The 60,310-nt window shown below is 37.0% G+C and overlaps 5 protein-coding genes, 1 long non-coding RNA gene, 1 other non-coding gene and 1 pseudogene across 7 annotated transcripts; 6 read left to right on the top strand and 2 right to left on the bottom strand.

Moving 5' to 3' along the window:
- The first annotated feature begins 15,646 nt into the window (after positions 1-15,646).
- On the top strand, positions 15,647-15,753 carry LOC148917032 (small nucleolar RNA R71). Its single transcript, XR_016127547.1, has one exon. It is a non-coding gene; the product is annotated as a small nucleolar RNA R71 (small nucleolar RNA).
- An 11,070-nt stretch (positions 15,754-26,823) lies between these two features.
- Positions 26,824-28,074, top strand: LOC107882011 (uncharacterized; annotated as a pseudogene).
- Positions 28,075-38,339: 10,265 nt separating this feature from the next.
- LOC148917031 (uncharacterized) lies at positions 38,340-38,861 on the bottom strand. The gene has a single exon (XM_089052354.1). The coding sequence runs from the start codon at positions 38,859-38,861 to the stop codon at positions 38,340-38,342; it is 522 nt and encodes a 173-aa protein (XP_088908480.1).
- A 2,134-nt stretch (positions 38,862-40,995) lies between these two features.
- Positions 40,996-43,714, top strand: LOC148917030 (cinnamoyl-CoA reductase 1-like). Its single transcript, XM_089053359.1, has 4 exons — positions 40,996-41,507; positions 41,642-41,710; positions 41,952-42,140; positions 43,439-43,714. The coding sequence occupies exons 1-4, from the start codon at positions 41,469-41,471 to the stop codon at positions 43,529-43,531; spliced, it is 390 nt and encodes a 129-aa protein (XP_088909485.1). The 5' UTR covers positions 40,996-41,468; the 3' UTR covers positions 43,532-43,714.
- A 3,547-nt stretch (positions 43,715-47,261) lies between these two features.
- LOC148917029 (uncharacterized) lies at positions 47,262-48,296 on the top strand. Its single transcript, XM_089051581.1, has 2 exons — positions 47,262-48,054; positions 48,144-48,296. Exons 1-2 carry the CDS (start codon positions 47,275-47,277, stop codon positions 48,294-48,296), a joined length of 933 nt encoding a protein of 310 aa, XP_088907707.1. The 5' UTR covers positions 47,262-47,274.
- A 350-nt stretch (positions 48,297-48,646) lies between these two features.
- Positions 48,647-51,440, top strand: LOC148917028 (uncharacterized). The gene is made up of 5 exons (XM_089051580.1): positions 48,647-49,513; positions 49,891-50,062; positions 50,165-50,389; positions 50,481-50,734; positions 50,830-51,440. Exons 1-5 carry the CDS (start codon positions 48,753-48,755, stop codon positions 50,996-50,998), a joined length of 1,581 nt encoding a protein of 526 aa, XP_088907706.1. The 5' UTR covers positions 48,647-48,752; the 3' UTR covers positions 50,999-51,440.
- Positions 51,441-55,375: 3,935 nt separating this feature from the next.
- Positions 55,376-56,374, top strand: LOC148917027 (uncharacterized). The gene is made up of 3 exons (XR_016127504.1): positions 55,376-55,698; positions 55,783-56,045; positions 56,134-56,374. It is a non-coding gene; the product is annotated as an uncharacterized LOC148917027 (long non-coding RNA).
- Positions 56,375-56,923: 549 nt separating this feature from the next.
- Positions 56,924-57,831, bottom strand: LOC148917026 (uncharacterized). Its single transcript, XM_089052353.1, has 2 exons — positions 57,781-57,831; positions 56,924-57,682 (listed from the first exon to the last, which is right to left on the bottom strand). Exons 1-2 carry the CDS (start codon positions 57,829-57,831, stop codon positions 56,924-56,926), a joined length of 810 nt encoding a protein of 269 aa, XP_088908479.1.
- Positions 57,832-60,310: the final 2,479 nt, after the last annotated feature.

Raw genomic sequence — 60,310 nt, 5'->3', positions numbered from 1 at the left:
GCTCATGATTATGACCAAATTGGATTTGACACAGCCTGGCCCAACTTTGAATTAGAGATGAAGTGAGAGAGCGAAATGTTATGTTGCGCGAAATCTGAAAATTTTAGGGTTCAGGGTTAGAAGTATAAAAATAAGAGCCAAATCTGAAAATTTTAGGTCCCGCGAATATTTTAAGAAAGCGCGCTTTTTAAAACATCGACCGAAAAAACACGCGTCGTTAAAATTTAACATTAAACATGACGCTTATTACATTAAGGACGTCGTGGTAAAACTATGTACCACGCAAAATCAAAAAAGGCGTTAAAACTATGAAAAACCACGGCGGGGTTAAGTAACTAACGACGTTGTAAATAATAATAAACGACTCACGTGTAAACAAAACGTCGTTTAAAAGAGAAACCACGTCGGATTTTTCACCATACGACGTAAACTCAATATTCCACGACTCAATCACCGTCGTTAAAAGTAATACCCTAAACTTTAAAACCATAAATTATATATTTGTAAAATTTAATTTTATAAAATTGTTTATGGTTTTACATCCTAATAAATAACAAACATAAACCCTAAACCCCAAAAATTATACTTTAACCATAAACCCTAATAAATAACAACCCTAATCCCCAAACCCTAAACCCTAAACCATCAAACTATATAAGTGATGCTATGACTCATCAAAACAATTTTATTTAGGTTGGTCATTTTAATCTTTTATTACACAAACTGCATTTTTTTGGGTTTTAGGGGGAAGAAAATATATCAATGACTTCATAGGAGTTGAAGTTGAATTTTTTGAATTTATTTTAAATTTATTTTTAAAATTTTGAATTAAAAATAATAAAATATTCTTATATCAACAACAAACCACGACGTTGTAAATAATAATAAACGACTCACATGTAAAAAGGACGTCGTTTAAAAGAGAAACCATGGCGGATGTTTCACCATCCGACGTAAAATACATATTCCACGACCTAATCACCGTCGTTATAAGGTATTAACCTAAACCCTAATAAACGACTTACTTGTTCAAAAGGACGTCGTTTAAAAGCGAAACCATGGCGAAATTGTCATCAAAACGACGTCTTATGTACGTCCCATCACGTCTAAATATCATTTTACGTCGGTTTTTTACATAATTATGTCGTTGGAAAGTTATTACACGTCGGTTACGCAATTTGTTTTTTCTTTTATATTATGAAAACCTCAGCAAATTTTCAGGAAAAAAAGGATGTATATTATAGACAAAATTTGTACATTATATATTATAGACAAAATTAGTACATATAAAAATATCAGCCAAAAATCCTCTAATCCATATGAAGGCAAACAATGCCCATTCTTTCCTGACGGCTGCATGGCAAAAATAAAATATTAAAACAAAAGAAAAGAAATTCGGTTTTTTTCAATATAAAAAGTAATTTTAAATGACAGTTTCTGAAAATTTTATTCTTACCTTCTTCTCAAACTCCAAGGAAGGATCCATGATGATGTCCCTCATGAGCGCATCACATAATACCGCATTCGAAGCGATGTTATTTTTTTCCCTCTATTTATAAAAACCTGCACAAAAATAAAATAAAAGCGGCGGTTATATAAAAGTATTTATTTATAAAAACCGTTTATATAGTTTCACACAGACGTAATAACTTAATCATCGACGTCATTATAAATTTATCACGACGATAATTAACTACCGACGTGGTTAGTTGTTTCAAACGACTCAATAAATAAATAACCGACGTGGTTAGATGTTTCAAACGACACAGAATTAGTTAAACAGTTTTATAAGTGGTCAATTAGTGAAAATCATACAAACAAAATCCTTTTAAGGAGACTAACCCTGGATTGTAAGGCATCATGAAAATCTGTTCACCATCTGTTTAAGTCGATGGCTACAATTCGTGATCATCGATTAGTGACCCAATTGGCACTAACTTGAAGGTCGATAAAGCCAACCATGCTGCACATATTTGCTTCTCTCAAAAGATCATATAAGCACCTAAATATATAAAACAAACGACGGTTATTTATACACAAACGACGTATTATACAATTTCACACGACGAACTGAAATAGAAGCAGACGTGATAACTAATTTATCACGACGGTAAAAAAAGAACGACGTGGTTAGTGGTTTAAAACGACGCAATAATTAAACAACCGACGTCTTATGATATAATGTTTGATATTTGATTAGGACAAACCTCATATATACTGCAACCACAGTAGCCCCAATTTCTTCCATGCCTGCAAACTGTGTAATATCTTCATGCAAGACGAAGGTACTTCGATCTGCACCAAACACCTCCTTCTCAATGTTGAAGGTCATGATCTTCCCCTGTGGCTTTAGTGTAGTTTCCACATAACCACAAAGGGATTGTAAGGAAGATGGCACCTCCACATTTGAATAATCAACTACTTCATTACCCTGTTTAAAGAAATAAAGCAAAATAAAATGACGTGGTAATTCATTAAAAACGACGGTTTAAATTAAAAAACGTCGTCTGATTATAATTTACACGACGGTAATTAAATACCGTCGTTTTAGATTATTTATTACGTCGTAGAAAATAAATTCCGACGTCTAATGTGAAAACAAACGACGGTTTAAAGAAAAATATCGACGTCTGAAATGTGAAAAACAAATTAAAAAGGCAAAGTTATGAGAATATACCTCCTCGTCATGCTTTTCTTCATCTTGTTTTTCTTCTTTCTTCTCTTCATCATTTGTGTCTTCCTTTTGCCTTCATCTTTTTTCTCTTTTTTTTCTTCCTTCTTCCCTTCATCTTTTTTTTCTCCCATCTTCTGTTCATCTTTATTTTCTTCTTTCTTCTCTTCATCTTGATTATCTAAAGCCCCAGATTTCTGTTTTAAATAATAAAGAAATATATATATAAGACAGATTGTACAGAGAGTAAAAAAATTAAACCAAAACGTCGTGGTAAGGCATAACCTAAGACGGTATGTAAGAATTATGGACGTCTTAAAATTATTAAACGATGGTAAATAATAAACGTCGTGGTAATTGTATATTACGTCGTTAAGGACTAAAACCGTCGTCTAAAAACCACAAAGTACGACGTCTAATGGCGTGTAAAACAAGTAAACTAAATACGACGTGATATTTAAATAAACACGACGGGTTATTTATAAAATCGTCGTGGTATGTTTTTAAAACGACGGGTTTATTCATAATAACGACGTCTAATGTTAAAAAAACAGAGAATTCAAAGTTCAGTTATGTTACCGTTTCTTCCTGCTGTTCCCCATTTCGCAGATCATCCTCTAAATGTAGGATCTCCCTTCACCCCAGAACAGCTTGCTTTATCAGACATTGGATTTTTGGGACTTTGCTGTAGACCTTGGTTTTGACAGGGGCTAGTTTTCGGTTTAAGCATGCTTGGATCAAAATTGGGGATGAGGTGGGAAAGCTGACTTAGTAAATGTTCCCTCTCAGCCTCTACTAATTGTTTGGTTCTAGCTTCCATCTTCTTAGTCTCTTCTTGAAGGACAATTCTTACACTTTCCTTCAATTGATCAGCAAACTTTACCCTCTGTGGTCTAGGTAAATTGAAGAATTGCCTAGGGGAAATCCCAGCACCTACCCCTCTTACTCTCCCTGGATGCTCGGGACCCAAAGCCAAGGTCAACACATCATTACTGCCAGTTAAACTCAGACTGCCTTCAGCCACTTATTTTTGAAATTCATCCTAAAACAAAGACATACAAAAAAGTCAGCACAAGAAAACACACGACGGTTATTTATAAACAAACGACGCATTATATAATTTCACACGACGCACCAATATAGAAATCGACGTTATAATATATTTATAACGACGTTAATTAAAACCGACGTGGTTAGTTGTTTAAAACGACGCAATAAATAAACCACGACGTCTTTTGCTGTAATTACAGAAAACGAGTTGTGATTCCAGATTTAGATCTTTCACGACGTTTTTGAAAACATTTCGACGTAGTAATAACATTAACACGACGAAAAAATTAACCACCGACGTCTTATGCTATAATTACAGAAAACAGAGTTGTGATTCCAGTTTTAGATCTTTCACGACGTTTTTTAAAATATTTCGACGTAGTAAAATCATTCACACGACGGAAAAATATAACATAAGACGTAATAAGAATTATACACAGTTTAATAAAAATTTAAAACAGAGTGTGTAGGCTTACAATTAATTTTGCTTTCTCTGCCACCTTTGGATCCGGGATGTTACCATGTTTGTCCTGTCTAGCTTTCTTCCATAAGGTAGATCGATCAATTTCTACCCCAGGCATGGTTTCCTCCAATTGATCCTCCAAACCAACATATCCTTTTCGAGACAATCGATGATTGTACTCAAGTTTCTCCCTAATCTGTGAATGTTGAGAATGCACAGACTCAAATTCTTTGGATAACCTTGAAGCTACAAAGGCATCCCATTCTGCTTTCTCTATGAATTTATATACTTCAGGGGGTTGGCTTAATTTCTCCCTCTCCTTGATGTATGGAAGGATATAATGCCTCGTCAGTGTAGACTTGAAATCCTTCCATTTCTTGGCAGCAGAAGATAACACCGAGGTCTTGCCCCCTTGACCTACCACAAAAGCCATGTCAACGGCTTCCCAAATCTGCTCATTTATATCATTGGAGATTTCAGCCCATTTCTTGTCCACAAGTGGGACTCTGGAGCGTGCCAACACACCAATGTAGGACTGCATCTCAGTATGTGCAGGGCCACATCCTTTCCCCCTTTTATTGTACTCAACAACTGGCTTGATTTTCTGCAATTTTCTCTTCACAACAATAGGCATTGTGCTCATACCTCGACCTGACTTTGAATCCTCAGAAATTGTTGTCGTGCTGCTTGGTTCTGTCTCAGCAGATGAAACAAACTTCATCTTCTTCAAGGGCTTGTCTTGAGGAGTTACCATTCCAAGCTCCTTACCTCCATTTTTTTTGGAGCCAGAGTACTTACTTTGGTCTTGAGAAACCATGGTTACAAAATAAACAAACCTGCAAGTGAAAATATTTCGGGAAAAAATTAGAACACAAACGACGGTTATTTATAAACTACAACGTATGATAAGATTTTACACGACGTAATAACATAACATCAGACGTAATAAATGTTTAAAGAAGAAACAATATAAATGTTTAAACAACGACGAAACAATATTAAATAAGACGTAATAAGAACTTATTACGGCGATATTTACACGACGTCGTGATATTCATATTAACACGACGTAAATATTTATATAGCGTCGTGTTATGGATATTCACACGACGTGAATAATAAGCTACCGTCGTATTTATAAGAAACCAAAAACATTTTTCTTTCTCTGTGAATGTTTGATTGCAGGTTTAATTTCTCTGAAACATGGTTTTTGTTTTTCCTAATTTGATAAAATACAAAGAAAAAAAGCTTTGGCATCTTTTTATAGACGACGGTATCTTAGTATAACGTCGTGGTATGAACATTCACACGGCGTCAATAATAAGATACCGTCGTCTATATAAGATACCAAACCCTACTTTCTTTCTCTCTGTATTTTATCAAATTAGGAAAAACGAAAACCATGGTTCAGAGAAATCAAACCTGCAACTAAACAAGCAAATAAAAATTGACCGTCATTTTAAAAACAACTTAGATCAATTTTAAGACGACGCTAGGACGACTGACGAACCGTCGTGGTCTACATATTTAACCATGTAAATATAAAGCTACCGTCGTCTTATTTAGTTGAATTAGTTGTGTTCAAAGTTGAAACTTTCCCTCTCTTTCTGTGTATTTTATCAAACTTGGAAAGAATAAAAATGATTTTCGCCAGAAAAAAGGTAAAAAGATTTTCAAAACAAAAACAGTATGAGCATGCAAAATAGCAACAAAAATAGTGAGAAATGAAAGCTTACCTTTATGCGTGCAATGAAAGCTTTCTCTCGGATTTTGGTGTTTAAGTTCAGAGGCGACGACGAAGACAAGAGGAAGACGATGAGATACTCAAAGATGCTCGACAAGGAAAAAGACGAAAAGTTTTCTCCGGGAGATTGAAATTTTTCTCGGGTTTGGAAACAGTGCATGTGTAAGTCGGTAGACGAAAAGTTGTATATGTATACAAACCGTTTCATAGTAATAAGACGGCGGTTTACATAGAACGACGACGTATTAATAGACAAACTACGACGTTAATTTAAACTTATGACGTGGTACATAAATACGACAGTAGTGTTGTAGGTACCGCCGTAGTAAACTCCTAAATAAAAGTCGATAACTCAATATCTCGCGTCATGGTAGAAATATTTAACACGACGGTTGTTTTAAATTTACGACGTTTATGTTTATAATATACGTCGTTTTATTGTAATACACCGACGTGGATAACACTAAACTAAAACGACGTATTATTTTTTTCACGACGTGGATTCGTTTTTAAACGTCGTTATGTGTAATATAACCGACGTGGATTTTATTTTTTTATTATAAATATAATTTTTTCCCCTTTTTCTTATAGTTTATTTTTCAAAAACAGTGCCTTATAGATATAGTTTTTTTTCCCGAGGAAATTAATGTTCTAGAATTTGTAAAGTTTCTTTTCTAGGTGACTGATTTAAATCAAATAAAAATATAAAACAACGGACTGTTTTTGTTATACCGTCGTTGTTTCTTGTCGTCTTAAGTAAGAATAAAACGACGTAATGTATTTGTTACCGACGAGGATTATTTTTGTTAAACGTCGTTATGTGTAATATAACCGACGTGGATTTGGTTTTTTAATTATAAATAGGGTTTTTTTCCACGGGTTCTTTCAGTTTTAGTATTCGATTAGGGTTTCAACTTCTTCTTGCCCCTTTCTCTGTCTCACCTCATCTCTTGGGAGGCAATTGTTTGAATGTTGGTTATCTGTGGCTGATTGCACATCTGATTGCAAATCACCAATTTTCAATAAATTGTCTCTCTGATTGCAAATCTGTGGCTGCCGTCGTGAAGTTTTAGGAGGCAATTGTTTGGATGTGAATGTGTGTGTGCGTTTGTGTAGATACACAAACGCACACGCATCATTCACTTCCAAAAAATTGTCTCTCTGATTGCAAATCTGTGGCTGTCGTCGTGAAATTGTAGGAGGCAATTGTTTGGATGTTGATGTGTGCGTGCGTTTGTGTAGATACACAAACGCACACATATCATCAACTTCCAAAAAATTGTCTCTTTGATTGCAAATCTGAGGCTGCCGTCGTCAAATTTCAGAAGCAATTTTTTGGATGTTAATGTGTATGTGCGTTTGTGTATCTCAAAGACACAAATACACATACATCATTAACCTCTAAAATATTGTCTTTCTGGTAAGATTATGATGAGCAACAGAGTTCCATCTTGTAAGATTTCCTAACCCTTGTGATCTCAGAATAATCTGATTATGTCGGCGGTTTTCTATATAAACCGTCGTGGTTATTTCAATTCTTGTCGTTAAGTAGATCTACCGACGTAGGATAACAAAATCCAAGAAATAAATTGTTAAAAAAATTCTTATTCAGACGACGGTTTAAATATAATGTATGACGTATAAAGTGGACAAATACGACGTTAAATTCTATAATACGTCGTTATATGAAAACCCCAACTTGGTAAGATTTAAAGATGTCGTCGTAGAAATACGAGAAAGACGTCGTTATATTTACCTTTGCCGTAGTTGTACATTAATTTAATACGGCGGTATTTTGTATTTTACCGCCGTGGATTTATTTGTAATTATACGGCGCCTTATACGAAAACTTGGTCGTGTTAATTTCCGGGTAAAAACGACGGCTTTTTTTGAAACCGTCGTCTTTACTTTCTACGTCGGTCGGTTCATAACTTCCGCCGTTATTTGTTGGCTATGATTTTACCTCTTGAAAATCCTATTTCAATAAGACGTCGGTTTTTAAATTAAGTACATCGTGTTTTATGAACAGCCATTTGAAACTCCATTTTTTAGTTGTCTAATGTGTTATTACACGGCGGTTTTATAAAACCGTCGTCTTTTAAAAAACAACGACGGTTTTCACTTAGACCGTCGTGTTTTTCTGGTCGTCTTTTTCACTTTTTGTAGTAGTGATGGAAGGCACTGAATTCTCCAAGTAGAATGCCAAGGTTGCGCAAGCTTTCTTCGTATTCTCCTTTGGATATTTAGGCTATGAGTATGAATATGGAGGATGATGGGTGATGGGTGGTAGGTGGTCCTTTGAACAATGACCTAAACTTCCTATTTAGAAGATTCCTAGAAATCCTATCTAAGGTATAATTACAATTGTTATAAAAGTAGAATTCCTTCTAAAATAGGGTCTTCTTTATTTCTTCTTGTTTGACTTGATTAATCTCCAATCTTCATCTTCTTGCCCTTTTTAGCACACTTTCTCCTATTTCATAATTCCTTCACAAATCTCACAAAACCAATTAAAACAACCAATTTAACCCAAGGAAATTAACAAATAAATAAGTAAATGAGGCATAAAATATATATAAAATATAGGCTTATCAAATACCCCCAAACCTATCTTTTGCTAGTTCTCGAGCAAAACTAAAAATCAAAAATAAAATAAAATAAACAAACTAAACTAAACCACTTTCGCAGGTAATCTCGATGGCACTTAGCATGTGCCACAAGCCTTTAAGCCTCTAGGTGTCCCTAGTAAGAGGAGTTGTGTCTCCTGAGGGTTTACCAGTCACGACACCCACAAACGCTCATTGCAAAACAAATTCGTTAAAGCAATACTTCCAACAAACTAATAATAACTAATGAATGTCAATCACAATTCAAAAACTAAAGTTATGCCACTATAAATAAAATGTACCATACTGTAAAGTGTAAAGTCAATGCTCCAAGCACTCGAACTTAAAGATAACCACACTTGGCGTGTGTACAAATTCGCCTTGACTCTAGGCCTCACTGGATAACTCTCAATTTTCTCACAGAACCTAAGGTTGCACTCTTACCCGGCATATGTGAATGAAGTTAGGTAAAGAAATCAAAGTATAAGACACATATGCATCCCAAATGAATAAAAGGCAATTTCTAAAAATAAATCTCATGGAAAGGAAATCAAATACTAAGAACCATAGATGAAGCACATACCTCCACTTCCGAGTAAGAATTCCCTAAAGATCCGTTAGGTCTTTATTATGGTTGTAATGAGCTGCTAGGTTATGGGTTATGAAAGAAGGATAGGAGATACTAGAACTTGAGACATACCAAGGCATTTATCGTGTCATAAGGCTTGACTCTTCAAATTTACTTCACAAAGGCGTCCAGGATTTTTGATATGCTTCACTTTTTTTCTTGTTTTTTTTTTTTGAATATATATCTTCTTTTTTTCTTTTTCTTTTCTTTTTCTTGAACTTTGAGCACATATTTCCACGGTACACGCCACCTCTTTTGTTGATATAGAGCTTAACCTTCATCCTTTTCTTCATGTGCCATGGCATATCCCAAGGTATAGGGTATGGCTAAAAATAGGGTGAAAAGGGTAAGAAAATATTGTGGGTGATGAAATAAAAGGCTAAGTGTTTGGCTTCAAAGGGTTGATGGCACACACAATGGGTAGGAGTACATGAGGCTTTATTTAGTGGTTAGAACATGCATAGCCTAACATCATCTCTCAAGGTCCATCCACTCAAAAGTGAAAGCACATGATTATTCATACAAAAGAGAAATTAGTTCTTAGTATTCAATTCAAAAGCCTAATTGAGATCAATCTAAATAAGAAAGAAAAAAAATAGTGAATAAGAATAATTCCCAATACTCTCTCAATAAATGGCAATTTGGCTCGAGTATCTCACAATGGTAGTCTCCACTATTTCTCCACAATCATCCAAGTATAGCTCCCTTGTCCATAAAAATACTTGAAGCATGGCTATGTGAAGTGCTATAATTATGATGCATAAACGTTCATGGCAACACTTTAATTAAAGAAATATGATCAAACATTACATATACATCACTATTTGTAAGAGAAAGTATAAGCTTTAACAAATTTTTATTTTTATTTTCAAAAGTTAAAGGAATTTTGTGATTTTGCAAACAAATATGAGTGAATTTATGAGCCCCAATTGCTTAGGAATAAAGAAAATTTCATTAAAAGGAAGAGGACACATCTGGAATAGCTCCTAGAAACCTCTGATCGCGAATGGAATGGATCATAATTGATTTGGAATTAAATTAGAAAATTCTGGAAAATTGACCTTTAGCGACGAAAAATCTGATGAACACCGCCGCTGAAAACCATTTTGTGACGAAAAATCTTAATATTTCTGGGCAAATTGCAGCTGCCTTTTTTTTTTAGTTTTAGGCCACTTTTTTAGCTTCAAACCTTCCTAAAACGTCATGTAAACCACTTGAGACCCCCAAACCTGTTTCAAATCATCATAATAACCATTCTAAACATGTTGGTGGCTTCAAATTTACCGGAAAAACATCAAAAAGGAAAATAGGCAAAAAATTTTATTTTGACCAAAATAAGAACATAATAACCTCTTTTGCTATTTTCTGGGTTTTAAAGTCCTCTAATGACCAAAACGACATCTGTAACACATCTGCAACATGTTTCAATCATCTTGGGGCTAGGAAAAGTTGAGAAATGTTCTTCGAAACACAAAATCCCTTCTTTGGAACATAAAATCTGTTTTTTTTTTCTTTTCTTTTTTTTTTTCTTTATGACTCAAAACTCAATTGACAACAAAAACAACAAAATTCCACACCCCCAAACCTAAACTAAGCATTGTCCTCAATGTTTAAAGTAAATGCATGTAATGAGTAGTAAAGGCATAGAGGGATGAAAAATAAAAATAAAATTGAAAAGAAAGGAACGAATGTACCTCCCAACAAGCGCTTGGTTTATAGTCCTCAGCTTGACTTTTTGAAGATGATCACTTGGGGTCATGGAGAGCAAGGGTCTCCTTTTGATGATCAAAATGTGCTTCTAAGTATGGCTTCAAACGTTGTCCATTCACCTTGAAGATAGTGTCGAGGGCGTCATGTTGAATTTGAACAGTACCATATGGAAATATTTGCAGAACGGTGCAAGGTCCAAACCATCTAGACTTGAGTTTTCTGGGAAATAGGCGAAGGCGAGAGTTGTAGAGAAGAACTTTTTGGCCCACGTAAAAATCTTTCTGAATAATATGTTTGTCGTGCCACTTCTTAGTACGTTCTTTATAAATTTTTGCATTCTCATATGCATCATTCCGGAACTCATCCATCTCATTCAATTGCAAGGTTCTCTTTTCACCGGCGGCTTGCATGTCAAAATTAAGTGTCTTGACAGCCCAATAAGCTTTATGCTCAAGCTCCACGGGTAAGTGACAAGCTTTCCCAAAAATAAGTCGAAAAGGGGACATACCTATGGGTGTTTTGTATGCTGTCCGGTAAGCCCATAGTGCATCATCCAATTTCAAGCACCAATCTTTTCTAGAGGCACTAACCGTCTTTTCTAAGATGCGTTTTAATTCCCGATTCTAGACCTCTACTTGCCCACTAGTTTGGGGATGGTAAGGAGTGGCAACCTTATGTGTAATACCATATTTAGCAAGAAGAGAATTAAAAGAATGGTTACAAAAATGCATACCTCCATCACTAATAATGGCACGTGGAGTACCAAAATGAGTGAAGATGTTCTTTTTTAAGAATCCAAGCACACTCTTGGCGTCATTGGTAGGCAAGGCCACAGCTTCAACCCACTTAGAGACATAATCAACGGCTACCAAAATGTAGAGATTGTTGTAAGATGGTGGGAAAGGTCCCATGAAGTCAATGCCCCAAACGTCGAATACTTCAACCTCCAAAATGTTGGACAACGGCATTTGATCTCGGTGAGAAATATTCCCGGTTCTTTGACAACGATCACAAGTTTGGACAAATGTATGAGCATCCTTGAATAGAGTTGGCCAAAAGAATCCTGACTGGAGTACCTTAGCTGCTGTTTTGGTGGCTCTGAAGTGCCCTCCACATGCTAGTGAATGACAATGATGAAGAATAGCAACCATCTCGGTCTCATTCATGCATCTTCGGATAACTTGATCGGGGCAATGCTTCCATAAATAAGGATCATCCCAATAAAATTGCTTTACTAGTGAGAGGAACCTTTTCTTTTGTTGAAAAGTCATGTCGGTGGAAGGATATTACTAGCTAAATAGTTAACATAGTCGGCATACCAAGGGACGATGGAAGATTGGATGGCGAAGAGTTGCTCGTCGGGAAACATCTCAGCTATAGGTGTGGCAGCAGCTAGTTTATCCTCAACTTCATCTTGGATCAACCGAGATAAATGATCGGCCACAACGTTTTCAGACCCCTTTTTGTCTCGTATTTCCAAATCAAACTCTTGTAATAATAATACCCACCGAATCAACCGTGGCTTTGCATCTTTTTTTGATAATAAATACTTCAAAGGGGAATGATCGGTGTAAACAATTACCTTAGAGCCAATGAGATAGGAACGAAACTTATCTAAGGCAAAGACAAAGGCTAATAGCTCTTTCTCAGTTGTGGCATAATTCAATTGGGCATCATTGAGAGTTCGGCTAGCGTAGGAAATCACATGAAGAAATTTGTCTTTCCTTTGGCTCAAAACAGCACCTACAACATAGTCACTAGCGTCACACATAATTTCGAATGGTACTTCTCAATTTGGTGCGATAATGACTGGAGCAGATGTGAGTTTCTCCTTTAGAATCTTGAAGGCCTCCAAACATTGATTATCAAAGTTCCTTGAGAAGTAGATTGCATAATGGCTTCGTAATCTTTGAAAAATCCTTAATGAAACGACGATAGAACCCGGCATGACCAAGGAAACTTCGAACTCCCTTCATGGAAGTAGGTAGTGGCAAATTGGCAATAGTGTCAATCTTGGCTTTGTCAACCTCAATTCCTTGGCTGAAATCTAATGCCCAAGAACTATTCCTTCTCTTACCATAAAATGGCATTTTTCCCAATTCAAAACCAAATTAGTTTCTTCGCAACATTGTAGGACCAAAGCTAAATTTGAGAGACAAGAATCGAATGATGACCCAAAAACAGAGAAATCGTCCATGAATACTTCAATAAAGCGCTCCACCATGGCAGAGAATATACTTATCATGCAACGTTGAAAAGTAGCGGGGGCGTTGCACAAACCGAATGGCATTCTTCTATAAGAAAAGGTACCAAAGGGGCATGTGAATGTCGTCTTTTCTTGGTCTTCGGGCGCTATGGGGATTTGATTGTATCCTGAATAGCCATCTAGAAAGCAATAATAGGCATGGCCAGCCAACCTTTCCAACATTTGATCAATAAACGGCAACGGGGAGTGATCCTTACGGGTCGCGGTGTTGAGCTTCCTATAATCAATGCATACACGCCAACCGGTCACGGTCCTTGTAGGAATAAGCTCGTTGTTGTCGTTCTTTACTACTGTGATTCCTCCTTTTTTGGCACTACTTAGACTGGGCTTACCCAATTACTATCTGAAATTGGATAAATAATTCCGGCATCCAAAAGCTTGAGAACTTCGGCACGAACAACTTCCTTCATATTTGGATTTATCCTTTTTTGATTTTCTATCGTCGGCTTCAAAATTTTCCTCTAATAAAATTCTATGCATGCATGTAGAAGGACTAATTCCTTTAATATCCGCAATAGTCCACCCAATAGCAGTTTTATGCATTTTAAGAACTTGTAGTAATTTTTCTTCCTCCTCTTCAGTAAATCTGAACTAATAATAACAGGGAGAGTTTGAGATGTACCAAGATAGGCATACTTTAAATGCGAGGGTAGTGGCTTTAAGGTGAGGGTTGGTGCAGCAACAGTGCTTGGGACGGGCTTGGTGGTAGCAACACCAAGTGGCTCAAATTCTCGGTGGAGGGGTTGTTTGTACGACGGTGTAGCTTCCAGCAAGTTCACCATTTCAAGCATGCGTGGCTCCTCGTCTACAATCTCTATCTCATGGACCAAACTTGCTTCTAATGGTTCTTTCGGGTACTCTGCTTCGAATTGTTGTTGAACAACATGATCTATAGCCTCTAATTGGAAACAATACTCTGAATCAATGGGGTATTTGGTTGCATCAAAAACCTTGAATTCCACCTCTTGATCGGCTACTCGTAGGATCAAAAAACCTTTTTCTACGTCAATTAATGTTCTTCCGGTAATGAGGAATGGGCTGCCTAAAGTAATTGGAGTGTCAACATCTTCTTCCATATCCGAGACTATGAAGTCAGCTGGAAGTATGAACTTGTCCACCTTCACTAATACATCTTCAAGAATTCCGTGAGGATATGTAAGTGATCTATCCGCCATCTGCAAAGAAATAGTAGTTTTCTTAATTTCTCCCAAACCTATTCTTTTAGCAATAGACAAAGGCATTAAATTTATACTAAAACCTAGATCACATAAAGCTCTATGAAAAGAAATAGTGCCAATGGTGCACGGAATAGAAAAACTCCCTGGATCCTTTCGCTTAGGTGGTAATTGCCTTTGTATTGCTGCATTGCACTCCTCTGTCAGTTTCACCGTCTCTGTATCGTCTCTTTTTGCTTAAGATGTTCTTAAGGAACTTTCCATAGCTCGGCATTTGGTCTAGTGCTTCACCAAATGGAATGGTAATTTGCAATTTCCTAAAAATTTCAAGAAATTTGGAGAACTGTGAATCCTTCTTATTTTTCTTTAAGTGTTGTGGAAAAGGAATTGGTGGAACATAGGATTTTGGGGTGAGATTTGTGGACGCTTGCTCATTGGTCTGAGAAAAATTCATTGCCTGTGTTGCTGAATTTTCGGTTGAGCTTACGGCGGCGGGTAGGCTATTTTCTTCAGCTTTTTCCGTATCTCTCAACTGTTGGTGGTGCTTTTCTAAGTCCAAATCTACAGCCGTTTTGATGGGTCTCCCATTCCGAAGAGTAATTGCCTTCGCATGCTCTTGATTTTTTGGATTAACCTCAGTTTGGCTTAGCAATACTCCTTGGCTTCTTTCACTCAATATAGTAGCTAGTTGGCCTACTTGCACCTCCAAGTTCCGAATAAAAGTGCTCTGATTCTGAAATTGGGTTTTGGTTTCAGTCATAAATTGGGTGGTAGACATAGTTAACTGAGTAAGAGCGTCTTCCAAATTTATTTTCTTCTCTTGAGGCAGAAAACCAGGTGGTGGTTTTTGTACGTTTGAGTATTGCTCCATGAAAAATTGGGGTGCCTTTGCCATCCCGGATTATATGTGTTGGAGAATGGATCATTGCCGGGACGTCTGTAGGTATTCACCATGTTGGCTTGTTCTTGCAAAAATTCTGGAAAATCAACCTCATGAGGACAAGATATGGTGGCATGACCGGGAACAGCACAAATGGAGCAAATCTCTTGTGTTGGTGCTCTCCCATTCATAGCAAGTAAGGCATCCAATTTACTGGTTATAGCGTCAACCTGCTCTTTAGAAGCAAAAGCATTAGAACTACCAATTTCATAAATTCTAGCACGTTTACCTCTTGTATCAGAATGCTGTGTTTCAATTGCTAGTGTATCAAACAAAGTTTGACATTCAGTTGGTGTCTTGTTCTTAATAGATCCACCTGCATAGTTATTCACTGCAGCCTTACTCGAAACGGTTAGTGCCTTATAAAAAATACGCATGAGAACTAGAGTAGGCAAACCATGGTGAGGGCACTGTATTAAAAAATTATTGAACCTTTCCCAAGCTTCTGAAAATGACTCATCGGTCTGTTGACTGAATTGCATGATTTTATCCCTCAGTGCATCAGTTTTCTTAGTTGAAAAGAATTTCTCCAAGAACTTGTTTTGAACCTCCGTCCAGCTAGTCAATAATCCAGGCCTTAAGGAGTTTAGCCACATCTTAGCTTTATCTTTCAGTGTGTAGGGAAAGACTTTCATCTTGACATGTTCTTCGGTGACTCCTTCTATCAAAGCCATGTTAGAAACCATGTTAAAAATATCTCTAATATGAGCTAAAGGATCTTCAGAACTTAATCCATGAAAAGAAGGCATCATATTAAAGTGGATATTTTTCAATTCATAATTCCTAGTAGCTGCAAGGAGAACGATGCTTAAAGGTGACGTCGGAATTGTCGGGATATCAAGGTCTCCCATTGTTTCATTCTGTACAAGGGCCATCTCTTCTTCTCCTTGTTGATTCTTCTTTTCTCTGTCTTGTTTTTTACTCTTACAAATTGCTTGAAGCTTTTGTTCAATCTCAGGTTCTAATTCAACTAGTTGGCTAGTTGAAGAGCGTGTACCAGTCATTCACCGTATGCTCAGAAACGAAGTTGTTATACCTACAAAACAAAGACAAATGATTGTTTAAATAAGGAGAGAACAATAGAATTAAAGAAGGAAATAAAACCCAAACACAATTAGGAAAAGAAACTTTAATTATAAAACCCAAAGGAAATCGGAAAGTTTCAATTTTAACAGGAAAAAGGAAGTTGAATTGAAATGGGAATTGACTTCCTGATGGCTGCGTGAAAAAGCTCTTTGTTTCCCCTTTTTTTTTTTTTTTTTTCTTGCGAGCTGGCTGTTTGTGGCTGGTGCTTTTTATTGTTTCCTTTTGGTTGGTTAGTGGTCCAAGCCCTCACAATCTTTTGCTGCGTTTTTTTTTTCTTTTTCAAGTTGAACTCAAAAAGTACCTGAAATAAAAAAATAAAAAAAATAAAAAACTGATTAAATATTCAAAATATAACTAGAAAATAAGCGCACTAATATTAACAGATTAAGTCAATCCCTTGCAGCGGCGCCAAAATTTGATGTGATTAATTGCAAGTGGACAATATCGCTCAAATTAATATAGTAGTAAGTAGAGTATTGTTCCAACAGGGATCAAGTAATCTATTAAATACTAGAGTGATTTATTTCTAATTATAATTGAATTAAACGAAAAGAGAATTATGATGATTAAAATCTAATCAAGCAAGCAAAATAAATTCAGATTAAGGAAATAATGTAAAAGATGAAACAAAGATGATAAAGCACTAGGGCACCGATTTCACCTAGCTAATCCCACCCAAATCCTTATAGCTTGTTAATTCTAATTACCTAACATGTGATAATCGTTTTCCCTTACCTCACCAATACTCTCTTCCGAGTTATATCAGTTGTATTCCTTACAGTCAACCCACTCTATTCCTAGTTATGGATTTAGATAGCTAAGAACCCATTAAGATTTGTCGAAAACAATAAAGATTACACAAATCATAACCTAGTCTTCTGAGTCGGCTATGTAATTTATGGTACTTGTTACAAGAAGCTATTTACTAGGAATCTCATTCCGGTCTCAACCTAATTCTTCCAATCATGCAATTAGTGGCAAATTAATTGAAAGCATTAAGAACGGTAATAAGCACTCAACATGTATAGATAAATAAAATTAACAATATCAAAGAATTTGAGTATTCATAGCTAGGCTACATCGTAGCCATAGTAAAAGAAATTAGTTCATGAAGGACTTATTGAGAATCATGATGGTTGATGAAGACACGGAAGACACTGAATTCTCCAAGTAGAATGCCAAGGTTGTGCAAGCTTTCTTTGTATTCTCCTTTGGATATTTAGGCTATGAGTATGAATATGGAGGATGATGGGTGATGGGTGGTCGGTGGTCGGTGGTCCTTTGAACAATGACCTAAACTTCCTATTTATAAGACTCATAGAAATCTTATCTAAGGTATAATTACAATTGTTATAAAAGTAGGATTCATTCTAAAATAGGGTCTTCTTTATTTCTTCTTGTTTGACTTGATTAATCTCCAATCTTCATCTTCTTGCCCTTTTTAGCACACTTTCTCCTATTTCATAATTCCTTCACAAATCTCACAAAACCAATTAAAACAACCAATTTAACCTAAGGAAATTAACAAATAAATAAGTAAATGAGGCATAAAATATATATAAAATATAGGCTTATCAGTACCCAAGAGAAAACCTATTACATTGACATGTTATAGCAGGTTCTCCTTTATTTTTTTTACAAATAAATTAGCATGTGCATTGCACATGCTTCATAAAGGACAAATGGCGCACCCATGCGTCAGGTGCACTATAGAAGGTGCCGATTGAATAAAGTACGCTCACACCGACCAAGAACATCACTGCATCTCATATTTTTAATACAGTATTCAAGGTTAGAGAAAAGAAGGCTTTTTATTACAAAACATTCCTGACATTTGCGAAACTATTAGATTGCATCCTTAAAATTTTTTGTATCACTCATGGTCCATAACGTTAATATAGGTGCTCTTAAATAGTCCCTTTGTAAAAATAAAAAAAAACTATTAAATCCAAGGATATAATCATCAAATCAATCCAAAATTATAAAATATATATATTTTATTTCCTTCCCTTCTCGCTATCTTTCTTCTTCTTCTTTCTCTCTTTCTTTTCTTCTTCTTCTTTCTCTCCGCCAGATTCCTTATCTCTTCTCTCTCTGTTTCTCTTTTTTTTTTTTCCCTATCCTCTGTCACTCTCTCCTTTTTCTTCTTTCCTAGCAGCGGTCAACTATTACAAAATGCTATCATTTCTCAAATTAAACAAAACGAGGCTATTCCTATTTGATGTTCGCAGCAACAGTGAGCTAGAACAGTAAAGTTAGGGGGGCCGAAATAGAAAATATAAGTATATAAAACACTTAAATATTCAATACTTACATGTTTAGAGCTAAATATTTCTAATTAAGTCATATCTAATTTGTTTTAGAGGACATTTTAACTTAAATTCTATGTTATTTATTACAAATTCTATATATTGTATATAATATAATCGAAGAGTAGTAAAAATATGGGGCCACCTCAGTCTAGAGTGGCTCCGCCACTGCGCAGCAATGTGTATCAGTAAACAAATGAGATGCAGCCATAATTATGACATTCATTGATGCAGCCACAAAATATATCAAATAAATAATCACCTTGATCAGATGAATATCATGGATGGTTAAAAAAAATTCTGTATAGAAGAAGGGAGGTGGGGAGAGGAAGACTTACTGGGAAAGAATGAGTAACAAGGTTGAAGTTTAATCCTTTTCTGGTGGTTTCTATTTGCAACTTCAGTCAATGACTTGTTGAAATATAGACGTTTAAAGCTCAGATTTTTCTCCTAAACATATGGGTTCTGTTAATATTTGAGTATCGGATTTTGATTAGTTTGAAAAGAAAAATGTTTATTTTGTGGGGGACCCATATGAATAAGCACATGTCATTTTGGAGACGCTTGACCTAATTCAAATGTAAATTCCAAAAAAAGAAAAAAGAAAAAAGAAAAAGAATGGTCAGATATTCATTTTGTTTAGAACAATTGAATTTTTGTATATTGGTGACTTTCGGATGGAGTCAAAAGAGAGAGATTATCACAAGTGAACAAAAGCGTAGGTTGTTAGTTCATATCGAGATTAAAGCATCTAAAACCAAGCTCTGTAACTTTAATTTGATGGCTGTATATGTTTTCTATGCTTGTTATTTGTCATGAGGACCCGACATGAAAAGCCATTTCTCCTGGCATGCGAAATTTACTTTACTGTATGCCAAAGCTAGAGGAGAACTCCCTGATACAAAGCCACACTATGTGTTCCGATCCATGACTGAACCGTCTCCTCCCCAGCTAGTTGGAAATATAGATGTTACTACATCAGGGTGTTCGTAGCCTCCTGATCAGTCACAATACACTTCACCGTATAACTGTAAGGCTAACAAGGTTGTTGACATGGAAATTTTAGTGAAATAAAAATTCACTAATTTACAGTCAATACTTAAAATTCAAAATTTGACTAGTAAAAAATAATTGGAAAATTCGTGGGTTTCACACAAATACATGTGGCACATGACTCATGCAGACAAAGGTGTGCACTTGAGATGACACATGTCAGCATCTAAGAGCTTCATCAATCAAGTGAAATCATATGCCAAAAAGGAATAAATTATCTTTATGTGGTCATCTTCCTAAATCATGAGTTAATTTCCCTAAATGAAGGATATTGACTTAATTAAGAGCTAAATTAAATCAAATCAGAAATCAATCTCACAAATCAAGGGATTCAGATTGGGGATTCCAAACCAAGACCCAATTCTTAGCCTATAAATACTAGGCTCAAATTCGTGAGAAGGGACTTGAAGAAAAAGAGGCATACACTCTTTGGAAAACCAGAAAGCTCTTTGCCCAAAGCAACACCTAGACTCTCAAGTTCTTCATCAAGCTCGTGGACAATCACCAAGCATAACAAACACATGTCGATTCCTTCACCACCAAAGTTGAAGACTATCCACCATGTGACATTACTCATGGTCATGACATGTTCAAGATCAAGCCGTAACGGCCCTTGCCGAAGTCTCAAATTCCGATTCAAGATCAAGTGCTTGGCATCTTAGAACCATACACACTTTTGGAGATCAAATCAAAGGAAATTTTTTTATTTTTGTAAAAGAATACCCATAGATATTATAACCTACACACTTGATAAATCAATACGAATATTATTTTGTACACGCGTTCTTATCTCATTTGTCACAGGATTTTCGTGTGTACAAAGATCCTAACAGAATTTTTGAGTCGACTTAAGTATCTGAGAGTGGCCGGAATGGCTTTTGGTGAAGCTTAGTTTAAATCTAAATGTCCATTTGGCATTGCTTATTTGGGGTGATAAGTGATTTTTTAAAAAAAAATTGGGAAGCCCAGCCCTATTTGGTAAACTATGAGAAAATCACTTATTGTTAAAAGTTGTTGTGAGAGAAATCTATAAGGGAAAGCAGCTAATGATGTGCTTTCATTTTCTAATTATGCAGGAATCAGTTTCGAAAGGGCATTGGGTTTAATGATTATGCGGGAATCGTACCAACAACACTTTTAACAAAAAGTTTACCAAAAGCCAAACTGCTTTATCTCACAGCTGATTTCTCTCACAGCAAATTTGACATCGATTATTTTCAAAGCACAACAATGCCAAACTGCCCTAAGTCTTGCAGTGTGCTTGCCTAGTCTACTAGGTGGTTGTGTCCTTTTCTCTTTCTATCATGGAGGGAGATGAAGTTTTTGAGCCTGACTATGGATGGCAACGGGTCGGGTAGGGGCTGGATATGACAATACCATCCCCGTCCTCGCTCTCCATCCCGCCCCATCCCGAATCCATCCCGGGGAATCCTCGTCCCGTTCCCGTCGGGGACTATCCCCATACCCGCCCCTAATCCCCGATTTTTTTTGCCTAAAAAATATTTAGCATACATATTAACATTAAGTTTCATATTAAATTATCATTCAACACATCCAAATTAACTATAAAGTTCAACTCACCTATTCAAAAACACGTCAATATGAAATTTCAGAGAGGATTAGAAAGAATTAGGAGAGGGAGATTAACTTAGGGTTAAACATAAATATTATAATTATTTATTTATTTATTTAATTATAACCATATATATTTTCGGGTTGGGTTCGGGGATGGGGACGCTAATACCATCCCCTCCCCATATCGGTCAGTGATTTTTCAAGTTCGAGGATCCTCGTACTCGATACTCTTTTGGCCTCAAAATGTCCCTCCGTTAGAGTCGCGGACCCGCCCCGCGGGGATTTTTGCCATCCATAAGCCTGACTCTTACGAAGAAGTGATGTCCGTAGTCTTTGAGAACTCCTTGGATTTAGAAGACCGGCCAAAGCACTGTATCACCCTTGTTGGCCTCCATATATCACAAACCATGAAACCCCACTTTCTCTCCCCCCCTCCCAAAAAAAAATCTGTTGTCAAGGAGGTCCTCTACGTCCTTTGGAAAAATATGGGTTCTTGTCAAAGTTGTGAAATCTAAGAAAAATGAGTACATTGTGACCGTGGAAGACGAGGCCATCGCCAACCGGCTTTTGGAAGGTAACCCATGGTTTGTTAAAAGGCATGCTTTTACCTTGAAACCATGGCCATTTTATTGCTCCATCGACGACATTGAAGCAAACCGAGCTATCTTTTGGGTTTAGGCCCATGGGATACTAAGGAATTTATGCACAATGAAGAATGCTAAGCAGCTGGGTTGGGTCAGTAATAGAGGTCGGAAACTTTGAGGAGGTGGGGTTCAGAGGATTCTGAAGAATGAGAGTTGATTTGGATACATCCAAACCTATTCCCCCTTATTTTTCCATGCCTTGTCCAGTCATGGGGCGTCAAAAGATTCGCTTGAAATGCGAAGTGCTCAAGGATTTTTGCTTAGTTTGTGGCAGACTGGGCCACTCAAGAGGCTGCCAACATCCACTCAATCGCAGTTTCACAGTGGATGGATGAGGTTTTGGTCATGAAATGAGAACGGTTGTCATCTCAAGTGCCTCAACTTCTCTCTTTCTTGGTTGCTGGAGAAAGAAATCAGGGCATAACTGGCGAAGCAAATGGGAGCGAGAGGGTGGTGACCGGTACGACTTTCTGGCTGATACGCATGAGAGGGGTAGTCGTGATAATTTGGCTAATAGCAATACAGGTTTACTGCCACACAAAAAAAAAAAAAAACAAATGGGGTAGAAGAACAGGGTCAGATGTCAGCAGTGCATAGCCATCCTATAGCGACAACAAGGTTTGTCTCTACATCACAGTCTGCTGATCTATTTCCTAGGACTAGCAGCACTGCAACCTCAACCTGCAGGCCTACCCTGGCAGCTTATAGGAGGAGATAGGACCCTCAAATTGTGTGACCCAGATTGTGTACCACCATGGGCTTTCTCGCATACAAAGGACCTATTGGAAGCCATTGAGTCAAAGCCCAGAATTGAAGAAATCGATGACTTTGGACCATTGGCTAGCGTTGGGCCTTGGGATTATACACAACTTGTGATTGATACCAATCAGGCCCAATTGTCATCTGTAAAACGTGGGAAAGATATAATCGATCAAGAGAAGGTTTCCACCATTTCAGTTAGAGGTACCAAATGTGCAAAAATCACCCTAAGCCCAGGTCGTGGAAACCCTTTTCAGTTGCTGAACAGAGGTGGTGAGGAGGAAATTCATGTGGCAGATGAGGAAGGATAGTGGAGTTTTAAATGAGGAATCCCTATGTAAGGTGGATATTAGTCCATCAAAGGAGTTGGAAGTTTTGGAAAACAGATTCAAGGTTGGGGGAAGATCGACTATTGAGAATGGAGAATGGTTGTGGTGGTTGGCAAGAATCAGCCACACGCTCATTATGATACACCTCTCCTAGAGTTGTCAAGGGTTGGTGAACCCCTTGACAGTTCTATATCTAAAAGAGCTTATTCGCTTTGAAAATCCCACGGTGATTTTTCTTATGAAAACAAAAATGAAAAATCAGATACTTGAAATGATGCAAAAGGAGTGTGGATTCTCGAATGGATTCTCAAATGAACCACTAGATCTTGCTGGCGGTCTTTTTGTCTTGTAGAACTTAGATATCACCATTGAAATTTTGGGTTACTTCCAAAATTGGATTGATTCTAAAGTTTGACATGTCACAACACAGGAAATTTGTAGCATTCTAACTGGTGTATACAGGCGACATCCTGACAGTCGCTTTTGAGCGATTATGGATAGCAATTCTCTAGGTGGTAAAACTGCAACAAAATGTGGTCACATTACACACACTTGACTCTTTTAGACAATAGGCAGGTCTTTCCTTATTTGTCCTTGTCCAAAGGTGTTGGGTCTGAGCATGGAATGGTGTCGTCTGCACCTAATCTAAAAGAAAAATGATTGTTGGCTGATGGAAAGTCGCCAATAAATTATAAAATATAAATGTACCAACAATATTTAAAGTAGTTGAAATTGTATAGACAACATGAAAGCTTCAAACTGCATGTACCCAAAATAAATCGTAAATGTACCAACAATATTTAAAGCAGTTGAAATTGTACAGACAACATGAAAGCTTCAAACTGCATGTACCCAAAATAAATCGTAATTTTCATTTTGAAAATCCAATACAAATGCAAAAGCTTCAGTCAAAGACTTAAAAGATATTAAAGCTAGCAATACGGGAAGAAAACAACTATAACTTAAAAAGGCTTTAGATTGTTATGAAAAATAATAGTTTTCCTCTTTCTGTAAAGCCAAATACAAAAACATTTATATTATAAATATCTTATAAACAAATTAGAAAGTTTTAAGGTACAATGAAATTTAAGAAAACAAAATAATAGGTGAGTAAAAGGAAAATAAATAATAAGTAAGAAGATGAGTTTGGTACGGTGAAGCATGTCAAAGACGTTGTCCTAAAACTTTTGTAGCCTCCCTACATGCAGTCTTGACGGCCTACAAGACTCCAAGATACGACCCCTTGTACACAAACTCAAGATCCGCTATGAGCACGTTCATAGACAGATATAAGTATCCAAGTCACATAACCATTGCTCAAAATAATAATAATGTAAAGTAAAGAATATATGTAAAAGTAGAAAAGGAAAGAATTAGTTTGTGGTGGTGATTGTGGTATGTGATATTCTGATGGTGTATTGTGTTTTTGTGTGTGTGTTATGTATATTTTTTCAAATGTGAAGGATGAGTGACCTTTTATAGGTATCTAAAACATGTAACCTTCACCAATCATAAAAGTTCACCAACCAAAAAATTAAGGCATTCACCAATCAGAAATAAAACCTGAATATTAAATATTTATAACTCCCACAATAAATAAAATAAAACATCCAAAATAAATAAATAAATAAAATAGTTAAATTTTTAAAACCTTTTAAATTTCCAACAGGTACACGAGTACTAAGATTTGTCTTCCAGTGGTTCATCAGCCACAGCAGCGATCAAGTAGCTACTAGAGCTACGCCTTACCCAGTATTTGTTGTTGTAACAACACTTAATATGGACACGCCCCTCATTGCCGCTACTCAAATCAATAAAATATTACAATTTTTCAAGTTTCCAATACACTTGTAAGTTCCCAATACACTTTTAAGTTCACGATAAAATATTACAACTCATAATAATAACTCCCACCTTTAGTTGTCAACATTCCCGATGTGCTTTTATATTAAACGATTCAAATTAAAGTTTTATTTTATTTTTTAAAAAGACTAAAGCTTTTAATATGCACCGAGAAAACCAAAACCAGGCCAATTACCACCTAGTTTTCAACATTACCAATGTTGTTTTGTATTAAAAATTCAAACTTTGAGCTTTTAATATATGCAAAAAGAAAACACAAGTATTGATAACAACCATATAAACCGTTTCATAAGATAATTAATTAATTAGGGAATCAGAATTTTTTGGAGATACAGTCGACATTCGATTTTATGAGGCTGCCTAAATCATTGACTATGCTTGTCCATAGATTTCCACATTCATGGCGTCCATCAGATGGTATAGTAGATTCAAACGGACATTTTTGAAATTAGAGGTCAAGTTTTGGATATTTTTGATAAATTCTCTAATAGAAACTCATTTATTTCTTTGAAAAGTGAGATACACGTGTAGCATTCTAACTGGTGTATACAGGCGACATCCTCACAGTCGCTTTTGAGGGATTGTGGATAGCAATTCTCTAGGTGGTAAAGCTGCAACAAAATGTGGGAACAGTCAATTTAATTTATGATTTTTTTTTCTTGTTAATTTAATTCGGGAACAGTCAAATTCTAAGGAGAAAGAAGAAGAAGAAGAAAGTTTTATTAAGCTCACAACAGGTTTTTGAAGACATTTGACAATCCATATTCTATATGTAAGGGTAGTCTTTGGGAATTACAGTGTATTAGCTGACTGGTGAAATGTTAAAGCTTTTCTACTGTGGTCTCGAACTTGAAGTTGAAGGTATTGGTGCCACAGTAAACCCCATCATCCATGTCGTTGGTAATTATTTTCCTGTCAGCAAGAGTTTCGCGCTGCGTATAGGAGAAGGAAACATCGTATGAAGCCTTGGTCGCTAGAAGCTTCACCTTCACCATAGCCATTGCCGTCAGCACAACCTTATAAACAGCAACCTCGTTTACACTACATGTGAATATTGTGGCTGTCCCGGTTTTTCTCCTCTCTACTGATTCTGCAAACTCATCAACCTCGATCTTTCCATTGCCTGCGATGACTGGAACCTCTCCGTCGATGTTGCTCTGGACGCCCAACTTGAACACGCTGGACTTCAAGCTTCCGCTCCTAGGTTTTTTATACGAGAGCTTCAGCTCTACAGTTTGAGTTTCTTTGGTATGGTTAACTGCCTCTCCCATGACAATTTCGACAACCTTCTTGTCGTAGATCATGGCGTCCCCGAGGTGGAAAGTGACGTTATAGATCTCCTTTGAAACCCCAAGCTCTTTCACCTCCACGTATGTTTCTGAGTCGTTGCTTGTAATTTTTTCAGGGACGGCAGATCTCTTGATGCTGGTTGACTTATCTGCGTCAAGGCAGATCCAATCGCTCTTGGTCAGCCTTCACAATTTGCCCGAGGAATAGGAGAGGCCTCCATCGGCGCTGGCGAAGACCTCGCTCAAGCGGGTGCCGAGCAAGTTACCATTATGGCCCTTGAACGCCACATGTTTGGGAAGCATCTGTAAGAACTCTATTTGAGTTCACATCTATTTAGGAGTCCAATCTGATCAGGGATACAAAAGAGAGATAAGCTGGATATACACGGATAAGTTTGATAGAGTTGAAGCTCTATCTCACTTGTGGAATATCTATTATATTAGGCTATGGATTCATGTGGTGATAAGGATAAGCTTTAAGGATTCCTTTATGGGCTAGGAACCTCAAGGCTTTCACCTATAAAACTAAGGCTTCGGTCCCCACTCTCATGCACAAAAACAGACTCATATTCCTACCCATACAGGAGAGATTTAGAGTGCATAGAGAGAGGAAGACCAAGGCTAGTCCGTGTGTGTTTTGCTGTTGTTGTTGTGCTTGCTCTAATGGCTTCTCAAGGTTAGTACTTATAGATTACATGTGAAATAGAACTTACATGTGGTATCAGAGCAGTCATATGCATCTATAGGTATAAACAAGATAAAATTGAGAAGCATGCATATTTGTTCTGTGTTGATTTAAAATTGTTTCAGGCATGCCATATTAATAAATCAATCTTACATTTTATCTCAAGATCTTGGACTATGTTGTGCTGTTTGTTGTTTCAAAATTTGATAGAAGTATGCTTAGGATAAAAGAGATCAAATATGGTTTTCCTTAATAAAATATGTTATGATTCTGCATAAAGAATAACATCCCATAAAGTGTTGCCATGTTTTGATAGAGAATATTTTGTTATTACTCAGTCCACAGATGAGTATTAATTGATTGTTTCATATCATCTCAAAGTATCAATGGAAAAATTGTGTCATAGGGTACAATAGTTGGTTTTCTCTGCTTACAAGTGTGAACTCCAATTGTTTGTGCTTCATGATAGAAAAAGAGAGTTCATTAGCTGTTGTGAGTGATCAAGCATTACTGTCCACAGAGAGTAAATTGTTTTGATAAAGGAAAATCACAATAGTTCATGTTGCTGGACTTGTGAAGGAAATTAAAGGCATTTTGATATACTATCCACAGATGTGTGTCATAGTGCATAAAGGTTTTGGGGTAAAGATTAATTGTATTGCAAAATTCTATGTTTTCAGTTGTGAATCCCTCTGCTATCAATTCAATTGAACCACTGACTGGTAGCAATTTTAAGAAGTGGAAGAGAGACTTAGAGATAGTTCTAGGTCTTCTAGATCACGACTTAGCGCTGAGAGAAGAGAAACCTGAGGTCACTGCCAATAGCAATGCTGCACAGAAGCAGAAACTCGAGAGGTGGGAGAAATCAAATAGGATATGCCTACTTGTCATGAGGAAATCCATAACATAAACTATTTGTGGTGGCATCACTGAATCTGAGAATGCTAAGGATTTTTTGGAGGCCATAAGACTGAAGTTTAAAGACATTGAGAAGGCAGAAACTGGAACCTTGATGACCAAACTTGCAACCATGAAGTATGATGGTGTTGAGGACATGAGGGTTTATCTTTTAAGCATGATAGAAGTTGCAAGCAAGCTGAAAGCTCTGAAGATCCCTATAGCTGACCCTTTTCTAGTTCACCTTGCATTAAATTCTCTTCCTTCTCAATTTGCTCAACTAAAAGTGATCTATAATGCTCAAAAGGACAAATGGAGCCTCAATGAACTGATTTCAATTTGTGTTCAAGAAGAGGCAAGAATGAAGAAGGAGAAAGAAGTGAACACAGTCCATCTTACAACCAATACTCCAAAAAGACACCATCCTAAGCCAAACTCATTTGCCGTTGTCAATAAGGACAACACTAAGGCTAACTCTTCGTAGGAAAAGGGAAGAAGGTGGCAGTTCTTGCTGTAGGATCAGTCCAGCTTCAACTAGTTTCAGGATTTTCTTTAGTTTTAAAAGATGTTGCTTATGTTTCTTCCATGACAGGACCCGTCCCGAATTTCCCGGAACCCGAGAAACCCTGTGGAGACCCCGGCATCACACCCACACCGGGTTTACTCCTTAAATCTACGTCCTCGTTTAATATAGAGGATTAAGGGCACGAGACTTTCTGCAAATTTGTGAGTCTCCTATAAATTGAACATTTCCCCAAAACTTCCACCTGCATAAAACACATTTTATAACCCAACCAACAGCATACACAATATAATCTCATGCAATTTACATAAAGGGCCTCCGACCTTCAAATAATTCTAGCAGAACTGCCCACAATGTTTTTAAAATAACTTAATGCATCAAACATGCATATAATAAATTCAAAATCTATTTATGCCCACCTTCACTCACTCAGTCTCCAGGACCAATCTTAATTCAACCATGTTTCGGGACCAACAACAAGGTCCGAACCAATCTCGATAAGACCACCTAAGTGGGGTCTAATCTGTGGCTGCACCTAGTAACTTCAGGCTGCCTACGTACCCTACTAAGGGATCAAGCCACACGTAGCTCTTTCGTATCTATCCCGACTCCTACTATCAGAGAAACCATTACAGCCATACAAATTCATACATTCTAAGCTTTATCCATCACAACACACCAAACACAATCACAATATCACCCCTCATACGACGGGACGCACCCGGCCTCGTATGGGGCCTGTCAACACGCCGGCTAATCCAAAGACGCGTGCGACCTCACACCGGGCACGGCTACATTCTCACCAGCCCTCACACAACCATATCTCCCTCATACGTCGGGACGCACCCGCCACGTATGGGAGTCCAACACGCCGGCTAATCCAAAGGCGCGTGCGACCTCACACCGTGCGGCTACATTCTCACCACCCTCACACAACCATATCTCCTCATACGTCGGGACGCACCCGCCACGTATGGGGTCCGCCAACACGCCGGCTAATCCAAAGACGCGTGCGACCTCACCGGGTCTGCTACATTCTCACCACCCTCACACAACCATATCTCCCTCATACGTCCAGACGCACCGCCATGTATGGGGCTGTCAACACGCCGGCTAATCCAAAGACGCGTGCGACCTCACAGGCGTGGCTACATTCTCACCAGCCCTCACACAATCACATTATGGGGTACGTGGGGTAGTGCGTATAGCACTGTAAGCTAACATTCAATCGCTTTATTTACCTTTATACATCCACACAATTAAATATATAAAATATAATTTCTACTCCTAAATAAACCTTAACCCTGGTATAGCATCTGATAATTTCGCAATTTAAATCATAACATAATATCCTAAATGCGCATATAAACCATTTAACTCGACAACGCTCAAGACCTGTCACTAAGGTCATTCTAACCCTCCTGGGATGATAGAACTACAACAAAAGTCTAGCGGTCAACCCAGGGTCAAACTACCCAAACTTGGTCAAACAGGCCCGCGGGGCCCACGACCTCCAAATTCCGATCCGAAAGTTCCTATAGGTTCTACAGGCTCTAGGACACATGTCCTGCAAGTTTGGTCCAGATCGGACGGTCGGATCGCTCACGATCGCACGATCGGACTGTCACTAAAACCCTAACCCTAGGGTTGGCGTTTAGTATCCGGGACTCCATTTCGCGATCTGTCAAATCCTACACGATCCTGGTAATACCTAGATCAACATATTATAACTTCAGGACCATCCAACGGTCCAAACCTAGCGAACCCGGAAAATACGCGATATGCGATATCCGTTCGGAACTCTAACGGTATCCAAAATGAGATCCGAGCACACCTACGCGCTCGTGACATTGAGAGGATCGCAATGGGACAAAAATGCCCTCAGCTACAGTGCCCACGCGCCGCCACACGCGCCGGCAGCGTGGGTGTCCAAAGCGATATCGCATCGCCGGAAAACTTCCAAATCGTGAGCCAAGACTCCTACCCTAGGTAATACACCTAATTTGGAGTCACTTTTGTTCTTGGGACATACCCCAAAAATTGACCGGAGGTGGCCGGAATCGCGATCGCAAAATCGGCCGAAACCTAAATCGAAAATCGGATGATCTACACTCAAAATTGATGCAATCCTACCCAACCATCAGCTAGATCATGAAAAATAGGTAGGAATCCATACCTCAATCACCAGAAACGGTGGCCGGAGGAGAGAGATCGAGTCGTGAAGTTTCACAAAACCGCGCGATTCCGAGCTTTTTCCGCGGATTCCGGCCGCTGCGATCGGGATGGTCGGGAAAGGTTGGGGTGACGGCGGTTCGAACCCGACCGGTCAGTGGCGGTGATGCACCGTGGCGGCGGTCGACCCAAAATGGCGTCGGTGAGCGATGCTCGGGAGCTGCGCGGGGAGGAGAGAGAAGGAGCACGCGGAGAGAGAGAGAGAGAGTGACGGGGCAATTCCGTCTTTTAACCAAAAACCCACTTCAAAATATTTACGATTATGCCACTGAGTTTCATTTGACCATATCTCTCTCGTTACAACTCCGATTCGAGCCCACTACGTGTCTACGGACTCATCTCACCGTGCTCTACGCAACGGTATAACCGGAATTCACAAATTCCTTCCGGGTAAGAAAATGACTAAAATACCCCTATCCCACGGGTAATTTCTCAATTCCACTTAAATAAATTAAAACATGGAATAAATTTGGGGTCGGGGTGTTACATTCCATGAGAAGGATTTTGATTTCAGTTTCTAGATTGGTTAGGGAGAATTTTATTTTGTTTTTTCTGAGGTAGGATTCAATTTGAATTTTAATAAAAGTGAAGTTGGCAATGGTGTTCTAGTTGATGGTCTCTTTAAGCTAAACTGTTCCAGTTCAAACAATGTCTTTGCTATTGATTCCATAGGTCAAAAATGATCTCAAAACAATGAAAATTCAGCAAGGCTATTGTAACACCTCGACTCCAAATATTTTCCTATTTTAATTAAATTAAGAGAAATTATTAATTTACTCTTGGGTTAAGGGTAATTTTGGTCATTTTCTGATCCGGGAAGATTTTGGGACCACGAGTGGTTTGGTTGCGTAGGTGGTACTGAGACTAAACTGTAGACAAAGTGGTAGGCTTGAATCGGAGATTTAATGAAGTTTTGGCGATCAAAATAAGCTCGATGGCGGAATCAGTAATTATTTCGAAAAGTTTGGAGTAAAAATCAGATTTCAGTTTTTACCCCTCACTTTCTCTCTCTCTCTCTCTCTCTCTCTCTCTCTCTCTCGCTTTTCTCATAGCCGTCACCCTCCAAGATCGCCGCCGCATCCCACACCGACTCAAGACCGGTCTCTGCTTGACTCTCCTCGTCCTTTCTCGACCGGTTTCACCATCTCCGTCCTCTGTGCTCGCGGAAGCATCGAAAAGAACGGTTTTGACAGAACTTCACGGCTCGATCTCTCTCCTCCACCACCGCTTCCGACGGGTAAGGTGAGGTTTCTCATCCATTTTCGAGTTCTAGCCGGCTGTTGCATAGGAATTGATCGATTTGCGGCTTAGAATCTTGATTTTGGAAGTTAGGTTTTGGCCTGTTTTCAATGTGAAATTCGGCCACTTGCCGTCCGAATTGGACGTTGCCGTAGTTGAAAAAGATGCTCCATTCGTCGAGTAGTATCTAGGATTGGAAGGGTGGCTTGTGATTTGGAGATTTTCCGTCGCCGGACATTTCTCTACACACCCACGCGCTGCCGCACGTGTGGCGGCGTGTGGGCAAGGCTGGTGAAGTTGCTTTTTTATCTTGATGAGATCCTTAGGTTGCCACGAGTGCGTAGGATTTTGCGGATCTCAATTTGGATGTCGTTTGACTATCGAACAGATTTCGCATATTGTGCGTTATCCAGGTTCGATAAGTTCTAACCGTCGGATCGTTTCCAAACTGAAGTATGTAGATCTAGGTGCTCTTAGAAACCTATAGGAATTCGCGGATCGTGAATCGGAGCCCCGGATGTTCCGATTCAATAATTTGAACTTTGGGAATTCGCGATAACCGTACGATTGGAAGCGATTCCCAAACCTGTAACCGGACCTTAGGATATTCCATTGGACGTACACACACCGGGAACTTGGGGATTTAAGTAATTCCTTTTGTGAATTTCTATTTTTGAAGTGCGTTATATTAATCAAGAGTTCATATATCGAAATAGGTACTTCGGTCGATCATTCAGCAGGCAGGACCCTCTCGGGGCCGGCAGCTTGGGATAATTTGTGAGTGGACTTTGTTTTAAGCATATGCATGGTTTTATTGATAAAAGATTTGTGCATATATTTTAAATGGTGATTTTGATTTAATAATTATTTGGTTGATGGATTTGAATATTTTTATGCGTATTGGCAATATATTTTGAGTATGGATATATTTGAGTATGATGAATATGTTTATATGAATTTTGGGATGTCTATCTATATTGCCTATGTATAGAGTATGAGAGGTTGTTGTGGTGAGATTGTGGAAAGATATGAGTTTGAGGGATGGTTGTGAGATGTATGAGTATGTTAGGTGAGTACCATTCCCTAGTTACTAGGCTTCCCACACACGTCGGGCAGTGCCGGTGGGGTGGGAAGGCCATGAGATTGTGGGTCTCACACATGTCTTTGGCAGTGCCGGTGTGTGAGACACTTCCCATACGTGTCGTTGGCAGCGCCGGCGTATGAGAAGAGTATGTATATTGCTTAGTATTATCCCACACGCGCTGGCGGTGCGATGGGGTGATGATACTGTCTGCGTCGTAAGACTTGTTATGAGATTTGTGAGCTACACGTGTCGTTGGCGTGCCGGCGTGTGAGCTATAGAGTTCCGTCCCCGGTTGGACTACTCATCCCCGGACGCGGGTTAGTGTTCGAAATCCTGCGTACCAGCTAACAATCCCTTGGATTGTTTCCCCGGTACATTAGTATGGAGAGAAGTATATATTATATTATAGTTATAGTTATATATATATATATTAGTGTTTACGGGTTGATGAGAGTTGCATATCTTTGGGAATGGACTTGTGATTTGAGATTTGGAGATTTATTGGATATTGGGATAATGTGTTTTGAGTTTTTGGTTTCTGAATTGTGAAACTGCATGCTAGAGCACTATTTTTACATGGTGGGGTTATTATGTTGATTTAAAATGTAAACTTTATTTTTGTCCACTCACATATTTCTGTTTTGCACCCCAGGCAGTAGTTGCTTTTGGAAGCGTTCGAGCAGGTTGCGAACTCCAAACATTTCATCCGTAGATAGGACTTGTGTAAATTCCTTCTACTCAACTGTTTGCTATAAACAAATTCTGTTAGATGCTCTGTTATCGCCCATGTTAGGTTGTTACTTAAGGCCGGAGGCCACTTTATTTTGGATTGTTGTATGTTGAAAGCATGCTGGCAGTTGGGAGTTATTTTATGTAAATTATGCAGGTTGAATATTGTTGGGTTTGAGCATTTTACAGTAGACTCACAAAATTTTGGTAGGATGTCTTGGGTTTTTAGTAAGTGGGCCCGGCATCGGTGTGATGTCGGCACCAAGACGGGTCCGCCTTCCAGAGGAAATTCTGGGTGGGTCCTGTCAGCTATGGCATAAAAGGCTAGGCCATGTGTCTACGAAAAGAATGCAATACCTTGTGAAAGAACAAATCCTTCCTCCCTTAGATGTTTCAGATTTTGAAGAGTGCATTGAATGCATTAAAGGAAAAATGACCAACTCAAGAAAATTAGGTTCCACTCGAAGCCAAAATCTTCTTGAAATTATTCACACAGATATTTGTGGCCCTTTTCCAGTTCCAACCATAGAAGGTCATAGGTATTTCATCACCTCCATTGATGATTTCTCTAGGTTTTGTTACATCTATCTAATCCTGAACAAGTCTAGTGCTTTTGAAGTTTTTAAAGTCTTCAAAACAGAAGTAGAAAATCAATTAGAATTAAAGATTAAAGTTTTAAGGTCAGATAAGGGTATTATGGCAAGTACGATGAGCAAGGTAGGCATCCTTCACCATTGGCACGATTTCTACAAGATTGTGGAATCATTGCACAATGCACAAACCCTGGAACACCTCAAGACAATCGAGTTTCAGAAAGAAGAAATAGAACTTTAAAGGACATGGTGAGAAGCATGATTTGCAACACTGATCTTCCAAAATTTTTTGTGGGGTGATGCAATCAAAACTGCAAATTACATTCTGAATAGATGTCCAAGCAAGTCAGTTCCTAAGACTCCTTTTGAGTTGTGGAATAAGAGAAAACCTAGCCTTAATCACTTACACGTTTGGGGTTGTAGAGCTGAAGCCAAAGTCTATAATCCTGAGCTTGCTAAACTTGATCCAAAAATAGTGAGCTGTAGATTTATTGGATATGCTAACAGATCAAAAGGTTTTCGATTCTACTGTCCTAATTACGTGAATAGAGTTGTAGAGACAAGCAAGGCAAGGTTTATAGAGCCTGATGACAATGAAGGAGTTAACAAAGACTTTGTCTTTGAAGAAGAATGAGAGATAGGAGCTGAACCTGTAAATGTCACAAATCCAGTGTTGCCTTTACCATTAAATCAATAGTAAATTTGGCTTACACCCTTCAAATTCAATTTGTCGTACCTAAAACCCTTCACTTTTTGTTCCTATAAATAATACCCAATTTGTATAAGTAAAAACCCATGACTAGGATCCAACTCAACAAGTTACCTAATTAAGCATAAAATCTGATTTATTGTACTTTTCAGATTCCAAAAATACCCCCAACTAAGCCATTATTGCATTTTGTATATTAATGTAGGAATCAATATAGAAACAGTTTTTAATTGGATTGTATATAATGACAGATGTTGAATTTGGAAAGATCTCCAAATGGTTGTAATGAATGTAGGAATTAATTTTGAAACATTTTTTAAAAAATTTAACAATAAATTCAAATTTAGACAATCGGTTTGTTTAATAAAATATTTATGTTATTTTCTTTTTATGAATTATACATGACTAATAATCCACTTTATAATTGTTTATGAATAAAACTGTACATACTAATTATGTTGAAAAAATAATGTACCTATTACATGTTCGTTTTATGAAAAACATAATTTACCTAGTATGAAAAGTGTACATAATTATCTATTCCAAATAATGTACCTATACACATTTACAGATATATTGTAAAATAATTTACTTGTGGGTAAATAATGTACCTATATTTTATATAAATTATTGTGTACCTATTTTTAATTATGAAAAATATACGCAATTACAAAGTAACTGACTTTGTTTTTTTTTTTGGTAAATAATATACCTATATTTTATTTGTATATATTTATATTATATTTTTCATAGGTACATTATTGGATATGTAATTTACAGTTTTTTTGTTTGTTTGTAATTTTAGGGGGCAAGATGTGAGAGGGAATGACAACTAAAAGAAATGGGGTGGTTGATATGCTATTAATAGGGAGTATATTAATTACAATTATGGCAGTTAATGAAATGCTTGAAATAAATTATAAACAAAATATGAAGTTTAGTGGCAATGATGTAAAAACATAGAAATACTACGACCTCTTATATCCTACTAGTTATTTAAATTTGAAATTGGGTTTTACACATAGATTATAGAGTGATGGGTATATGTCTAGGAAATAGAAAATGTAGGGATCTATATTGGACAAGCCCTTAAATCAAATGTCTTCTCAAATTAATGCATCAACTGAACCTGTGATTCATGATCAAGACATGGAGGATTTGAATGGGGAAGAGAATGAACCTGAGGCATTTGAGAATCAACAGTTCCCACAACAAGAGCTGAGAAGATCTACAAGGGATAGAAGACCAAATGTGCTGCCAGATTTTGTATACTTGAATGAAGCTGATTTTGACGGTATTGAATTTGAGGACCCATCAAATTATAAACATGCCATGTCTAGTGAATACTCTGAGAAGTGGATTGAAGCCATGCAATCTGAGTTGGAATCCATGAAAAGCAACAATGTGTGGGAGCTAGTTGAGCCAAGACAAGGAATTAAACCTATTGGTTGTAAGTGGGTGTTCAAAACCAAGAAAGACTCTAAGGGTAACATTGAGAGACACAAAGCAAGTTTGGTGGCCAAGGGGTTCACACAACAAGAAGGAGTAGACTACAATGAAACTTTCTCACCGGTTTCAACCAAGGATGCTTTTAGGATCATAATGGCACTTGTGGCTCATTTTGATTTGTTTTTACATCAAATGGATGTGAAAACAGCCTTTCTCAATGGAGATTTAAGTGAAGAAATTTTCATGTTACAACCTGAGAGTTTTATAGAAGAAGGCAGTGAACATTTGGTATGTAAATTGAAGAAATCAATTTATGTTTTGAAGCAAGCCTCTAGACAATGGTATCTCAAGTTGACAAAATCATTACTTCAAATGGTCGAAAACAGATTAGATGAGTGCATATACTTAAAATTCAGTGGGAGTAAATTCATTTTTCTAGTTCTCTATGTAGATGACATCTTGCTTGCTAGTAGTGATGAAAGTCTTTTACATGAGACTAAGAATTTTCTTTCCATGAATTTTGAGATGAAGAACCTTGGAGAAGCATCATATGTATTAGGAATCGAAATTCACAGAGATAGAGAAAAGGGACTGCTAGGTTTGTCTCAAAAGGCATATATTGAGAAGGTGTTGAAGAAATTTAACATGCTTCAAAGTAATGGAGCTGAGGTTCCTGTTTCAAAGGGAGACAAACTAAGCAAAGAAGACTGTCCAAAGAATGATGTAGAAAGGGCAGAAATGAAGGACAAACCATATGCTTCGGTAGTAGGCAGTATCATGTATGCACAGGCGTGCACACGACCTGATCTAGCATTTTCCATTAGTGTATTAGGCAGGTATCAATCTGATCCGGGCATTGCACATTGGAAAGCTTGTGACAATAAAGGAGCAGTGTTCTTTTGCAAGAACAATAAAAGGTCTGCTGGACTCAAGCATATGAAAGTGAAGTATTTGCTAGTAAGAGAAAAGGTTCGAGAGGGCTTAACCACTGTTGACTATATCAACACTACAGAAATGATAGCAGATCCTTTAAATAAAGCAATTCCAAACAATGCTTTTCATAGGCATGTGACCAATATGGGGTTACTATCCAGTTTCGAAGATTCTTTGGTCTAGTGGGAGTTGATGACTAGTTCTCACTTCAGCTATTTGTTTAAGTTTTGTTTGTTATTTGAGCTAGTGTTTTTGTCTTGTCATCTACTAAAATTATTCTGGACAGTTTGGATTCTCAAATGAATATTGATTCAATTTCATTGATTTTGCAATATGATTACAGTTTACAGTTTAAGTTGTAAAACTATTTAAGCTACAGGTAAGATCATATGTATAAATATATTGATCATAAAGAGGACCATTCGTGTGGTGAATGAACAACTTCAAAGATTAGATCATTCATCATGTGATGTTGGACATAGCTTGTTGGTACTCTATGTGAATGTTACTGCTTGCTGTGCTTATAGGTGGATGACACCATGTAATGGTTATCGTGTCTGTAGTCCTTTAAGTTGGCAATATTTGACAATGAGTTTGATATAGATATTGTTATCAAGCTGTCTTTCCAAACTGTACACATAAGGTTTTGATCCTTGATCTTTAAGGAAGAGTCTTAAATGGATGTTTCACTCAAGTGGGAGAATGTAAGAACTCTATCTGAGTTCACATCTATTTAGGAGTCCAATCTGATCAGGGATACAAGGGAGAGATAAGCTGGATATACACGGATAAGTTTGATAGAGTTGAAGCTCTATCTCACTTGTGGAATATCTATTATATTAGGCTATGGATTCATGTGGTGATAAGGATAAGCTTTAAGGATTCCTTTATGGGCTAGGAACCTCAAGGCTCTCACCTGTAAAACTAAGGCTTCGGTCCCCACTCTCATGCACAAAAACAGACTCATAGTCCTACCCATACAGGAGAGATTTAGAGTGCATAGAGAGAGGAAGACCAAGGCTAGTCCGTGTGTTTTGCTGCTGTTGCTGTGCTTGCTCTAATGGCTTCTCAAGGTTAGTACTTATAGATTACATGTGAAATAGAACTTACAGCATCGTGAAAAGCGATTCCCAATCGGTGACAGTGAACACATCGAACAACTTGGGGTTAGGGTCTCTATCTCCTACGTACAAGCCTCCGCTTTGCGCTGGCCTGTCATGGGCCTTATGAATGGTTAGGTACTCTTGACGTCTGGGATGGCGGAATCGGAGCACCAGTATATGGTTTGTGCTTTTATCATCGCCGACTAGGAAATCATCATTTATGTACACCGGCTCAAACAAGGTACACGAGAACTGAGATTTGTCTTCCACTGGTTCATCAGCCATAGCAGCGATCAACCAGTTACTAGAGGTACTCCAGTATTTGTTGTTGTAACAACACTTAATATGGACAAGCCCCTCATTGCCGCTATTCTTTGCCCTCTCCACTTCAAACTTGGCATATTGGCTCCCTGCCTCTTGTCCAGAGAACTTGAGATACCCTGCTGGCACATCATCATCTATGTACCGCAAGTATTTCCCGTTGGTGTTTGATGTCACCACCATAAACCTTGGTAGGGTTGGCATTTTCTCTCTTCTTTCTCTCACTTTAATTCCTCAATTCTGTGTGCAAGATACATTCTGTGTCTTTGATGTTATTTATCATAAAAATGACCATGGCCTCGTGACGGCATGATCTCATGACATCAAGGCATCTCATTTTTAAGTTGATTGAATAAAGTAAGCTCACACCGACCATGGACATCACGGCATCTCATATTTTTAATATGGAATTCAGTATTCAAGGTTAAAGAAAATAATTATATATGCCTTGCTTTGCTATCGTTGTGGCTGAATGCCTCTTTGAGGACGTGGTTCCAAAAAGTCCAATTCTTTATGAATTTAATTGTTGGGCATCAATAAAAGTACACATTAAATATGTACCATTTCAATTATGTTATTGAACATACTTTCATTTTAATAATGTATTTGTCAGTTGCATTTAATATTTATTTGTTTTATGCTGAAGATTATTAGGAATTAATCAATAGAGCTATGAACTAGTATGGTTTATATAATTTAATGTATACTTTTTATTTCTAGAAATACTATAGAAACTGTAAGTACAAATAAATATGATTATTAAATTTTAAGCTAATAACTTTAGCTAACCCACCTATTGCAAAATTCCTCCTTCCGCCCTTGCATGAGTTGCCTTTGAATTGTTCCCCTTCCATTTTATTTTTAATATTTTCGAGCTTGTGTGCCCATGTGATTTCTGTTTGTAATTGAACTCTTTCTGTAAAACAAAAGAAAACAGATAACCAATACAAGATTGGATAAATTTATTTTTTTTTGTCGAAACAAGATTGGATAACATACACGAGGAAGTATTAATGTGTGTGAAAACAAAGAATAAACGTTCACCAGGACAATATTGAATTGCAAGCATTCTCGTCCCATGTTTGCTAGCTGGCAAGCTACCTCATGTACAGCTCTTGGGAATGAGATTTTTTTTGTTTTTGTTTTTGTTTTTTTGTTATCACGGTACCCTCATGTACAGTTCTTGCCGTTCTTGTGTTTGCATCTTGCAATTCTGTATTTCTATATTTCTCTATTTGTTTTTTTTTAATCATTCAGCAAGCATAAATCCTCTGTTTTGCACATTGTACTAATTTGTAACATAAAAAAAACACCAGATGACAATTCGCATTGTTGCTGCTGCCACAGTCCATAAATCCTTTGGTAGATTCCATTTATAATAATAGAAGAATCCATAAAAATCTTCACGAAGAAATGAGTTCGATTTTCTGGATATAACGTGGGCATGAGAGAACACTAAAAGTACCTTTCCTTCCTGTTGTCTTGTCTTGCAGACAAAGGTGTGCACTAGAGGTGACACATGTTAGCATCTAAGAGCTTCATCAATCAAATGAAATCATATGCCAAAAACGAATAAATTATCCTTATTTGGTCATCTTCCTAAATCATGAGTTAATTTCCCTAAATGAAGGATTTTGACTTAATTAAGAGATAAATTAAATCAATTAGCTCAAATTAAATCAAATCAGAAATCAATCTCACAAATCAAGGGATTCGAATTGGAGATTCCAAACCAAGACCCAATTCTTGGCCTATAAATACTAGGCTCAAATTCGTGAGAAGGGACTTGAAGAAAAAGAGGCACACACTCTTTAGAAAACCAAAAAGCTCTCTGCCCAAAGTAGAGGTGTCAAATGGGCCGTGCCATGCCGGCCCATCCCATTTAAACTCGTGCTTTTAACGTTTTCGTGTCGGGCCGGGCGGACCTATTTAATTTATCGGGCCGTGCCGTGCCGGCCCATTTAGTAAAATTATTGATCCCGGCCTGGCCCAAAGCCCATGTCCATATTGAAACGGGTCGGGCCGGGCTCGTGCTTGTGCCATACTCGGGCCCAAGAACCAATCCATTTAATTTGAATTTTTTTCACTTCATTTTTTTTTTAGAAAATTAGTTAAGTACCCATTCCTAGACATAAAATTATAAAAATACCCTATACTATTTAATGTATATAAACACACCCAAAATAAACCCAAAAATCGATAGCTGTATATTTTTTAATTTAATTATTAAGATGAAATACCTTTATTACCCTTTTGACATAAAATTGGAATCCTAATCAACACCATATCAGAACTCATTTCACGACCTCCAGTCTCTCATCTTCATCTTTAACCCCAATTTTCAATTTCTGTTCTTCCACCTCAGTTTTTGTTCAACCTCATCATTCTAAGCTTCGTCGAAGGGCTCGCCTGGGCCACCGATAGTGATGCGGAGAGGGCGTTTTCTCCGTTCAGTGAGATCATCAAATCGAAGGGCCATTTGACGCATATTCTCTCTCTGCTACTTGATCTTCTATTTCTCTATGTTACTTGATCTTTCTCTCCCAAAGATTGAAGATCGATCGATTCCTTTTCATTTTTGTTTATTATTGTGTATTTGTTTGATTATACTCCGACATTTTGGTTTTGATGGACGGATCTGATTTGATTTGGTTTCTTTTTGTGTTTCCAGAGCATCAACGACAATGAGATCGGGAGATCTTTGTGCTCTAATGTCCTGGTCATAAAATCATGACTTCGTCGTATTTGCATTTCAGGATATTATATATATACCTTTGAAATTAATGGCTTGGGATCTATGGAGTTCACCATATGACTCTTGGGATCTACGGGATTCACCAAATCATCAAGGTTTCCCTAACCCCTCTTGCACCATGCTGGCTAGTTTTCATATCGAAGAAATGCATTGTTGTAGATCTTATCTTAGGGACATGTGGCTGTAGAATTTGTACTAATGTTAGTTGAACTGAATGCTTGCTTACCAGTTGCACCTGGGAGCACTTACGGAGCAGAATCTGGATGGGAGTGCGACTTCTACTTTGGTTGCGGTCGTGGTATAATTTGTTTCTTTCTATTTCATTGGTGTCATTCCTTGTTTTCCATGTTTGTGCTTTAATAGCCACACTGGTCTTTTCTTATGGTTATAGATCTGATAGGAGAAGATGCAATAAATGAGAAATGTTGCATACAAGTGTTGAAGATATTAATAACAAAGGCAGATACTGAAATTCATATTTGTAAGTTTTTTTAAAATTTACTTTGATTATACTAACTCCATTTTTATGGACCGGTTAGGAAAAAATGGTGGATTTGGAGGTGAGAGGAGCAATTAATGTTGTGGAAGCATGTGCTCAGACAGAGACTGTGGAGAAGATTGTGTTCACTTCTTCTTTGACTGCAGCAATTTGGAGAGAGGACATTTGTTCTGAGAAGGATGTGGATGAGAAATCATGGAGTGATCAGGAATTTTGCAGGAAATTGAAGGTTTTGGCCTCTATCTTCATATTTATTTCTTTGTCTAGCTAGATATCTGTTTTGATTGTTTATTTATTTTTATTAATGGCGGAGAAGAATTCGAATATGAATTTCTTTCAATATTGAGAAGAGAAATATCACTAGATAATAGCTAGTCAGTCACCTTTTAGTTTTTGTTAGGAACATGGCTAGGTGGCTATAATCATATATACAATAGGTTAGGATTTTTTTGGGTAATTTTGAAATATTTGAAGGACTGTTATGACTAATCTGTTATTATTATTATTTTTAAATGAGTGCTAAAAGTCTGTAAATTGGGTGAACAACATTTCTCCCTCTAACGAAAAAACAATTAATTACCAAATTATACAAGTTTTCTCAGAATTATATTTTATTGACATTGTGTATTTTCTTTTTGTTTATAGTTGTGGTATGCCCTAGCAAAGACACTCTCTGAATAGGCTGCTTGGGCTTTATCTAATAGTCTCTGTCTGAAATGTTGCATGCAAATGAAATGATGTAATTGATTTTGAGTGGTATGGAGTTGTATACTTTTATTGTACCGATTATGCAAATGAAATGATGTAGTTGTTAAGTTCCAGTGACTGGTATGAACAGTATAACAACTGTTCATACCTTGCAACTGAGTTAATTTCTATACAAATTTATAAATAAACCCAATCCTAGACATGTATTTATAAAAAAACCAAAACACTATTTAAACGTAGAAACACACCCAAATCAACCCTAAAATTAACAATTGTATATTTTTTGGGTGTGTTTATAAATGAGTTTTGAGTGTGTATAATGATGGGTTTTGGGTGTGTTTATAAAGTGTTTTGGGTGTTGGGTTTTTTTATAATTTCAGCCCCCATTTTGGGTGTTTCAGTGAAACTCCCTAATTTCTACGACATGGTATTAACAGTGTATTTTTATGACATAGTATTAACAGATTTTCAATAACAAACCATGCTCTATATTTTGCTCTATATATATAGCTATGCACTTGAAGTTTATGATATGTAGAATGTGATTTTTACTAGGAAGATAGTTCTATGATATAGTATTAACAGTAGACAATTGGAAATGATTTCTTCAAAGGATATCAGATGTCTTGTTGGGCTTTTTGGGTTTTTTTTATATATATAAGGGTATCAAAAATATTTATGAAATGGTATTAACAATGATTTTTTGCATGAAATGGTATTAACAATGATTTTTTTTTTTTGTATGAAATTGTATTAACAATGTTTTATTTGTATGAAGTGGTATTAACAATGTACGTAATTCTATGTCATGGTTTGCAGAGGTTCGATGGAGAAGGAAGGGTCGTGGGGACATGCCCTTGGCTTTCGCGTATTTTTTTAATACTTAAGTTTGGGTTTAAAAAAAAAATCTGAATTGGGCTTGTTTTGGGTCTTTTTGCGATTTTTGTATTGGGCTTCTTTTAAGTTAGTTAGTGGCAGTCATGTAATTTATAAGAAATTCAACACTCATTTTGTATGTAGTAAATAATTTTTGGGTATGTTTCTAAAGTACATTTCATGTAGGGTTTTTTTATAATTTCAGCTTCTATTTTGAGTATATTACTAAAGCTCCCTTTTTTTTTTCACTAGATAATTCAAATTATAAACATTAAAAATATAATTAGAGGCAAAAAATGATGAACTATTTGAAAACATTAATCAATCAAACATCCAAACAATATGAAAATGGCAGAGGACAAAAAGTGTCAAACTGTACAAAGTACACTTCAACTTTTCATCTTTAAACAACTTATCATTTTATATATGAAATAATGTCTTGCTTTGATTATAAGAAAAGCATATATGCCATATGTACTGATTAGATATCAAGTCCAATATTGTTTAATTAATTTGTAGTTGATATGTTTAATTAATTAAGGACCAAAGTAATTTCCCTAAAATGAAAGACATCAAATATATATTTATGATTAAAAAAAACATATAAATAATGACATTACATGTCAAATTATTGCATTTTGACTTTTGAGAAAGAAAAAAATGTTAAGTGGGCCGTTCTTGGGCCGTCTTGGGCTCGTGCTTGGGCTCGTGCCGTGCTTGAAGCGTGATCGGGCCAAGCCCGCCCATGTCGGGCCATGGGCCGGCCCGGTCCATTGGACCTCACTTTTGATCCCAGCCCGGCCCAAATTTCGTGTCGCGCCAAGCACGGCTTATTAATATTCATGTTTGTGCCGTGCCGTGCCTCATTTAAATGGGCTGGGCTCGTGCCGTGCTGGGCCGGCCTGTCTTGTTTGACACTTCTAGCCCAAAGCAACACCTAGACTCTCAAGTTCTTCATCAAGCTCATGGAGAATCACCAAGCCTAACAAACACGTGCTGATTCCTTCACCGCCAAAGTCGAAGACTATCCACCATGTGACATTACTTATGGTCATGATGTGTTCGATATCAAGCCATAATGGCCCTTAACGAAGTCTCAAATTCCGATTCAAGATCAAGTGCTTGGCACCCTTGAACCAAACACACTTTTGGAGATCAAATCAGAGGAAATTATTTTATTTTTGTAAATTTATACCCACAGAAATTGTAACCTACACACTTGATAAATCAATACGAATATTATTTTTGTACATGTGCTCTTGTCTCATTTATCGCAGGATTTTAGTGTTTACAAAGGTATCCCAACTGAGTTTTTGAGTCGGCTTGAGTATCTGAGAGTGGTCGGAATGGCTTTTTGTGAAGCTTATTTTAAATCTAAGTGCCCATTTGGTATTTCTTATTTTGGGTGATAAGTGATTTTAAAAAAAATTTGGATAGTCCTACCCGTTTGGTAAACTATGAGAAAATCACTTATTGTTAAAAATTACTATGAGAGAGAGCTATAAGGAAAAGCTAACACTAGTGCAATAAACTCTTGAGCGACCAAATTTTGTGCAATGAAAACCAATTTGTCGCTCAAAGTCACTTTGCGCGATGAAACTCAAAACGTCATCACTCAAAGTCTTACGCGACTAAATTTTGCGCAACGAAACACACATTGTCGTACAAAGTCTCTTTGCGCAACGACAAAGCATCGTCGCTCGAAGTGACTTTGCACGATTTAACAATAAACTTCGTTGCACAAAGTCTTGAGCGACGAAGTGTGTTTCGTCGCATAAAGTCTTTACAAAAATGAATAAAATAAAATAATTATTTTTTAAAATCTTTGCATGACGTAATCCAAAATTTTTCGTCACCTAAATCAATTTATTTTTGTTTTTATTTTGTATGCATAGCACTTAAGAAATTAAACGGTATATATATTTATTAAGTAGCTTTAAATTTATTATTTTAGTTCGGATCGAATTTTTGTTAAAAAATATATTATTGTAGTTCGGATTGGGTTTTTGTTAAAAAATATATTTTTAAATTCACGATCGAATTAGTTCATTGTATTCATATAGGTTCAAGGAGTGTAACTGTAAAAAATCATCAAAATCGAAATTGAAATAACCGTTAAATCATGATTTTTCGTTTATAACCGTTGAAAAGTTGTGTCCCATTACTTGATCTCTAAATGTTTATTTTGTCCAATTTTTGGCGTATATGATCTCGAAGTATAAACAAACAAGTTTGACGGCTGGATCGTTGAAACTAGTTTCGTAGAATGCGTATGCCATCAAAACAATATATTCACTAACAATTAAGAGTTTATTTGTACTTTTGTTAAATATAACATAAGATTTTGTGGTATCCACTAGTGTAAATATTTTAAATTGAAGATCAAATTCATCCATTGTATTCATATATGGTCAAGGAGTGTAGCTGTAAAAAATCATCAAAATCAGAGTTAAAATAGCCGTTAAATCGTGATTTTTCATTTATAACATTCGAAAAGTTTTGTCCCATTACATGATCTGTGAATGTTTATTTTTTTTTTCAATTTTTGACGTATATGATCTCGAAGTATAAACAAACAAGTTTGACGGTTGGATCATTAAAACTAGTTTTGTAGAATGCGTATGCCATCAAACAATATATTCAATAACAATTAAGAGTTTATTTATATTTTTATTAAATATAGCATAAGATTTTGTAGTATCTACTAGTGTAAATATTTTAAATTGAAGATCAAATTCAGTCATTGTATTCATATAGGGTCAAGGAGTGTAGCTGTAAAAAATCATCAAAATCGGATGCTTTAGTAATATACCCAAAATGGGACCTGAATTTATAAAAAAACCCCACATAGAATACACTTTATAAACACACCCAAAATCCATTTATTATATAACAAATTAGTGTTCAAGTTCCTATAAATTACAGGTCTGCCACTATCAAGCCCAACACCAAACAAACTCAAAAGACACCCAAAACAAACCCAGCCCAAACTTATAAACAAGCCCAAACCGTAACTTTCGTCCAAAAAAAAAAAAGTAAACCGTAACTTAAAAAAAAGTAAACCGTAACTTCCAGCACTTTCATTAAACGTTCTCTGCAAAACGTCTCTTCACTTCACTCATCGTCTTCATCAAGTCAAATCGTCTTCATCAATTCGTCTTCATCGTCGTCGAAACCGAGACTCCATAACCACCACCAAGATTGATCTCGTTTCAAAAACAAACACCAGACACTGACCTAGACAAAATTTCAGAGAACCATTTCAACAAGAAAACGCTTCAAAGGTAAGACATTTACAAACCAAACCTTTACTGTAATATTGATTATTTGCTACAAAGATCCAGTCTAGGGTAATAACAGTATTTTAGATTTCACTGTAGGACAAAATCTTGAAACTATATTGGATTTCACTATAGGACTGACTGCATAGGACCATTACTCTAGTCACTAATGTAGCGGCTAGCATGCTGATTAATGGCTATAAAGTTCCAGTATATGGTAATAACACTGATTGTTCCCTATGAAATACTATTTCTAAGGCATGTCTACCACTGTCAAGTTCCAGTATATGGTAATAACACTGATTGTTCCCTATGAAATACTATTTCTGAGGCATATCTACCACTGTCAAGTTTCAGTATATGGTAATAACACTGATTGTTCCCTATGAAATACTATTTCTAAGGCATGTCTACCTCTGTCAAGTTCCAGTATGGGGTATTAACACCGATACTTTACTGTCGTGTTCCTATTTCTAATGCAGGTATACCAATTAAAAGATGAAGAACGAAAGAGCCAGAAGAAACTCCAAAACAAAAGGCCAACAGTCATCATCCAAAACAACAACAAACAAGAAGCCAAGCAGATGGGAGGACCCGAATTATGTGCAGATCAAGAGCAACATGCTCTCTTTTGCAACAATAATTGACAACATCAGACAGAGACTTGAACGTCGGCACGATGTCTTAACACTGCTATCAAAGACACCTTTTTGGGCATTAATAGAAGCATATATCCAGAGAAGGTTAACAAAGGTAGAGTGCATGAAGTCTAACTACGACATTGTGAGACTCATACAAGTTTATGACACAAAGACAAAGAAGTTCAAGTTTAATGATGTTGACAGCGAGATGAAAAGCAATGATGTGGCTGAAATTTTTGGCTTGCCAAACAGTGGCAAGAAGTTACCAAGCACAACAACCTCAACAAGGCCAAAATTGCAGTTTGTAGAGAAATACTTCGCGCGGTATAAGAAGATAACAAAGACTTCAATTGATAAGTGCTTGAATTTAGCACTTGAAGATGAAACAGAAGAGGGTGCTATGGATGTAACAAGATTGATAATCCTACAACTCTTCATGACCAATCTATTCTGCAACTCTGGTTGTACACTTGCTTGGACATATACAACCACAATAGACACCTTAGAAGAGATGGGGAAATATAATTGGGCTCGAGGAGTTTTGGACTACATGTATTTTGGATTAGAACAAGCAAAGAAGAACAAGAAGGACAAAAAAAAGCAGCCAAGCGTGAGTGGCTGCCTAATCCTAATACTGGTAAGAACACAAATCTCCAAACTGCAAATTCGTAGCATTATTCTAATGATATGAATTGACACGTGATATTTCAAAAAAATATTGTGCAGTATTGGCTGTGTCAAAGATCTAACCTGCTCACTCCAATTCCTGGAAGAGAACAAATGACACCAGCTGCTGTCAAATGGAGTCTTCAAGAACTCAGCGCGAAGCTTCATCATCTAAACAACAACCAGATAAAGGTACTCTTTCCTTTCAAATAATCTGCAGCTGATATGACAACATTGTTAATACCATGTCATGTACATACTTGTTAATACCATGTCATAGAAGTAAACTATGAATACCATGTCACAGAGGTAAACTATGAATACCATTTCATAGAAGTACACTATTAAAACCATGTCATAGAATTACACTCTTAATACCATGTCATAGAAGTGCACTCTTAATACTAACTCTACTCAACAAACAGATAAAAAGCACTAAAGCTCAAGAGCCAGATGATGATTCTGAAGAAGAGAATGAAGAGAATGATGATGATTCTGAAGAAGAGAATGAAGAGGAGGATGATGGTGCTGAAGAAGTGAATGAAGAGCATGATGATGATGCTGCTGAAGAAGTGAGTGAAGACAAGGATGATGCTGCTGAAGAGGTGAATGAAGAGCATGGTGATGCTGCTGAAGAAGAAAATGAAGAGGAGGAGGATGCTGAAGTGAATGGAGACCATGATGATGCTGCTGAACATCAAGTCCAGCAACACCACCAGGTACAAGAAGACCTCCAAAATGAAATCCCAGAATACCGGAATTCAACGTTGTTTGAGGAAATTGTTAGATCAGTACGAATACAAGGAGGATGAAATACAGCTTACAAAAGAGTATATGATGGCGATCAATAATGCTGCTGAATATTGGACGAAGAAAGGAGAGCATCAAAAGATCCGTGATGCAATAGCATCTTGCATTAAACAGAATAAATTGATTCAGATGCTGTACAATGAAAAAGAAGAATTATTGAAGCATCAGCAGCAACTGCAGAAGATGGTTAAGGAAGCAGCACATCACAAGAAAGTCATACAATTAGATGTTCATCAGGAAAAATCCTACATGACAAAGCTGCAGCTAGAAAATGATCAACTTCTTGCAGAGAAGATTTCCTACTTGGACATTATTAATGAAAAGGAAGCTGTTATTGTCTTGTTGAGAGATCAAAAATTAGCGCAAGAACTGCAGAGTGAAGAGGATAAAGAAGAAAAGAAAGAAGGTGAAGCAGAAAAGATAAAATCAAGAAAACCAGATTCCTCATTCCCTAAAGCAGAGACGAGAGCACAAAAGAGAAAGGCACAAAAAAAACCAGCCAAATCAAAGAAGAAGGCCAAAGGTTCATTCCTGCAATGGAATACATATCAGGTCTACAACATGCTGGATGAACTCTCACAAGAAAAGCTGAGAAATTACTGGAAAAATTCAGTTGATGGGTAAGGCAATGTGTTTCATTCATTTTCAATGCAAGATGCTATTATTGAACATGCATTAGAAAATAGGATTTCATTGTGTTATTACCCTATACTAGAACTTTACAGGGGGTAGACATGCATTAGTTATAGGATTTCAGAGGAATCTAGCAGTGTTATTACCCTATATTGGAACTTTGCAGTGATAGACATGCATTAGATATAGGATTTCATAGGATACAAGCAGTGTTATTACCCTATACTGGAACTTTACAATGGTAGACATGCGTTAGAAAAAGGTTTTTTAGGAAACAAGCAGTATTATTACCCTATACTGGAACTTTATTGAACAGTTCTTTCAATTTTATTGCCATTTTTTCTAACTACAAATACTGTTACAGCACTGCTTTTTGGCAAGGGACAAGCATTTTGTTCAAAGATGACATACAAAGCTTATTAAGAGATGCTGAAATTTATGGACAAATCATAGATGCGTATGCCGAGATACTTCATCATGATGAAAAGAAGGACCCTAAAAGACAACAGAATGCATACATCACGTGCTACGCATACGTAAGATCATAGCTATCCCATTACTTCTAGTAAAAATCACAAATTATTCATCTTCCTATACTTTTCACATTCTCTCTAATGCCGAAACTATTAATTTTGCAGAGGTATCTCACAGATAAAATGCACCCAAGAACATTCGATGAATATTTTGTCAAACTCCTTGAATGCATAGGGAAAACTTCAAAGGTGTTCATACCAATAACGGATGGCGGACACCACACCCTGCTTGTCTTCGACACCAATTCATTGCAATGGACGCACTACAACTCATTGAGGGGGGAAACTGAGCAAACCGTTGAATACTACAACAAAAAAGCAATAATTTTGGTAAGACAGACTCCTACTATGAACTGTTAATACAAGGTATGAACAAAACAGTTAATCAGTGAAGCTAACAACATACTTGCCTACAATGCAGGCAGACGCAACAAATGTCTTCCTCAATAGTGTCAAGGAATGTGCTCCAACAATTCTAGAAAAAAACAGCTTCACACTTCTTGAGTTCAAGAAGCCCGTCTACAATGAAGAATTGACCGACGAGATTGCAAAACTTCTTCGAAACCTGAAAGTTACACCAGCAATTGCTCAAACAATACAATATCTGATGAAACATGATCCCACCAAATTCAACTTTAAGGAGGACAGGGAATGCGCCCAACAACCTGAAAAGTCGTAAGTTTCACAATAACACTTTTCTTCCCCCAATTCAAATTAAACTATGATTCACTAAATGTTGCATATATATATGTGTGTGTGTGAATTTGCAGAAACGATTGTGGAGTATTTGTCATGTACTACATGCAGAAGTTGTCACAAGGAAAACAAATTGAAGAAAGCTTGAGTACAGAGCATGTGTGGGAAATGAGAAAAGAAGTTTTATTGAAGACAATGGAAAGTGAAAAAAGTTGGTATTTCACAAAAGAGAATGAAGGATGAAAGCATGGATTTCACAAAATTTAGAACTATAAAATAGTAAATGTTCGGCTTCTAACTTCCAAATGTCAAATTGTTAATATGTAGCTTCTAACCAAAATCTTTTGATGCTTCTTAACTTTCAAATGTCAAATAGTTACTGTGTAGTGAGATTCAAATGTAAAAAATTGTTACTCTATAGCTTCTTCTATATTTCAAACTGCGAATTAACAGTGTTCAAAATGCGTATTAACAGTGACTTTCAAAAAGCCCAGCCCAAGTTGAGAAAATCAAGGTCAGAAACGAAATAAAGCCCAAAACAAATCAACCAAGCCATAGAAAAATACAGAAAAAAGGCCCAGTCTAATTTGACAAAAAAAAGCCCAAACAAACCAAAAAAAGAGCCCAGAAAACTCAACAAGCCAATAAAGCCCAATTTCACTAAGCCCATTGAAAAAAAAGAAAATATCTCAACGCAGAGTACACGCACGCACCCAAAAAGCGAAAAACCCACTCACCCTCTCACTCCGATCTTTGCGACGCGACCCACTCCAAAAGCAGGTGAAAACCTCCATAACCACCAGGCAGGAGACAACCTCCATAACCACCAATCAACGACAAACTCCATAACGAGAAAGCCGGCGAATCGAAGTTATATTCTGCCATAGCCAAAAGTGTTCAAAATCGACACTACAAAAAGCAACTGAGCACAAGGACAACCAGGAAAAAGGGAAGAAAATTTCTTCCATAAACATCGACAGAAAGGTACAATCTCAAAAACCCACAATGACTTTCCACTTTCGTCTTAAGATTCTGCTAACTAATGCAAGAGTACCACGTTTAATACAGGTAACCAACGAAAAGGTCCAACAATGACAGAAACAAACACTCAAGATTCTTCACAAATGGCTGACAAAGCATCACTATCAGACTCCCAGGTATTACAAAATCTCTTAACGTCAAAGTCCAATAGCAATGTTTTGAAAAGACGCATGTTTCGACTGCAAATGTATACGTTTCACAACTGTTCATACCATGTCATAGAACTTGAACTGTTAATACCATGTCACAATTAATACCATGCATCTTGCTCTTCTAGGGCATCTGCAAAGGTACTTGAAGACCAAAATATATAGCATCCTTTATTAATCAAAATCGTGATCGCTATGCATCTTTCTCTTCTAGTGCAATCGCTTGCAAAGGCACTTGAAGACCAAAATATATAGCATGCTATGTATCTTGCTCTTCTAGTGCAGCAAAGCAGCACTTGAAGACCAAAATATGTAGCATCCTTTGTTAATCAAAATCTGGGACTTCTATGCATCTTGCTCTTCTAGTGCAACATGCACTACAAATGTATATGAAAAAAAATCGTAGTGCACTAAAAAAGAGAAGCATGAGGTTCAAATGCATAGAAGTAAATGGTTAATACCATGTCATAGAAGTATTAATACTTATGTTTCATCTTTCTTTTGTTTAGTTAAAGTAACCTATTTGTTTCACTTTGCAGGTGGTCATATGGAAAAAGGTAACCGGGTTGAAATTCAAAAAAAAAGCATACAAAAGGATCACAAGCCAGCAAAAGCACAAAACAGCATCAAGAAACACACAAGGCACACCACCAACAACAGCAAAAGCCAAACTATCCACACCCAAATCCGCAAACACACTGAAACCAAAGAAAACAACGAAGACAAAAAAAACACAATCCCAAACACAAAAACCTCAACCAAACAGACGCAATAACCCAGATTATGTGCAGATCAAGAGCAACATGCTCACATTTGACAACACATTGCAAACGGTAAAAGACAAGCTTGCAGCAAGAAAGGACGTCCTCAAGATCCTACAAAAAACGCCATTCTGGAGCATCATCAAGGCTTACATGGAAGGTCAGTTAACCAAGGTAGAATGCCAGAAGTCTAATTATCAAATAATTAAACTAATCAGACTCTACAACCCCGCAACCAAAAAATTCAAATTCAGTGAAGGCAACGAGCATGAAATTACAAGCAATGATGTGTCTGACATCTTTGGATTGCCAAACAAAGGAAACAAGTTGCCAAGCACAACAACTTCCACAAGAACAAATTTGGCCTTCGAAAAGAAGTACTTGAGAAGTCAAAAAATCACAAAAACTGAGATTGATAGGTGTCTGAACACAAAGCAATAGCAGATGACAGAAAGAAGAATGCAATGGATGTTGTCAGGTTGTTAATCCTAGAGCTCTTCATCACAAATCTCTTTTGCAACTCTGGGGCGACAATGGCTTGGACCTTTTTGACTATGATCGACACATTAGAAGCTATGAACAGCTACAACTGGGCACAAGGAGTCTTAGATTACATGCATTATGGACTGGACCAAGCCATAAAAAATAAAAAGGACAAGACAAATCAACCAAGCGTCAGTGGTTGCCTTGTGCTAATCCTGGTAAGAAACTACATCCATTTGTTAATCCTGTTATATTATTTGTTTTCATGTGCATTAACACTTTATATTGAAAAACATGTTTGCAGTATTGGCTGTGTGAAAGAACTAACCTGATCAGTCCAATTCCTGAAGAGAAGATCACAAACCAATGTCAAATGGAGCCTTCCGGAGCTCAATATCAAGCTGAATATTGCAACATATGAAAACATTAAGGCATTTTTCTTACTTCCATAAACATATATAATGTTAGTACACCATAATTACTACTGACTCCAATAATTCAACAGATAAAAGCTGCTGACAATGAAAAAGAAGAAGCAACAAAGACTGATCATGCAGACCATGAAGAACAAGAAGAAAATGAAGAGGATGATGACTTTGTTATCACACTTAAAGATTGGGTAAGATAACCTACAATGATCCAACATTTATATTTCAAAACTGAATTGATAGTGTACAAACACATATACATGTATATAAATTTGCTAATACTTTTTTTTTCCTTTCTAATATTTGTGATGATAAAGAGTCAAACACAAAAAGGAAAAAGCGATCATATTACCTGAAATGTAACTTCAGCTTCCATGAAAATGTGGACCAAAGTGCAACCCAGACAAAACTCCACAACAGAGCAAAATGAAGACAATGCACAATCATTGGGATGCAAAGCAGATGATGAAATTGAAGAACCACCAGCACAATCATTGGAATGCGAAGCAGATGATGAAATTGAAGAACAAGGAGTTGACCTTAGTGCACTCGGTGACGGAGGAGGACACTAATGTCCAGAATGTAACCCGAACTTGACAGCCAAGAAGAAGACTTCGACTCCATTTTTGTGGACATAGTGGGGTCAATCCCAGAGTACTACAAGCATGAAATAGCCCCTACCCATGAGAAAATCCAACAGCTGAAAGAAGCAGTCGACTATTGGATTGAAAAGGCAGATACTCGAAGGGATATGATGCATCGCTATAGAATCCTGCATAAAGAAAAATTCATTCATTCAACAAATATGGATCAAAAGAAGAGTTGGAGCAACAAATTGAAATACAAAAAGCAGCTTGAGCAAGAGAAAAAGAAGGTGCAAAATTACAAGGGGAACTTCATGCGCTCAAATCAAATAGGAGACAGCTACAGGAACAACATGAACTACTTGAAGGGGAAAAGTTGTCCTGCATTGAGAGCATGAAAGAAAAAGACACTGTTATTGCCTCTTTGCAACATGTGATGGGAAAAAAAATCAAACAAGGTGAACAAGGAGAAATTCCGATGAAAGAACAAGCTGATAAGGAGAAAAAAGATGAGAGAATAGCAGAAGAAAGTGAATTGGAGATGCAAGAATCTCCTAATGATGAAGATGAGAACGCCGATGGAAAAACTCCTGAAAAGTTAGTTATCATGCAAGCAAAAGAAGTAGGAACACGGCAGTTGCGTTCGGCATCAAAATAATCAAAGACAGAAAAGACAAAGCTGCAAAGAAATCAGATTACACATACCCCGAAGCACATAAGAAAGGCCGAAAAGAGCAAGCCAAAGCGAAGATGAAGCAGCCAACAAAAAAAAGGAGGACAAAGATACATACCTTCAGTTGCACATGTATGAGGTCTACAACAGGCTGGATGAAATATCAAAGAAGAAGTTGGAAAATTACTGGAAATGCATCGATTCTGATGAGTAAGCCAATCATTCTGTAATTACACTTAATACTATGCCTTAGAACTGTCATAGAATTACACTGTTAATACTATGTCATAGAACTGTCTTGTCATTAAACTATTATGAGATTATCATTTTTAAACAACATTATTGTCGCAGGGACGCTTTTTACGTACAAAATAGGACAATATTGTACAAACATAACATTGAAAAGCTGATGGGAGATGGTCCAATTTCTGCACTAATCATCGATGCTTATGGAGAGGCACTTAATGATGATGCGAAGCAGAACCCTCAGAAACAGAAAAATGCATATTTGTCCGCCAATAACTATGTAAGATCACATCTAATACATCAATTTTATATCATCAACATGCTCACTAATCACCAACACATGACTTTTGCAGATGTTTTTGCGAGGTGCCTCACACAAGCTGACATATCATGCTTTCTATATGCCACTCCTAGAAAATATTGGAAGAGTTGATAGAGTGTTCATACCAATTACAGATGAGAACCACCATACGCTGCTTGTCTTTGACACCGGTGCAGCAAAATGGACACACTTCAACTCATTCAGGGGGACATCAGAACGAACTCTCCAATATTATCACAAGAAGGCAATTGTTTTGGTAAGTAAGACTGGTGATTAACACTGTTAATACATAGGACACTAAATTTAAAGGAAACTAAGCACATACTTGACTATGATGCAGGTTGAGACAGCAAATATATTCCTCTGTCTTCTTAAGGAATGTGCTGCAGTATCACTGAAAACAAAACTCGTCCAAATTCCTGATTTTGATGCCAAGATGCCGAGAGGGCTTAATGAAGCTTCAGCTAGAATGATATCAAAAATACTTGCCAGCAACGAACTTACACCAGAATATGCTCAGACAATGAAGTATCTGATTTGTCATGATACTACTAACTTCAAGCTGACTGAGAACAGAGAATGTCCCCAACAAGCAAACAATTCGTAAGTTACGCAATAACAGTGAAACTTTCATCCTATTCAACTAAAAAAATACTGAAATAACTCCTGCATGCGTATCTCTATTATGCAGCAATGATTGTGGCGTCTTTGTCATGCACTTCATGAAGCAGCTTTCCAAAGACCAACAAATAGAATCAGATTTCAACAAAGAAAAGGTCTGGCAAATGAGAAAAGAAGTCCTCATGAAAATTATGAGCAATGAAAGAAGTTGGATTTCCATCAAAGAAAGAGAAGAGAGAAATGCAAAATAATGAAGTTGTAATCAAATATTTTGCCAAAATTCTTGCTTATATTGTAGTTTCTTAGGACTTGTGTAGGTTTAGAACATTGAAGTAAAGTGATTTTCAAATTCAAGTTATGTACTTATTCAAAAACCAGTTTATTTACGTGAATTAACAGTGTATGTAACCTGAAATAATGGTCTCCATAGCACTAAAACAACTAAAAAGGTGAACTGCAACAAATAACAACGCACTCTCAATACAATGTTAATGCTATTTGATAGAAATAAATTGTTAATACCATGTCATAGAACTATCTTTCAATTTCAACAATGGCATGAACAGTGAGCATTAAATAGCGTTCGTTCATTTATAGATTATTCAAACAGCAGTAATGCTTAATTCATATCAAACTTCAAAACCGAAATTTGCAAAATACCAAAAATGGTAAATATTATGTATTAATACCAAAAATTCAAAGTGTATTCATATGCAGTGACTGCTATTTCACCGTATTAACAACTTGCATATCAATTTCTATTCCTTTCAACTATGATTGTCATTAATCAATCACATAGCACTTTAACTAGTTAAAAACTAACTACTCTCATTCAAGTCTTTATACTCAGAACCTTTACATCAAATAGGAACCTTGCAAGTCCTCCTATTATGACGATCACAAGAACCGCATCTCTTGCACTTCACCTGCCTTTTAGTTTCACTGCTTGACTTGAAGCGCTTTGTCGGAGGTCGTCCCGGAGGCTTTCTTGTATGAGGAGGTAGAAGAAAAACATCTCCAGGAGGAGGCTTCTCAATATCAGGTATGGGAAATATAGGGGTTGCATAAGTAGCCTTATAAAAGTCTGCCTTGTAATACTCATCCACAAAGTTGTACAAACATAACCCGGAATGTTGGATAACTTGAATCGCATGCTGACACGGAAACCCAAGCAATTGCCACTGATAACAGGAGCAAAACCTCTCGTCCAAATTGACCATAACACTCAAATCAGCATGAACTTCAAAAACAGATTCACTCGCGCGACATATCCTCCAATGACGACCCTTTGCAGCTAAAGTCTTCAACTCATCCTCAATAAAAACACTACTCCATTTCTCGGATGCAAGCTTCCTCCTAGAAATCATCTCCATCATTTTGATCCTAACAGTGTCAATCATCTCATAAATTGGAAGCCTACGCACATCCTTAACCCATGAATTAAACGACTCGGACAAGGCATTACTAACCTCCCCATACCTCTTTCCCGGAAAAAATGCATTAGCAAAATTTTGGACAGGGAGATCAGCCAAAAACTTATCAATTATTTTTGAACCGCCATCATCTCTTAATTTTTTCAACGTATCTTGATATTCCTCAACAGTCGGTGCATACAACAACTTACAAAAAAGCCATAAAATATGATCCTTGAAAGAGGAACCAACAGCATGCGGATACTTCTTTTTCAAGTTCTCTTTCAAATGATATAGACAAAAACCATGGGGAGAAGTAGGAAAAACAGTCCTAACAGCATCGATAATAGCACCATGCCTATCAGAAATGAATGTAAGTTGCCTACCTTCATCAACCAAGACTTCAGATATCCTTTCCAGAAACCACCTCCAATTATCCACAGTTTCACCGGATACAATCGCAAAGGCAAAAGGGAATACTTCTACAAGAAACAGAGAACTATATTAGTTAGTTTGAACTGTAACAGTGTTACCACATAAAGCAGAGTAAAACTACAATGCATAAAAATACTAAGATGCAGGGTATGAACAGTATAGAAACTGTTCATACCACTCAATGGAAGTCAACAACTACAGCATTTACATTTGCATAACTACACTGTTCATACCACTCAATGGAAGTCAACAACTACAGCATTTACATTACATACCTTTATTTCCATTCTTTGCAGTAGCTCCTAGAAGAGTACCCTTGTACTTGTTTGTGACGAAAGTACCATCAATGAACAGCATAGGCCTACACCACCGAAAACCATCAATGGAGGCCTTAAAACATATAAAGATCCGCTGGAAACGAGAACCATCCTCGCCACAGTCAAGCACACAATGAGATCCGACATTGCTGGCCTTCAAAACATTCACATACCAAGGCAGGTGAGCATAAGACAACTCCTCATCACCATGCAAATCCTTAGTAGCCGACTCCTTCCCATACCACGCAACATGATAAGGGATATCCAATCCATAATTCTCCTTCAAATCAGTAATCAGCTCAATAGGCCTTACCAAAGGATTGCTACGAACCTTATCTTTGACAATTGAAGACACCAAACGAGAACCCATTGCCTTATTTCTCTTCTCACGGATCAAACCACTGCAACTGTGTGCATTATTTAAGTTCTTAATATAAAAAAATCCATTTACATTCGACTTAACAGCATGCACATGCCACTCACAGCCATTTGATTCCTTCTTAGCACACACAGCAGTAACACGACGAGGCTCATTTTTCAAATATTTCATCTTAAAACCATTCTCAATCGAGTACTTAGCCAACTTATCACGGAATTCACAAACTCCACCCTCAAACTTCTGACCCTCATGAGTAATATAACCCTCCCAATCAGTAGACAAATACTTACGACCTCCACAACTACCATATTTGCCTAAATATTCACTTCCATACTCACTGCTAATACCATCAAAATCCATACTCAAACAAGGAGAAGCTGCACTTGAATCAACAATACTACCAGTTTGAATTGAATATTTACATGTATCCTCATCTTGTGCAAAACTGTAATTGTTAGGAACAGCCTCCAACAAAAAAGGAGAAGCAATTATGTTCGTATTAGCAGCTTGAACATAATTCACTACAGACCTTATCCCTAACAGCAATGTGAATTAATTGATCCTTCGTCAGTCCACATACCATAAACATGATTTTCAAATCATCATCCAATTCCAATAAACAATTGGAGCAATCCGTATAAGAGTACCTCAACTCAAAATGACCTAACTTCAGCTTGAACCTACTACACAACTCGTTAGACAGCCAATCAAAAGTAGTAGTTGAAGACAAAATAAGCATTAAAGTTCCACCACCATAGGTGCACTTTGCCACTCTCGAATCATCCATATCTATACAAAAAAACAACAAACAAAACAAAAATGACTACTAGCAATAACAGTGGATGCCGAGTATTAACAGTGAATTATAGTCGACTCAAAAACCAATAGTGCATAAACAGAAAAAACACGAATATACTCAGATTCAACTGAAAAAACCTCAATTAATATGAAAACCAAATCGAATATCACAAAAGTTTCACCACACCTCAAATCAAAACACAAGAGCAAATCCACAATCAAAACGAATCTGAAATCAATCCAAATTATAAACAAAAAGAAACGAAAACCTAATCAGCAACTTAATTAATCGAACATGAAATCACCAAAAATCAGACTACAATATAATCGAATCCTCAAAAAACGAATATGAATTCACAAGAAAAAATCGAAATACCTCAAAATAGAAGATCACAGATCGCACCAAGCTCCAATCGAGTCTCTTGCAGCGCAATATCAATCCACAAATTACCAAATCAAACAACAAAGAACAAAAAAATTGAAGCAATAGAACTCCAATCTACACCATACTGAGCTCAGAAGAATCCAAAAAGAAGATCTGAAACCACATCATACTGAGCTTCATTTGAAGAGGTGAACGAAGCTCGCCGTTCAAGAACAACGGCTCGTTTGGAATATTTGATCTCTTGACGAGGCTGCCAAACAGTTTTATGAGGTCACTGCAACGTAAATTTTCAGAAATTCCTATCCTAGTCGAATTTTGGGCCTGTTTCAAAGAATTCAGACCAAAAGGTCAAAACCGTAATCTAACATAAAAAATAAATCCAAAAATTGACAGCTGTTGGTTTTTGGGTTTATTTTGGGTGTGTTTATATGTTTTAAATAGTCTAGGGTTTTATTATAGTTTAATGTCTAGAATTGGGTGTTTCACTAATTTTCTATTTAATTAATTAGTTCAATTTTTTA

The sequence above is a fragment of the Prunus mume genome, linkage group LG5, assembly GCF_029339155.1.
Source record: "Prunus mume cultivar Tortuosa linkage group LG5, ASM2933915v1, whole genome shotgun sequence".
NCBI lineage: Eukaryota > Viridiplantae > Streptophyta > Magnoliopsida > Rosales > Rosaceae > Prunus > Prunus mume.
The sequence above is the reverse complement of the archived record's forward strand: the minus strand, read 5'-3'. Positions and strand labels throughout refer to the sequence as shown.

Excerpts from the sequence above, each read along its gene's own strand:
- LOC148917031 (XM_089052354.1), bottom strand. The coding sequence starts at position 38,861 with ATGCCAACCCTACCAAGGTTTATGGTGGTGACATCAAACACCAACGGG.
- LOC148917030 (XM_089053359.1), top strand. The coding sequence starts at position 41,469 with ATGACTCTTGGGATCTACGGGATTCACCAAATCATCAAG. Across the intron at positions 41,508-41,641 it reads GGATTCACCAAATCATCAAG|TTGCACCTGGGAGCACTTAC; the intron begins GTTTCCCTAACC and ends CTTGCTTACCAG. Across the intron at positions 41,711-41,951 it reads CTACTTTGGTTGCGGTCGTG|GAAAAAATGGTGGATTTGGA; the intron begins GTATAATTTGTT and ends TGGACCGGTTAG.
- LOC148917029 (XM_089051581.1), top strand. The coding sequence starts at position 47,275 with ATGAAGAACGAAAGAGCCAGAAGAAACTCCAAAACAAAAGGCCAACAG. Across the intron at positions 48,055-48,143 it reads GCTGCCTAATCCTAATACTG|TATTGGCTGTGTCAAAGATC; the intron begins GTAAGAACACAA and ends AATATTGTGCAG.
- LOC148917028 (XM_089051580.1), top strand. The coding sequence starts at position 48,753 with ATGGAGACCATGATGATGCTGCTGAACATCAAGTCCAGCAACACCACC. Across the intron at positions 49,514-49,890 it reads TGGAAAAATTCAGTTGATGG|CACTGCTTTTTGGCAAGGGA; the intron begins GTAAGGCAATGT and ends ATACTGTTACAG. Across the intron at positions 50,063-50,164 it reads ACATCACGTGCTACGCATAC|AGGTATCTCACAGATAAAAT; the intron begins GTAAGATCATAG and ends TTAATTTTGCAG.
- LOC148917026 (XM_089052353.1), bottom strand. The coding sequence starts at position 57,831 with ATGGTGCTATTATCGATGCTGTTAGGACTGTTTTTCCTACTTCTCCCC. Across the intron at positions 57,683-57,780 it reads TTTTCCTACTTCTCCCCATG|TTGTTGTATGCACCGACTGT; the intron begins GTTTTTGTCTAT and ends CTTTTTTGTAAG.